Source organism: Xenopus tropicalis, chromosome 2 (assembly GCF_000004195.4).
Source record: "Xenopus tropicalis strain Nigerian chromosome 2, UCB_Xtro_10.0, whole genome shotgun sequence".
Lineage (NCBI taxonomy): Eukaryota > Metazoa > Chordata > Amphibia > Anura > Pipidae > Xenopus > Xenopus tropicalis.
This window is the reverse complement of record NC_030678.2, coordinates 148,932,242-148,994,515: the sequence shown is the minus strand read 5'-3', so window position 1 is coordinate 148,994,515 and position 62,274 is coordinate 148,932,242. Positions and strand designations below refer to the sequence as shown.

At 41.2% G+C, this 62,274-nt stretch overlaps 1 protein-coding gene across 3 annotated transcripts; it reads left to right on the top strand.

Moving 5' to 3' along the window:
- Positions 1–25,449: 25,449 nt before the first annotated feature.
- lima1 (LIM domain and actin binding 1) lies at positions 25,450–61,366 on the top strand. Of its 3 annotated transcripts, NM_001078877.1 has the most exon segments (11): positions 25,493–25,646; positions 33,766–33,890; positions 38,168–38,213; positions 47,330–47,725; positions 51,540–51,633; positions 53,531–53,670; positions 55,377–55,460; positions 55,612–55,666; positions 56,156–56,256; positions 58,416–58,549; positions 59,058–61,366. In NM_001078877.1, coding segments are annotated over 10 exon segments (2,148 nt in total). In that variant the 5' UTR covers positions 25,493–25,646; positions 33,766–33,774; the 3' UTR covers positions 60,040–61,366.
- Positions 61,367–62,274: the final 908 nt, after the last annotated feature.

Genomic DNA, 62,274 nt, shown 5'->3' with positions numbered 1-62,274 from the left:
TGCTGCTTCTAGCGAGGGCAGAAAGGGGATTTGTTCCACTTACTTGCCCCAGCTTGCATGTGTGATAATACTATACAGAAAGTACTTGTGCTCATATTCTGTTATGTCTAGTGTCAATGCACTTATTGCACTGATTACTGGTACTGAGGCAACTCTGCAGAAGTATCAGCTAAGCTCATGTCATTAAAGTGATACTGACGTGAAAAAAACTACTCTTCAAAATATTAATGTACATTAAAAGGTCCCTATAGGTCATGTTGATTGTTTTTTGCTGATAGGGCTGCTTTTGTAAGTACTGTAGTTGTTACTTGAAGTTCCTAAACCTGACTTTTTTGCTAATCTGTTTTGCTTAACCTTCAAAGCCCTCCATTCCTCTGCTCCTCACTACATCTCTTCACTTGTGTCTCCGTACGTTCCTGGCCGACTCCTTCGTTCCTCGCAGAGCAATCGTTTGTTTGCACCCCCCACTAATACTGCTGTTTCCCACCTTAAACCTTTCTGCCTTGCTGCCCCTTACATTTGGAATGCCCTCCCTGATTTCCTCCGGAGAGAATCCTCCCTCAGTCTTTTTAAAACCAAACTTAAAGACTACCTTTTGGAGCACTCACCCAGCACCTGACCTGGGAATAGCACTTATATTGTAGTGTCACCCACTGTGACCTACAGCACTTATATTTGCCTATTTGTATCTGTTACCCTTCCATATAGACTGTAAGCTCTACGGGGCAGGGACCTCCATCCTCTTGTGTCTTTGACACTTATCTTATTGCAACTGTATCTTGTATTTATTTGTGTTTATTTTAATACATTGTATTTATCTATTATTATCTTACTATGCCCTGTTTGTATTAGGGCTCTGACTCGCGAGGCTTTTTCGGCAATTTGCGCGAAATCGCGCCGCCGCGTGTGCCATCCCACGGCAGGTGAAGGCAACTCGGGGAGATTAGTCGCCCGTGAACAGGGAGTTTTGTCGTGGGCGACTAATCTCCCCGTGTGCCAGAGCCCTTAATGTATTCTACTGTACAGCGCTGCGTACATAAGTAGCGCTTTATAAATAAAGATATACATATACATACATTATGATTATGATGTTGGTCTGCCATTTATTGAGCAGAGAAGAGTCATCTGATATGTCTTTGGTCTTTCTGTAAGCAGCTTAAAGGACAAGGAAAGGCAAAGTCACTTGGGGGTGCTAAAATGTTAGGCACCCCCAAGTGACTTTAATCGCTTACCTTGTAGCCCCGGGCTGGTGCCCCTGTTAGGAGAAAACAGCACCAGCCCAGGGTAGCTGTAGCGAGCGCTTCCTCCTTCCTGCTTCATTTTCTAAGGACTAAAGGACAGGCGCATGCGCAGTAGAGTGAAAAGCCGACTTCTCGGTCGGCTTTCTCACTCTACTGCGCATGCGCGCATATCCGAACCAGGAAGAAGGAAGCGCATCGCTGCTACCCCGGCTGGTGCTGTTCTCTCCGTACAGGGGCACCAGCCCGGGGTAAAAGGTAGGTGATTAAAGTCACTTGGGGGTGCCTAACATTTTGGCACCTCCAAGTGACTTTGCCTTTCCTTCTCCTTTAAAGCCGAGCATACATGCACCGATATTATCGTAGGAAACCTTGCAGCAGAAGATTGCAGATATCAGTCGACTCGTCGATCGGCCAGGTTAAAAGATATTGATGGCGCCCGAATGATGGCCCGAACAAAATCTATGTTCAGTGGATGGTGAATGATCTTTTGTGCGACCAATGGTCGCATGAAAGATCAGAATTGCTACGTGTATGTCCACCTTAAGACAATTTAATTGTGAATGTGAGACACAGATCTTCTTTTGTCTTTGATTGGCAGGGGTTGGGCTACACCCCTGCATTTGGTTTAACACTTCTAAAAACTGTTGTACAGGTAAGGACTGAAACCAAAACAGGCCCTGAAATTTCTAGTACACAGTGGCCCAAACACCCCCCCACCAGCCTAATAAATAGTGTTTGACTGTGGCATTTTCCAGAATCCACAGATTGCCAGTCCGAGCCTGTCTAGGTACATGAAGGGTTACAGCAATCCCCTGATGAGTATCTTGCAGACCTGGATTGTAGCCCCTTTTATTTGTGCGAAAGTCCTGTGTGCGTCTGCAGAATACTCGTTGGGTTATGGCGACATTCCAGAGCTTCATGACATTTATCTTATGCTCTTCTTATGCCTATACTGTAATAAAGCTGAAATAGAATGATTGTCCGGCAAGAGCATTGATGGAATGAAGCAAACATACATTGCAGATCCATGAGTCAGAAGCCCCAGGTGGCTACACAAAGGCCTTTAGAGCTGTTCATTTCTGCCTGCCCCAGCAACAGCACCCAAGGGTGCTCAAGTGCACTCTTCATAACTGCAGTTCCCTTCCGGTTGGAATTGTTTAGTGGCTCTAAAATTGGAAAATAATGTCACCGGTTAAGAAACATGATCAGAGCTAGACGAAAGCCTTCACCACGAAAGGCCTTTGTTGCCTCGCTACAAATCCGGGCCTGTGTGCAGGGCTATCTTGTAGGATCGGGCAGAAAGGACATTTGCCCCTAGAATGAGACTGGCCCCTGATAGGGTTGCCCATTTTCAGGCAGAAAAATACTGGTCTTACTATATTTCTCTCATCTTTTCCTATTAATAAGATCAGGCATCATTTTTACTGGCCAGGCTAAAATAATAGCCAGGTGGCAAATCTAGCTTCTGCAGGGAAAAAGCTAAACATAAAAAATCCTATTATGTAATATTTGTTGTTCTCTATAAACATCAGCCAAAGGCTGCATGGGGAATGATAGGAGTAATAGTTAAATAGCAGCAGGAAGGCTTCAGGATGTATATAATGTTTCCCACTCAGATGGGGTTCCCAGCCTTTCTGCATTATTAGGGGCCCTTCTTCTCTAACTACATTCAAGCAGGTGAGAAAGATGTAAATGGTTACCTTACGGGCCGAGCCACGGGGAGATAGTCGCACCAAAACAAATCTCCGTTGTTGTGTCCGACTTTTCTCCCCGCAATGCCATCCCACCGGCTAAGATGTAAATTGCTGGTGGGATGGCATACGTGGTGCCGCGATTTGCCGAAGTCAACAAAGTTTTCTCTCAAGCCGACTTCGGCAAATCCCGGCGCGGCTAATCTCCCCGGGTCTCACGGTCCTAATACAGGGTTCTTAACCTGTGTCACAGAACTACAATTCCCAGAAACCTCTCATAAACCTATATGGGGTTATGTAACAACTAAGTTTGCCCAGGTGCAGTAACCAATAGCAACCATTCAGCAGGTCAACTTGTAACCTGTTTAAAAGATAACATTTTATTGGTTGCTGTGGGTTACTGTTCCTGGGCAAACCTTTTATTTCATTTTGGGTTTAGACTCTTAAAGTGGCCATTCACACACTAATATCATACAATATTGTACGATATTCATTGCGTGTGTGGCGGGAGACGAGGCAACAAATATCGGCAAAGACCTTGGTCGTCTCAGCAATCGGATGGGACAGAAATTTTTGATCAGGTACCTTTGAAAGTGATAAATCCCAACTATTTGATGTTTCACTAAAATACTTGTGCAATATATACAGTTTTTAAATTTCCCACTTTTTCTGGACAAACCCCAGTCTTCCTGTATCTATTATGTTCCCTATTAATATCATTGGCATCAAGCATCACCTTTAGATTCCAGCCTTGCTCTCAGGTAGCACTGGGAACGGATATTTATAGCTGGCATCCTTCTGTATCAGACAGACATCAGTTAGCACTCTTGCTGCATGGCGAAACAAACGAATACCCACCGCATCCAAGCTAAAATGTCAGTGGGCATGTATCCTGAGAGTGAGCTTTGCTACCACCTAGTGGGGAAATTGGAATATATATATATGTATATATATGGATATGATGGCAACTTTGAAATAAAGATCGAATTTTTTAAGCTAAAGACCCTGGAGTGCGCTCATTAGCAGTTAAGTATATTTGATATTTCCCAAGCGGCACCCGGGCACTATTCTACAGTAATCGTGAGTGCGGATCGCTTTTCTGAATATATGTATATATATATATACGAACTATAAGAAAATGGCATTCGTAAATAAAAAGGGCTTACCAATTTACATCATTTGAACCAGTTTGAGTTAATACTATTTATCTCTTAAGGGACGTGGCAGACGGGGAGATTAGTCGCGGTTTCCTCTCAAGGCAACTTCCGCGATTTCGGGATTTTGTATGCCATCCCACCAGCGATTTACATTCTCACCGGTGAGATGGCATTTTGGGGAAATTTGTCGCGGGCGACTAAACTGCCTGAGGTGTGCAAATAGTAGCATAAAAGATACACAAATATAGCACTTGTTTTTGAGCTGGTGTGCCTTTAAAAAATTTCACAAATAGTCTTTGTGCTTCAAACATGGTTTTCTTGTTGCCCTTCACTGGTAAAAGTTGTGTGTTTGCTTCAGGAATTCTAATATAATTTATAAAAATACACTGCTGTGTAGCCATGGGGTTGCTATTCAAATTGAAAGACTTGCAAGTCTTTTTCGGCGATTTTGGGAAATCGCGCCGCCGCGTGTGCCATCCCGCTGGCGACTTACATGTTCGCCGGTGGGATGGCGGGTCATGGCAACTCGGGGAGATTAGTCGCCCGTGACAAGGGAGATTTGTCGCGGGCGACTAATCTCCCCGTGTGCCAGAGCCCTTACTGCTGCACTGCAAGTTGGAGTGATATCACCCCTCTCCCTTTCCCCTGCCAGCAGTAGATCAATAGAACAATGGGAAAGTATCAAGATAGCAGCTACCTGACACCTGTATTGCTAACAGTGGTAGATATGAGAATACCCAAATTTATATATAAAAGACAAAGGTAACCCCTTAATTAAGAACCACTATTTACTAATATCCACTGTTATCACTCAAATATCATTTTAATCAGGAGTTCCTTGATCAGTCTGGAAAAGTGACTAGTGCTCCTTATGCAAATCTTGTGCAAAATCTCGCTCAAGAAACTGCAGTGCTATATTATAAATAATATCAATGAATGTTTGCAACCCAACTATATACCTTGATTGAAAAGTGCAAATGCTATGTATCCAATCAGGTGCTATATTGATTTCAAATTATCAATCAGTTCATTATAAAGTGACTCAGGCACAATGCACTGAGATGGCACCTACACACCAATATTACAGCTAAAAAAATACATTTGTTGGTTCAAGAATAACATTTTAAATGGTAGATTGAATTATTTGCTATGTAAACAGTGGAATTTAGAAATAAAAAGTACACCATAAAAATCATAACAGAATCCCTTTAAGGGTGAAGACACATGGAACTACTTGCTGTGGCTACAAAAAAAAGCATTGTCTGTAGCTGTGACAAGTAGCTGCTACTAGTAGTTCCATGTGTCTTTAAACTAGAGAGCTGGTTGAACCTCTTTATTCCATGTAATTGTCATATGGTGTTGGATTTACCAAAAAAATCTAGGTATGGCATCTGTTATCTGGAAACCCATTATCCAGAGAGTTCAGAATTACAGGAAGGCCATTCATTTTTCTCTGTTATAATAAAACAGTACCTTGTACTCAATTCAATTTAAGAAGTAATGAATCCTTATTGGAGGCAAACATTGGGTTTATTTAATGTTTAAATGATTTGTTTGTATGGAGAGCAAACTTACAGAAAGATCTCTTATCCAGAAAACACCAGGTCCTGAGCATTCTGTTCCTATTTGTTATATCACCGAGACAAAAGAAAGGGCATACAAGTTAAAGAGAAATCTTTGAGAAGTTTATTATAGAAAAATAATGGGTTGAAGCTAAATTCAGCTTTGTTAACTTGTAATAAAAACAGAAATTTTAGCACTGAGGCAATGCCATTTCGCACTATGCACATATAAGCACACATTTCACTTCCACCAGACATGGACATTTAGTCCATCGATCCTATGTGTTGCAAGCCACTTATTTATTATTAATACAAATAGAAAGTGATGAGGTTTAATTGTGGGGGCTTTGAATTAAATAAAATACCCCATGTGCTCAGTGTGACAAATACCCACTGTGAAAAAAGCTCACACTGAGTCAAAGTAAGATTCAAGTTGGAAACTTAGATATATAGAAAGATAATAGTGCTTTACATTGGTTGCTCCTTGAATCTACTGTGTCGTAGTTGTTAAGTTGAGCAGCTGTAATATCATTGTCATTTACCCACTGTTATCGCCCACCCATAGGTGGGGGATATTGGGAGAAGATCCGCTCGCTTGGCGACGTCGCCAAGCGAGGTTATGGTGTATGGGCACCTTTACCTCTGGGAAGATGATGGGTGTATAAAGAAAAAGCAACATTAAAGTGGACCTGTCACCCAGACATAAAAAGCTGTATAATAAAGGCCCTTTTCAAATTAAACATGTAACCTAAAGTCATTTTTTTATTGACACATCTATACCCATTATAAAAGCATTTAAAAGTCCCATCTGTCAATCATATATTGCCTGACCCGCCTCTATGCCTTAGGCAAAGAGGGTGGGGCAGACAGTTACTTTCACTTTCAATTCAGAACTTCCTAGATGTCACTCCTCACATTCCCCCTCCCTTCTTACCATGTCATTTTGTAACCAGTGCATGGATATGGGTAACAGGCTCCCCCATTCTGGCACAGAAACAAGATTTTAGCAGGAGGCACAGCTTGCCTTAAAGGAACAGTAACACCAAAAAATGAAAGAGCTTTAAAGTAATAAAAATATAATGCACTGTTGCCCTGCACTGGTAAAACTGGTGTGTTTGCTACAGTAAAGGTGGCCCATACATGAGGCGATTTCCCTCGTTGTGTGATGAACGATTATATCGACAAACGATCATATGGCGATCGAGTTCCCATACGATATGCCATCCACGGGCATCCACGGGCAACGATAATTCGGGAAAGATTTCGTCGCATCATTATAGTAAAATACATACGATCGTACATCTACGTACGATCGAATGTCGTTGACTTCCGCTGCTGGCAATCGTGACATGCGCAGAGAACAATCGTTGAAAGACAAATGTCTGACACTCACACCAACTGGCAGATTTTATCGTTAAACGACCAAAATTTTTAAACCTGGCCGATCGATTTTGGGGACGATAATGTCGGCTCGTTTAGTGGGCCGACGATCGTTCGTACACCACCAACTATACGATAACTTAACGATAGCATCGGATCGTTCGGGAATCGGTCGTTTGTAAGTAAAAAATCGGTCCATGTATGGCCACCTTAACACTACTATAATTTATATAATAAGCTGCTGTGTAGCCATGGGGGCAGCCATTCAAGCTGGAAAAAAAGGAGAAAAGGCACAGGTTACATAGCAGATAACAGATAAGTTCTGTAGAATACAATAGTGTTTTATCTGTTATCTGCTATGTGCCTGTGCCTTTTCTCCTTTGAATGGCTGCCCCCATGGCTACACAGCAGCTTATTTATATAAATTATAGTAGACTTTCTGAAGTAAACACACAACTTTTACCAGTGCAGGGCAGCAGCACATTATATTTTAGTTACTTTTATACACTTTCATTTTTTGGTGTTACTGGTCCTTTAATAACAGTGTCCACAAAATGGAGCCTGCCTGTTTTCTGCAATGGTAAATGCCAGTGCTGAAGGAAATAAGTTTCAAAAAATGTATATAGTGTAATTGAAGTTTATTTTGCTTGACAAACACAATAGAAAACAATCTGAAATTATTTCTTAGGCTGACAGGTCCGCTTTAAGAACTCAGCTACTTACCCTATATTATGTTTCCGGAACTGGAGCAGTTGGCGCAGCAATATAACCATAGATATACAGTGCAAGGTCACATCTTATCACAAAGTGCAAAGTCTCTGCACTTTCTTGTAATCTGGTTGATAGACCTACACACCATACTACTGGCAACTGTCCATCTATATGTATATTCATACACAGTTAATTGTGTCTAAACACCTTTACTCAATGCCACTAGAACCAACAGTCCTCAGACAATTGCTAAATATTTATGTAAATATGACATGTGACACGTAAATATGAAGAGTCTGGAAAACCTGCTAGGAGGAAACTTGTTCTAGCTCTAGTTTGGTAGGTAAATACATATACAGTGATCACAGACCAGGAATGTCTAGGAGCAAGAGATTCATAAACCAAGCAGTACCATTGCCCAGGAGTGTAACGAGATTATATGTCCAGAAGTATCCAGACATCTAGCAGTCCAGCTTTTCCCAGTTTTTATTAAGTTCGATCTCCCTTTAATAACTAATGTTATTCCATCCATTCCTGCAAGAATTTTAAATGTTGACATACCTCCCAACATTTGAGAAATGCAAAGAGGGACAAAAACAAAAAAAAATTTCTACCTCACCCGTGTTTTGTTACCACGCTCCCCTAAATACCACTCCCATTTAACAAAATTTGACAGGTTATGAAGGTGAAATTGTCCTTTAAGCTGCAAGTCTCAGTTCCTCCAAGAGACCTGTTTATCTTATTAGTTACAATTGTATCTAAGTGCAGGTGTTGAGTATTCTGGGCTCTCTGCTGAACGCCTATTTTTTTTTGGTGATCAGTGTAGGAGATCAAAGGGAAATGAAGGACATTTCAATAAGAATCCGGGACTGACAGTTGGGAGGTATGTTTATTTTATTATGCATTAGCAGCTTAGCATTGGGTGGAGTAATGAGAAACCTTGTGCACACAGGAAGGGGAAGTGAGGGAAAGGAGCAGAGTGTGTGGGGAGAACAGCCAGCAAAACAGCTAAGCACTACACTGCAGTTTCACATCTTTGTGTGGATTCTTCAAGTTCTGCTTCCCTCCTGCACAGGGTCATCACAATATCCATCTCTATTTTGCTAGGGAGGCTGTCCATAGGCAATGGAACATAGTTGTTGCAGTTTGCTTTAATTCAGCCCTGAGATCATTACTGAGGGTGGGCAAGGATGTTGGGGGTCAGGCCAAACTAGCTTGCACTTGGCTTTCAATGGTAGTAGTTCTGAAATCCACATAAACCAGACTAGTCTGTTAAAGGTCCAGATATAAAGCACCAATTATCACTTCAGAGAACCAGTTTCCACCTCTCCAGATTCCTATGACACCAGGCCTGGACTGGCAATCTCTAGGTTCTGACAAATGCCAGAGGGGCTGCTGTAATATACTGTTAGTCACTATTTATTGGGCTGGTGAGGGCTGTTTGGGCCTTAGTGTAAATGAAATGCCAGGGCCTATTTTGAATGCCAGTTCAGTCTTGAATGGCACCCTCCCTGCCAATGCATGGCATTGCTCATGGTGATGTTAGGACTGTGTGCAGCTGCTGACCCATTAAAATTCCCATGCTCCAGTTGGTTAGTGGTACTGAAATTAATTCCAGAGACAGTTGTGAAATGAGTGTTCCAAGGAAATGAGATATTTAGATGTATTTGGCAATAGTGTCCTAATTATAGTGTATAAGGAAGCAAACATTTTGACTGCAGTCACTATTAAACAGATTTAGAATATGTTTAGGAAAGATATCTTATTCACAAATCTCAGTAAGATTTAAAAAAAGTAAATGTGTAATACTTGTTATATGCGATGCTCACAACACATTATCTAATAGTGAGCTCTATACTCCCCTTGTGGGGAAAACGTGAGACAAAATTATCCAAGGTGCTGCCGGGCTTATGTTATATATCGGGATAATTTTAGGCCCTGAGGAGTTCTCTTTTTACCTCTAGAAATATACAAGTAGGGAACTATCCTATAACAGCAGCCATTGGAGGCTAAAAATACTTCCCAGGTGGTCTTTTAAAAGGCTGAAAACATTATTGGAGGCTGTGCAAAGGAAACATGAGAGAATCAGAGATGTGGTTCCATGTGTACTCACATGATGTAATAATCCTCTAGGGAATGTGTGTGAGCTGCCTTTTAGCCCTCTGTCTATGGGGCACAATGCTTCCCTTACAACTCCATCTGAAAGACCCCAGCTCTATAAGGAAATAAACTCTATAATAGAGCAGGAGTGCACAGCATATCATTCTTTTAGTCCCAAGAGCATTTATGTATATAACCAGCACTACATACCAGACAGAACCAAGTTTAATAAAATGTAATTATATACTGTATATTGGAAAATAATTTATTTCCTTCATAAACTCTAAAGAGGGACTAATGATGCCCATATTACAATGATTAATTTATTACTAGCAGGGAAGTGATGGCAACACAACTCATCAGAGCAAGCATGGCGGTTAACACTGATGTTCTGTCAGTTACATGTATTGGGAGATAAATAAACCTACCTATGCAGAAGCACCTAGATCACATTTTATATGGGCTATTTACGAATTTATCAAGGTTCCCTTATGTCTGCTTCTGGATTACTGGTGGGAAAAAAAACTCAGTTTCTGCAGGCGCCCCAATGCTGCATGTCTATATCTAGCAACATATTTTTTAGGAACTTGGGTTCTGCCCAGACTTCTAATGGTTACACAGGTTCCCATGCAGAGTTCTAGTCAATCCCATTGTCACAATCTGAAGTAAAGGTCCCCATAAGATCCGCTCGTTTGGCGATGTCGCCAAGTGAGCGGATCTTCTCCCAATATCCCCCACCTATGGGTGGGCAATATCAGGAGAATTCAATCATTTGGCCCTGGGGCCAAACGATTGAATTATAACGGCGGGTATAGGAAAAGTCGGTCCTATCCGACTAGATTTTCTAACCTGTTCGATCGAGATCTGGCCGATTTCAGGCCAGATATCGCTCGGGCAGGCCTGTTGGGAGTGCCCATACACGGGCTGATTAACTGCCGAATCGGTCCAAAGGACCGATATTGGCAGCTACTATCGGCCCGTGTATGGGGACCTTAAAGGACCTTAAACCTGAAAGGTTAATATACATTAAAAGAACAAACCGGATTCCAAAAAAGTTGGGACACTAAACAAATTGTGAATAAAAACTGAACGCAATGATGTGGAGGTGCCAACTTCTAATATTTTATTCAGAATGGAACATAAATCACGGAACAAAAGTTTAAACTGAGAAAATGTACCATTTTAAGGGAAAAATATGTTGATTCAGAATTTCATGGTGTCAACAAATCCCCAAAAAGTTGGGACAAGTAGCAATAAGAGGCTGGAAAAAGTAAATTTGAGCATAACGAAGAGCTGGAAGACCAAATAACACTAATTAGGTCAATTGGCAACATGATTGGGTATAAAAAGAGCTTCTCAGAGTGGCAGTGACTCTCAGAAGCCAAGATGGGTAGAGGATCACCAATTCCCACAATGTTGCGCAGAAAGATAGCGGAGCAATATCAGAAAGGTGTTACCCAGCGAAAAATTGCAAAGATTTTGCATCTATCATCATCAACTGTGCATAACATCATCCGAAGATTCAGAGAATCTGGAACAATCTCTGTGCATAAGGGTCAAGGCCGTAAAACGGAAATCACAGAATGGGCTCAGGAATACTTCCAGAAACCATTGTCAGTGAACACAATTCAACTGTGCCATCCGCCGTTGCCAGCTGAAACTCTACAGTGCAAAGAAGAAGCCATTTCTAAGCAAGATCCACAAGCTCAGGTGTTTTCACTGGGCCAGGACAAGGACAACCCAAGTTGTTATCAACGCTCAGTTCAGAAGCCAGCATCTCTGATGGTATGGGGTTGCATGAGTGCGTGTGGCATGGGCAGCTTGCATGTCTGGAAAGGCAGCACCAATGCAGAAAAATATATTCAGGTTCTAGAACAACATATGCTCCCATCCAGACATCATCTCTTTCAGGGAAGACCCTGCATTTTTCAACAAGATAATGCCAGACCACATTCTGCATCAATCACAACATCATGGCTGCGTAGGAGAAGGATCCGGGTACTGAAATGGCCAGTCTGCAGTCCAGATCTTTCACCTATAGAGAACATTTGGCGCATCATAAAGAGGAAGGTGCGACAAAGAAGGCCCAAGACGATTGAACAGTTAGAGGCCTGTATTTGACAAGAATGGGAGAGCATTCCTATTCCTAAACTTGAGAAACTGGTCTCCTCGGTCCCCAGACGTCTGTTGAGTGTTGTAAGAAGAAGGGGAGATGCCACACAGTGGTGAAAATGGCCTTGTCCCAACTTTTTGGGGATTTGTTGACACCATGTAATTCTGAATCAACATATTTTTCCCTTAAAATGGTACATTTTCTCAGTTTAAACTTTTGTTCCATGATTTATGTTCTATTCTGAATAAAATATTAGAAGTTGGCACCTCCACATCATTGCGTTCAGTTTTTATTCACAATTTGTTTAGTGTCCCAACTTTTTTGGAATCCGGGTTGTAAGTCTACAGGCATTCTTTTTAAGTACTTACTGCATATCTAAATTCCCAGATCCCTGCTTGCTTCTCTGAGATATGGTGCTGGCAGCCAGGGGGGAGGGAATGAAACAGATGTGCAGTATGAAGCAGGGAGGGAAAGGAAGGGAGAATACCTTTTTAGAGATGGCTGCCTGTTCTAGAAAATGTGAAGTAAGTGTGACTGAGTAAATATTTGATTAGGTGAGCCAAAAGTGTGGTGTTTTTACTAAACAATAGGAGGACTATTGGGCAGTATGCTTTTTAAATTTTGACTTGCATTCTCCTTTAAGGGCTCTGGCACACGGGGGAGATTAGTCGCCCGCGATTAACTCCCTGTTCGCGGGCGACTAATCTCCCCGAGTTGCCTACCCCTGCCATCCCACCGGCGAACATGTAAGTCGCCGGCGGGATGGCAGACGCGGCTGCGCGATTTCCGGAAATTGCCCCGCCGCGTCTGCCATCCCGCCGGCAACTTACATGTTCGCCGGTGGGATGGCAGGGGTAGGCAACTCGGGGAGATTAGTCGCCCGCGAACAGGGAGTTAATCGCGGGCGACTAATCTCCCCCGTGTGCCAGAGCCCTAAGGCATTTCCTTAAAGACACTTGAAGACACACAGGGCAGCAGCTACTTGTCACGGCTACTAAATGCCAGAAAAAACCCTGCCATAGACAATACTGAGAATTGCTTCTGCTAAAACATACAGAGACAATTCAGTAAATGATCAGCATTGTGTATTTTTATAGCTATGACAAGTAGCTGCTACTGGTAGCTCCCTTAGTTCCCTCACCCTTAGACCATACATGGGCCGATTGTAGCTGCCGATATCGGTCCCTTAGACAGATTCAGCAGCTTATCGGCCTGTGTGGGGGCACAAACGACAGGCAGGTTAAAAAATTTAGTCGGATTGGAGACTACATCGGCTCGTTGATGCGGTCCCCGAACTGACTGCGCCTATTACCGGCGTTCTAATTCGATCGTTTGGCCCCAGGGCCAAATGACCAAATTAGCCTAAATTCACCCAATATCGCCCACCCCTAGGTGGGGATATCGGGAGAAGATCCAAGTTCGCCAAGCGAGCAGATCTTAACGTGTATGGCCACCTTTACTATGCAGTAGAAGCAGCACCTCCTTATACTACAGGCATTGGCAGTTTCTCCTGCAGATCTACACTTAAATCCCTTGTCATTGGATGTACCCATGGTGCAAGCTGCTACACATTATTTCTTTATTTTTTGGCGTTGTGAATTTCCATTCGCCAACTAAGCTGATGGTGGAAACCAGACAGTTAAATTGCAGCATGTTACATGGTAAGCTTGTCCCTGTCCTGCCAGATGCTGCTATTGATTCTGATATAAAGGGGACGTAATGCTTGCAGAGGAGGCCTTTTATTACTGGGTGCTATTTTCTGCTTTAAGAATAATATCAGCAGACCCGGACTGGCAATCTAAGGATCTGGTAAATGCCAGAGGGGCTGCTGTAAGATGCCATAGACAGTCACTATTTAGTGGGCTTGTGGGGGGCTGTTTGGGTCTCTGTGTATGCCAGAGCCTATTTAAAATTTTAGTCCAGATGTGAATGTTAGAGCTGGTTCTGAAAAGTGCTGATGACTCATGTTATACACTGATTTGTTATGCGTATATTTAAGCACGTCTGAGTCTGCTCATTTACGCAGGTATGCATATATCAAACACAGTGGCAGAACCAGAATGTAAACGGGTTATTTAGATTTTAAAAGTAAAATCTCAGCATGGCAAATACAAAATATTGCCTTATTATTTCCTAAATGTAAATATACAGTTTATAATTATGCTTGATGTTCTATTTCTTGTAACTGCTTGCACTGAATAAGCTTTTTGCTAGTAAGTGGCATTCATAGATAGCACTTGTGTCAGAGCTGCTAATGGTGAATGCAATGCCAGAAACCAACCAAAAAAGTCTCACTCTGCACAATGTAGGTTATAGCATCATGTTTTATTGTCTCCCTAATGTAAATATTAAAGAGCAAGGAAAGGCTACAGTAGCCCTTAATATAGTGTATAGCTCCCTTGCCCAATGCAAATCGCCAAATTTATTTTTTAAATAATGATTACAGCTCACAAAAATTGTTTTTTAAGTTTGCAGCATGTCATGGCCGCTATCTTGGATTCTCCCGCTTGCACAACGCCCCCCCCCCCCCGTGGCGATTGAACACCACCACCGCCACCCGCTCGCACCCCCCCCCGGTGGATCACCCCCCTCGCAACACCCCCTACCGGCACGCTCCCCGCTTGCTCTGCTCTCTGTGCCTGCTCTGTGTGTCACATGATGGTCCAGGGGAGGGGAGTGCGCCGGCTTCTCGCACTAAAACTATGCAATGCGCTTGCGCCACCTACAGAATCCTGGTCACATAGTCAATGCAGGAGCAATGCATTATGGGAATCCTCTTTATCCAGCTCGGCATTTTTTATTCCTGTTTGGCTTCTGATCATCTGAACAGGTGAAATATGGGGAGACTTAAGGGCACTATTGAGACAACTGAAGGTATGCCTGCAGCTTGAGATTAACTCTTTATTAGCCTTTCCTTCTCCTTTAAGGCAAAACAAATACAGACCATCACTTTGCTGTTCCCTTTCAATTTGATAGCGCTGATTGAATACTGTAATAAAATCCTTAAACTTCCTCTTAATAGTAAACTCTGTATTTACGAGGTGTGTGAGTATGTACTGTATGTGCATTTGGATACCAGAGGTCAGAGTTGGTATTTGTAAGAAACTTCCCAGTATGTTTCCTCATCGAATAGTTTGATGTAGAGATTCCATCCCCATATTGCTGTTCCACGTACTGTATATACATGTTTGTTTTTTTTTATATATTCTCTTTTTTGTTTTCAAGATAAATGGGGAATAAACAATTGTGAGAATATTTAAGTACATACATGTTGAAAATACGAGAGTAGACAATAAGTTATTTCTACAACCTTAAGTTAAATGTATATAATCTAGCTTCTGAATAAAACTTTTTCAATTAGTACCTATGTCAACGGGGCTGAATGGGTTAATTTTTTTTATAAATGTGTTCCATGGATCCCAGAGTCTTCTATATGCTGTGCTGTTGTTTTGGGTCAAAAATGTGATTTCCTCTAGTTTTCTGATTTCTTCTACCAAATATATCCATTCTAAAAATGTTGGAGGGTCTTTTGCTTTCCAGTGTCTTGGGATTAAGGTGCTAGCTGTGTTCAATAAATGTATGGTAAGAGTGTCTGTTATTATAAAGTTTTTGTTGGGGATAAGATTTAGCAGTATGGTTGGTGTTTCATTTTCCTTGATTGGTATCTTTGTTATAGTGGTTATGGTATCTAAAATTTAGGGCCGTATATACATGTTTTAATAGTTTCACCAGTCCCAGCTGCTTGGATCTCATCATTCATTAATCAGCTAAAGGCTTAATCTTTTCATTTTCTTATAGCAATGGCATTAACGTTATTGTCCCAATTGGATGCCCCCCATTTTTACCATAACTCTTTAATTCTGGCTCTTATTAGTGGCCAAATAGGCCCTAGCATTTTAATTCACAAAGTTCTAAGCAGCCCCCACCAGCCTTATAAATAGTGACTGTCTGTAGCATCTTTACAGAAGCCCCTCTGGCATTTGCCAGAATCTACAGATTTCTATTACAGGCCTGCTAATGATCAGGGCCCTCTTAACTTTTGATCAGTGGAAACTTGTCAGTGTGGGCCCTCCTGCAAGAGAGCCCCATGTAATGTGTGCTTTACCTGGAGAAGTCTTGGGCTAGTTTTTACATAGTGTTACACATACAAATAGTTGAATTCAGACTTGTGTACTCAAGGGATTTGCCTAATCAGAAGGTACATTACCTGATGGATGGAAGTCTATTCATTTCTAGCTGCTAGCTTACATGGATCACTTAACTAATATATATATACCTGTATATATCTTTAGATGTCACCACCATATCTAATAAAGGCTTAGGCAGAAATAACCAGTAGTAACTGAAAGTCACTGCAAACTTCAAGCAGGGCCACTGTAAACTTGACAAAGGCCCCCCAACCAAGTTTCATCCCACCATGTGCAACTTTCCCATACCATTTATATACTGCCTGCCCCATCTCTATGCTTCAGGAATAGAGACAGGGCAGGCAGTTGCTTTCACTTTCTATTCAGTACTTTCTAGATGTCACTCTCCTCTCACACATTCCCCCTCCCTCCTTATGGTCTATAGTTGTGTAGCCTGTGCATGGTCATCAAGTCCCCCATTCTGGTGCACAAACAAGATTTTGGGATGAAACAATGCTTTCCTTAACAGTGCCCACAAAATGGCCCCTGCATTCTAGCTGTGATTGTAATTTCCAAGACTGAAGGAAACAAGAGTTTTTTTGTTTATATATTATAATTAAAGTTTATTTTGCCCGACTAGAAAAAAAATTGGAATTAATTAGTAGGGTGTCAGGTCCCCTTTAAAGGAAAACTAAAGCCCAACTTCAGAAATAGGGCAGACATGTTGTACATTATGTTTTGGGCTTCTGTACCAGCCCAAGGCACCCCCAGCCCTTTATCAAGGAAGATCTGTGCCCCCAAAAATGCCCCCCAGTAGCTCCCCATTTTCTGATTCCCTGCACATGTTCTGTGCTGGTGTCTCTTACCTGAGCTTATGGATCGATGCACAATATACTGTATATACAGAATTTAAATGTCACAATGTAAGACTAATTAGTAGTTAATAGAGATAATTACTACATGACAACTCTGAAACCAGTGCAATTAGCATCAGAATTGAATAATCAGTCCTGTAGCATCAGCTTATATTACTGCCCAGCTTCATTTTCTGCTTGTTGTTTATGACTTCTATGCCTTGCTTAGTGTTGTGTAGAGTGTCGCATCACTTCAAGCAAAGTCCAAGATGGAAAGCTCCTGTGACAAGTTTGAAGGCCTGGATCTTCCCAAACTGGAATATATATACAGTATCAGTAGTTTTTCAAAAATGGACAACACACATTGTTAAAGTGCAAAAAATATATATTAGTAATTGGGTGGTAAATTCACCAGTTGCAATAAACTCTAGTTTGGGGCACACATTGTCTGAGTATGATTTTCAAACTGGATTTTTTTTTTTTTTTTTTCTTTCATACAAAGGGTTTTTTTGTACCCAAATGCTTTTTAAATTAATTGTCAGTGTTTATTCTGTACTGCTTTATGCCCAGAGCTATCCACTGTTGGACTTCAATTACAGGAATTCATTCTCCGCTATCCCTGACATGCTTCTTGCTGTGCAATAAGATCACATAGGGGCTGGGGAGGCATGGGTGCATGTTAGACCTTTTCTACAGGTTGCCAGGCAACATAGCAGATGTCAGTTTAAAAAGAAATGTTAGAAAGTAGAACAAATAAAAAACCCCAACACCCCAGCCTTGGAAAATATGCACATTTTACAGTATATTATATAAGAGGCAAAGTTTCCTTTGCAATTCTGTTATTTTCTGACAAGAACAATGGGATTTAAAACCCTAATAAAAGTGAACAAAAGGGGACATTCCATTGTCAGTGACCTAGTAAAGAACACAGGCGATGTGTCTGCTGCTGGCAACGTGAGACGAGGGAGGTCACTACAGGCATAGTGTACAAGTACAGTGAAAGAAGTACTAGCAGATGGGAGACTTGAATTTCTTGTTACATACACGGAAGGGTCATACTACCTGACCAGCAATATATCTGGGGGATGGTAAATAGTTGGCCCTGCAAAAGGAGACATATTCCCCCTATGGGGGATGGATATTTATATATTATGATAATCTCTAGCACTCGTGAACCCAAATTCAGCTTCCCTTCTGTGGTATTTCATCAGTGGAGCCCAGCAGTGGAAGATCTTTGATTTTTGATTTTGATCTTTCTTTTTTAAGGAAAATGCAGAATATTTGGACTATAAAACACATACATTTATTAAAAACATTCTCTGGAAGGGTAATGCCTTCTTCTTTAAGGAACAAAGGAACCCCCTACAATCTGACTTTGGCTCTCTCATAAAGAGCTGCCAACCCCCCCTATTTTTTTGGGAGTTACCCAATTTTGCCTTCACTCTCCTGGTCTCCCGTCACCCAGTAGTATTCTCATGATTTTTTGGCTATCCCGTGAAGTTTGCGGCAAATTTTGTGCGCACATGCACAGTAAGCAATCAGTGGCGGCTTTCATTTGCACATACGCAAGTAGCAATTTTTCAGCTTCACCTGGGAATTTGCACATCCACGTGATATCACTTCCAGAAGTGAGCATATATGCATGACATCACTTCCGGGTACCAAGAAAAATTTTTGTCAAGTGTTACAGATCCCCCTGCCCATGCATTTTTGTGTCAGTTCGGAAGCAACAAGATGCTACTCCAGAATGGACTGCACTGGGTGTTATGCTTCATGTTGGGGGTACAGAGGAAGTCTAATGCACATAGGGGTATATTTATTAACACTGGATACAAACATCACCAGTGATGTTGCTTATAGCAACCAATCAGCAATTAGATTTGAATGGTTACCTAATTTAGAAAACAAAAGATCTAACTGGTTGCTGTGGGCAACATCACAGGTAATGTTCATCTCCAACATTAATAAATAAACCGCTTAGATTAGAATACCTTTCCCTAAGGGCAGTGGCAACGGGGAGATAAGTCACCCCGATAAATCTTCACTACCATGGGCAACTAATTTCCCCGATATGCCATCCCACCAGCAAGAATGTAAATCGTCAGTGGGATGGCATACACATTGCTCTGGTCACCCAAAGTTGCCTCTCAACGAAACTCCTGGCGACTTCGGGAAATCATAGCAACGCGTATGCCATCCCACCGGTGACTAATCTCCCCGTGTACCACTGCCCTAAGGGTAAAGAAACATGGAACTACTTAGTGGCAGCTACTTGTCATGGCTACTAAACGCCAAAAAATACCCTGCCATAGATAATACTGAGAATTGCCTCTGCTAAAACACACGTAGAGACAGTTATCAGTAAATGATCAGCATTGTCTATCTTAGTAGCCACGACAAGTAGCTACTACTAGTAGCTCAGTGTGTCTTCATCCTTAGGGCTCTGGTACACAGGGAGATTAGTCGCCCGTGACAAATCTTCCTTGTTGCGGGCGACTAATCTCCCCGATATGACATCCCACCGGCGAATGTAAATCGCCGGTGGGATGGCATACGCCGCGGCGCGATCGCTGAAGTTGCCTCGAAGTTGCTTTGCAAATCGTGCCGCCGCGTATGCCAGCCATCCCACCGGCGATTTACATTTTCGGGGAGATTTGTCGCTGGCGACTAATCTCCCCATGTGCCAGAGCCCTTAGGGCAATGGCGTCAAGCGAGTGGATCTTCTCTAGATATCCCCCACCTACAGGTGGGCAATATCGGGCGAATCCAGGCTAATTCGGTCATTTGTCCCTGGGGCCAAACGATCGGATTAAAACGACGGTAACAGGCGCAGTTGGTTCGGGGACTGCATCAACGAGCCAATGCGGTCCCCGATCCGACTAAATTTTTTAACCTGCCCAATCGATATCTGCCTGAATTGATCAGGCAGGTTCAAAAATTTAGTCGGATCGGGGACCGCATTGGCTCATTGATGCAGTCCCCGAACAGACTGCACCTATTACCGTCGTTCTAATCCGATCGTTTTGGCAGGCCCGTCATTACTGCCTCTACATGGCCCAATTAGCTGCCGAATTGATCTAAGGGACCGATATCGGCAGCTAGAATTGGCTCATGTATGGCCACCTTTAGGCTTTTGGCACAGGTGGCTATTTCTTTGCCTGAATATAAATCCAGGTAAAGAAACAGCCAGTCAGATCAAATCCTATTTGTCCTTTATCTGTGTTGAAAGGCACTGCATTGGCCTGTGTGCAGACATGGATTCCAGTGCAAAAATGCATACTCTTGCCTTTTTGTGCTGAAATCCAGTGGTCTGCACACAGGCTGATGCAGTAACTGTCATCACTGATAAAAGGATGGGACTGGGGAGAATATACCAAGCCAGTCAGTGAATTCAAGCAAACATTGGGGCAAAGTACTTTTTTATGGAGCACTATAAATAGACCTTAATATAACAATTACAGATATATCTGTCCTTTTATCCACCCTTATGCAGTTAAAATGTTATTGTAGCATACTTTATCCTTTATAACCAGGCTCAACTTTAGTCCACACCCTGCCCCATTTTAGCGGTTAGTATCTGTTATACAAGGGAAATTCCAATGGAAGAACGAAAGAAAAAAATTACCTTTTAAATGATTGTATACAGCCAGGCCCAGACTGCCAATCTATGGATTCTGGCAAATGCCAGTGGGGCTGCTGTAAAATGCCATAGACAGTCACTATTTAATGAGCTTGTGGGGGACTGTTTAGGCTTCTGTTTATGCCAGAGCCTATTTTAAATTTTAGTCCAGACCTGAATATTAGAGCTGGTTTTGAAAAGAAAGTGCTGATGTATTTGAAATGCAAGGATCTATTTTAAATCTCAGCCCAGACCTGTATACAGCAGTAGTTCCCAAAATGTAAGGCAGCAGCTGGGAGTGCCCAACCTAATGGCTAGTTTGGATGTAATATAGGGAGAATACAGATCTGTTTTCCTAGATACTGTAGGCTAGCTATGGGTTAATTTGTGGTGAACTCTTATTGGTCATCCAAGATATTCTAGGAGCTGTTCAATGTTCAATGATCAATGTTTTATGCAACTTATTTCACACTTCTCTATAATAAAACCGCACCTTGTTCCTGGTGGCATGATTCCATATGGCAAAACAATCCTATACAGTTTATTTCATGTTTGAATGATTTTTAGCAGGTATATTGATCCAAATTATGAAAAGATTTCTTATGTGCAAAACCCCAGGTCCCAATATTCTGGATAATAAACCCAATACCTATAGTACAGGTATGGGACCTTTTATCCAGAATGCTCGGGACCTGGGGTTTTGCAGATAAGGGATCTTTCCCTAATTTGGATCTCCATAACTTAAGTCTGATAAAAATAATTTAAATATTGAATAAAACCAATAGGATTGTTTTGCCTCCAATAAGGATTAATTATATGTTAGTTGGGATCAAGTAGAAAGTACTGTTTTATTATTACAGAGAAAAGGGAAATCATTTGTAAAAATTAGAATTATTTGCTTATAATGGAGTCTATGGGAGATGGCCTTTCTGTAATTCGGGACTTTCTGGATAATGGGTTTCCGGATACCTGTACTTAATAGGGATGCACTGAATCCATTTTTTTGGATTTGGCCGAACCCCCAAATCCTTTGTAAAGGATTTGGCCAAATACCGAACCGAATCCAAATCCTAATTAGCATATGCTAATTAGGTTACAGAAGGGTTAAATCTTAATTAGCATATGCTAATTAGGGTACAGAAGGGTTACATTTTTGGATTCATTTCAGCCAGGATCATGGATTCAGCCGAATCCCTAATCGAATCCTGAATTTGGTACTTAATGATTGACTGTACAAAACTCCACACTATCTTACATAGGAACTCTCCAATTCCTGCATTGTAATCAAATAGTTTGTCCTGCATTAGTAAATAATTCATCTGTTTTCATAGCAGTTACCACAGTACATACTCCCACAATCAGGTTAACATTTAACAATGAAAAAGCATTGCCTCCTGCCTGTATGTATAAATGCAAATATACCAAGAAGATATTTGGGGCACACACCCATAACTTAATATGAAATGCACAAATATACATGGAAATACAATAGGATTTTGTTGTCTAAAATGACTAGAAGGGATTAAGAGTTTAATATCATGCAAAGATAGAATAAAAGGATTAAAAGAGTTAAAAAGGTTATCACTAACAATGGTACACAGTATGAATTGTGTGCAAACCAGCATAACTGGCACCCATAGACTCTATCTTCCCTTGACCAGAGAGACGTATTAGCATTCCGCACTGCTTTACCTTTTTTTTTTTTTTTTAACTATATGCTTTGTAGACGTGCAGTCTGCCCAAGTAATGCCCCACAAATGCCAATACATACTATGGGGCCCATTCATTAAACCACGATTTTTTTTTTCAGAAAAATTTGTATTTTTTCTAGTTTTTAGAACTTTTCGTATTGACCACAATAATATTGTTAATTTAGTACGACTTTTTTGTGGTTTTCATTAAATTCCACAGAAAAGTTGTATTTTTTCGCAAAGACTACAACCATTTTGGAATTCATTCAAGCTTTGGTATCGTGACTTTCTTTTGGCCAGGTTGGAGCTGTAGAGTGCTATTGGAAGGCTTCCAAAATAATGCATTGATCATTCGGATATGAAAATCTTGTGACTTATGGATCGCAACCACAATATTTTCGTACGACCAAGAAAAGAATTTTCACACAATTTTTGCAATCAGAAATTATTGTGGTTGCTCCAAATTTTTTACGATCATGGTTTCATGAATGGGCCCCTTTGACTTGTGCTTGAGCACACATTCACTCTCAGTCCTCTTCTTCTGCCCCACTCCATGATTTTACAGATGTTTGCATTATAAATATCAGTTCCTCAGGAGTGCTGGTGTATATATTATATACCTAAAGACAAGTGCAAGGAGTGGTGAAAGCCTGGCACCTTTTTGTCCCAATGGCTCTCTGCTTGATGGGGCCTTGCTAGCCTAATGCAGTGCTTCCAAAGGATATTAAAGGGGTATGAAGGCCTTACAATGGAGATAAAAACATTTACAATAATGTCAGATAATGTCAATAATGTCTAAGATTTAATAAGGCTTAAATAAGGAAGAAAAGCACAAAGCCCTGAAGTTGTTATTTCTGTGCAGGGCATTTTATTATTTTTACCTGGGCGATTCTGCCCTTTGCACCACAAGCATGGTATGTAACACTTTGTTGTGTATTGTACTCTAGCAATAACAGAGAACAAATGTCATAGCACAAGCTTTTAATGGTTGTAATTCCTGCCAATCTTGCACCTGGTCTAAAATGCAAGGCCAGATAGGGTTGCCACATGTCTGGGAAAAAAACTGGCCTTTCTATATTATTTTTTCTCCTTTTAAATACATTAGCATAAAACATCATTTTTACTGGCCAGACCAGTAAAATGCTGGCCAAGTGACAACCTTAAGTGCTCTGGCACACGGGCGAACACGGGGCGAACATGTAAGTCGCCGGCGGGACGGCAGACGCGGCGGCGCAATTCCGCGCAAATCGCCGAAAAAGACTCGCGAGTCTTTTTCGGCGATTTCAGGAAATCGCCCCGCCGCGTCTGCCATCCCGCCGGTGACTTACATGTTCGCCGGTGGGATGGCAGGGGTAGGCAACTCGGGGAGATTAGTCGCCCGCGAACAGGGAGTTTTATCGCGGGCGACTAATCTCCCCCGTGTGCCAGAGCCCTAAAGCCCATGGCCACCACAGTTGGAACTCAGTACTTCTTTGTCTGATCCCCACTCATAGGCCATTGACCATATCAGAAGTCAAAGTGATTGAATTGTATAAGTAGTTTAGCCTTTCTGTGGTTCAGCCTGGCTGCCTACTTCAATGCAATGCACTACTGCATTATGTATTAGGTGAGTCCCAATATAGCTTTTGTTTATACCACACGCACATTAAGGACCAGTATCACTTATTGTTTTTCTTACTGGTCTATGCAAACATTCTTTTGTTTGAATTCTGCTTTCCCTGTCTGAAAACCAAATGAAGATGCAGAGTGTGAAAGATAAGAACCAAGGCAGACAAAGCATGACCCCTTTACGCTTGGTGATGTCTCACTGGGTGCTTCAGATATATGCAAGCTGCTGGGCCATGCTAATTGCTGATCAATAGGAGTTGGCAAATGTAGCTACCACCCTAAATCCTCATGGTGAATGGCATTTCCCCAAGAAACAGGGGTAAAACTATAAAAAAAAAAAGCAGTGTCTTGGAGGCAGTGCCGAAACTGAGGGGGGCCAGAGCAACAGGGGGTTCCAGATTGCAGGGTCTGCTGTATTGCAATCCCTCCTCCCTTGCTCTTCTCCTGTCTTTTTTTTTTAAAATAGCGACATGACGTGATACAGCTTTGGAGGTGCAGCGTGAGCAGCCGGGAGGGGGGGGTAGGGGAGGAGGGACTTTCCCCCTTTGAATATTTATTTTGCAGGGGGGCCCGGCAAGCTTTGGTTGCATAAAACCAGATGTGCTTCCTTTAGACAAGTTCTAGTATACAGTACTAGTACATAGCCAATGCCCTTATTTGGCACCCCTGGAACTTTTGTATGATTGTGTTGCTCCCCAACTTTTTTTTATAAAAAAGGTGGGGTTGGGCATCCCTGCACTAGAAACCACTTCCTCTATGGCAATAATTCCCAACCAGTGGCTAGGGGGAAACATGTTGCCCGCCAACCCCTTTGATGTTGCTCCCAATGGCCTCAAAGCAGGCCGTTATTTAATTTATTAATTTTCTTTAATTTAAATTACTGATTTGGAGGCAAGTTTTTGGGGCATACAGACCATGTGTACTGCTTAACAGGCCCTTCTGTAGGCTGCCAGTCTACATGGGGCTACCAAATAACCACAGCCCCTATTAGGCACTCCCTAGGAACTTTTTTCATGCTTCTGTTGCTCCCCTCCTTTTTATTTAAAGGGTTGTTCACCTTTAAATTAACTGTTAATATGACAGACATTCATATTCTGAAACAATATGAACCTTTATCTTCTATTTCTTTTGGTTTTTTGGTTATTTCACTTTTTCTTCAGCAGCTCTCCAGTTTGTTTATTTAGCAGCTATCTGGTTGCTAGGGACTTGTTTACCTTAGAAACCAGGCTGCAGTTAGAATTTAAATGGGTTTTTGTGTCAGTAACTCCCATTTCAAAGCTGGTAAGATGTCCAAGACAAATATTTCAAAAACTGTTAAAAATAAATAATGAAGGCTAATTGCAAAGTTGCCAATAAAATGACAGTCTATAACAAACTAAAAGTTAATTCATAGGTCAAGCACCCCTTAAAATGTGGCTCATGGGTAGAAAAAGGTTGGGGAGCTCTGCTCTATAGGAATTCCCTCTCTGGGGAGTTATCTATTAGGTCAGCGCCGATAACTTATGGCACAGAGAGCAAAGATCATGTGCAAGGGCGCATATTCACCTCTAGGCGGCACTGTAAACACTATAGATTTAACTGGCGTTCCTAAGGCACGCCTTGCTGACGTCACCCAGTGGGCGGAGAGTGCAGGTGGAGTGCCGTAGGGCGGTAGCAGGTGAGCAGGTTCCAGAGTCGGAGAGTGTTGGACCGAGAACTGGGCAGCGGTACGCCATACAGGTAGAAAAGTCGCATCGTTAAAGAAGTTTGTCGGCATCTGCAGTGAAGTATCTGAGCCGGAGCAGTAGAGCTGGTGAGTCGGTGCAGGTGGTAGCAGGTGTCAGATGTTTCGCAGGGGATGCCGGGAAGCGGGGATACGCGTTAAACATTGATGTAGGAAGACGAATGCCAATACTGACACTCCCGGGGACTTGTGTATAGTCAGGGTCTGCTGAGTCCGAGCTGCGAGCTCTGCCTGATGGGAGTTGTAGTCCCGCAGTATAAGGCGCCCCGGGGCTGCCCAGCTAGTTTCATTATAGATAACTCGTCCCTATCCTCTCTGTCTCAGGGCGGTATGAGGCCCAAGCTGTGTGTGGGGAGCTGGAGGGTTACTAAGGGGTTAACTGACTGGATTTGCTTTTAGTTGCCTTGGGAGCTGCCGGGGATGCGGTATCCAGCGCATTCATATTTAATAAGCTCATTGAATAGTTGATAAGTACTGAAGTTACACGTGAGGCCCATTAGTTCAGCTGCGTGTGGTACAGCCCTGGCTCCTGCTACTGGTGCTCCCTGGCCCCCCAGCCCCATAGCGCCCTGCTGGCCCCCCAGCCCCATAGCGCCCTGCTGGCCCCCCAGCCCCGTAGCGCCCCGCTGGCCCCCCAGCCCCGTAGCGCCCCGCTGGCCCCCCAGCCCCATAGCGCCCTGCTGGCCCCCCAGCCCCGCTAGCGCCCTGCTGGCCCCCCAGCCCCCGTAGCGCCCCGCTGGCCCCCAGCCCCATAGCGCCCCCCGGCCCCATAGCACCCCCAGCCCGGTAGCGCTCTGCTGGCCCCGCTGGCCCCCCAGCCCGTAGAGCCCCGCTGGCCCCCTAGCCCCATAGCGCCCCCCCGGCCCCATAGCACCCTGCTGGCCCCCCAGCCCCGTAGCGCCCTGCTGGCCCCCCAGCCCCGTAGCGCCCTGCTGGCCCCCCAGCCCCATAGCGCCCCCCAGCCCCGTAGCGCCCCATTTACCCCTCTACCCTAGCATTTTAGCCCTCTCCTGACCTATCTCTGTGTGCCAGTCTCTTACTCTTTTACTCCTAATCCCATGTTCCATTTTGCCCCTTTCCCCATATGCCAGCTCCTGCCCATTTTCCTCTTTTCCCTGGACTTTCCACCTTGGCTGAATTCTGCTTATTTTAACTCTCTGCCTGTCTGCTAATATACATGTATGTATCAAGCATTGACCAGCGCTACAGTGTAGAAAAGAAAACCATTCTTCATTCAAATATCTTGATGCTGTTCCAATTCCAATGTTTTCAGTTTTTTACATGGTGTTTGTAAATGCATTTCATGTACTTTGTCAACAACTGACTGGCAACCAGACATGAAATACTTACATATATATATATATTAAACATAACTGCCTGTATGCGCAATATCCTACAGCGGGGGAAGTTTCTCATTCTGGCAGTGATATAAGTGCATCCAGCCTGACACTGCTTAGGAACTGCACCCTTTCTGCATTAACCCCGAGGCATCTACCTCTCAAACCTATCCCTATTTATGACTCAGGGGTACCTGTAATTACACAAACAGATAGGTAAAAAGGTTGTAGATCATTTTCCCTTATTTGAACTCTAACAACTTTGCACAAATTTGTTTTAATTATTTTTTCAAGTTTTATTTATACATAAGAGTAGACATTGTTATAATGCAAAGAGCACATCCCTTGCATTTACTTCCTATGGTATCTGTAGGAGGGGTTGTCAGGTTCTCACGCATGTTCTACTGGCATTTTTAAAATATTACTGTGATTGCCTCATAGGTTTTCTTTCAGGATGCAGTTTAGAATTAATTTACTGTTTGCTTTTTTTTTTGTGTGTGTTTTTTGGTAGTTTTGAGCAACTTATTTTCTCTTTAACCTGTTTGTGTCAGAAACACCCATAATCCAAGCAGATTGAGTCTTTATTATTTATTTTATTTTCTATTACTTATCTTCCAGTCAGACCCCTGGTCTTCCATTCTTTTATTCAGTCTGCTGGTTGCTAGTGTAAATGGGATCTTAGCAGGCAGGTATATTTGTCAAATTGAATTTTCAAACCTGTCTGATCTCACAAATGACCAATATCCACAGCTCAACCTCTGCATCTGTTTTTGAAGTGTTCCTATACAAGAATCCTTTAACAACCTAAGAATGGCTTAGAAATTAAAATGCTTAGGAAAAGACTGACAGCATTTTTATAAGTGTATATTAAATATACAGTTTTTTTGGGTATGCATAGGCCCTAACAGGATTGGTAGACAAGGTGACCATAGCAGCTGTAAAGTTACTTCACACAAATCTGGTATGTGCTCAGACGATATTGGAATTCAAGCCAACCATTAGGTTATGCAAAGCATGAAATAAAGTTAAGCATTAATGAAATGGTAGCCTCACGCCAAGAATGCAAGAGAATGGTGAGTTAGATGGGTCAGAGTTCCTAGTCAGATGCTTCTGGGATACATTCCTCAGAGGGAGGGAGAGGGGCTGTGCATGCAAATTTGCCCTGTTTGCTAGGATATAGCACCGGACTGGGTGGGGGCTTAAACTATTTCCTTAATAGCAGTATGATGCAAAATATCCTTTAGCTTTTACTAGTTTTGGGCTTGAACACTTGAGTTTTATTCACTGCCTATTCTCAGAGGGTCTTTTGGCGGCTCCCTCTCTGCCCAGGCAGTTTTGAGTTTCACTTGAATTTTTATTGGTTGAAAGACAGGCACCTGGTGGAGAAGATTACAAGCTTCACTAGCTTTCTCTGCAAACCGTTACTCTTTATTGCTCTTTCTTGCCAATATGCATGTCATTTAATGTCTGTTATAGTGATAAAGTAAAAGGAGGGTGAGGGCAGTATAAGTGCCTTATGCTGTTCAGTATTATTACTTTGGCATTCTATCTGAAAGACATTCTACCATTAGTAACAAAATAGTATTATAGTACTTTTAAGTAGCGCCTGAGTGTTGCTGAACTGCCCTGTTTTGTGGCCATTTGTAAGAGCAGTATGTTGTATTCTTAATTCCACATGGAGGAGAGATTTTCAAGACTTCTGCATAGGGTGGTCTTCTCCCTCGAGTGCTGTGCTGGGCTCTGTAGGGAATAGGAGTAGAGCTGTACTGCCAGTGTAATGTTTCTGTGAGGTTCTGTGTTCTTGTTGTAAAACTATTGGAGGCATGATGCCAGCAGCCTGTATAAGCTGTTAACAGCACTGTTCTGGGCTTTGGTACTGTTGTTCTGTCTCTCCAAGGCATTGCTCTAGCAGTTGGAGTCAGGGAGCACACTATGTAGCTTAGGAAATTAACCCATGCCGCAATCTAAAAGTGGCCATACGTGTTCAGATTTTAGTTGTTGTACGACGAATGTTCAGATATCGATCATACGTGCAACAATGCAACAATCTAAAATTAACATTCAGATTTAAATTGTAGTTGAAAAATTACAAATGGGACAATGTTCTGCCTGTTAGTTGACAGACAATAATTGAATGAAAGTTATGTCTTGGTAATAGTAGTGAAGGATGGAAAGTTTCTTCCCAGGAATGACGTTCTTGCTTAAACGTACAGTATGTGTTTATACAAACGATTGATTGATCTGGGAGGCAGCTTGGGGAACCAACATTTTATGTACAATGAACAATGTATTTCCATTTTAACTGTTACATTGGATAATTAATTTACACTCTACTAAAGGGTCACTGGGAGCCAGTTTGGGTCCTGAATAAAAGTTTAAGAATTCAAGGTTTAAAATAGAATACATGGAATTGTAAAACATGTAAATTTACTTTTGGTGAAAAGAATTGATGTCTGCGACTAAAGAGATTATAACCCAATAGTAAACCTAAGAGATGTGATGAGAAAGCTAGATTATGTGACTCCTCGGCTGTTTAAACCTGCAAGCTGAGCCTGGAATATCTACATTGCATTCTCCCCCCAAAAAAGTCCTTTATGTTTCATTCCTACAGAATAACACCGTGCTGTAAATAACTTATTCTAAGGGATGGCCAAATTCTGCCCCCTCTCAGAACAGGATGAGCAAATCAGCCTATAGGTAGGAAATGACTAGATGAGTGTGGCAGGTATCTTATCTGCATTTAGCTAACAGAGTTTCCTTCTGGGATTAGTAGGCTAAAACAAGTGTACTTAGCCTTTAATGTGCTGGGCAAACAATCGTTTCTACCCTTAGGTTAGTGTTTCAGGAAATGTTGAAGGTTTATACAAATACTGTCAGCTATAGGTTTTTAGCAGATTGTATATTCTAAAATCAAATGGCTTGTCATTGCCATATATTATAACGCCGATGGGCTTATGGCTGCTCTCCTGATATTGTTAAACAATAATTACTGGGCAACTATAGTAGCAATTAAATAAGCAATAGAATTTACAGAATCAGTGGAAGAAAAAAAGATTCCTATTCTTATCTGCCTGTACAGTCAGGGACCTGCGATCTGGTGGCAGCATTCTGACCCCTAATCAAACTCTCTATTTATCATTCAGTTTTCTATTTAAACCATGTCCTGGTTGCTAGGGTAAGTGGTACCCTAAGGCTAATGCCCTACGGATAGAATCTCCGGTGAAAAGGCATATGTGTCACTTCTTTTTCTGAAGTCGCACAAAGTTGCCTGCAGGAGGAAGCTTTGCATGACTTTGGAGAAACAAAGCAATGCGTGTGCCTTTCCGCTGGTGATTCATTTTGTTGCTGGTGGAAAAGCATTTCAGGGAGATTAGTTGTCGGTAGCAGATATTTATCGCAGGTGACTAATCTGTCCTAATAGTTGACTAACCCTTTACATTCTACACTGGAGAGCTGCAGAACTAAATATTCATTCAGAAACCTAAAAGAATAAAGGTATTCTTTTTTTAATAACTAAGAATACAAAATATAGATATAAACCGCATACTGTTTTAGATATAGGGTGTCTACATTATACAGGTATGGGACCTGTTATCCAGAATGCTCAGGGCCTTGGGTTTTCCAGATAAAGGGGCCTTTCTGTAATTTGGATCTCCATACCTTAATTATACTTAAAAATCATTTAAATATTAATTAAGCCCAATGCGATTGCTTTGCCTCAAATAAGGATTCATTATATCCCAGCTGGGATTGAGTGCAATGTACTGTTTTATTACAGAGAAAAAGGTCATGTTTAAATCATGTTTAAAAGTTAGACTCCATTTTAATCAAATAAGTCTATGGGAAGATGGTCTTCCCCTAATTTGGTACTTTCTGAATAACAGGTTTCTGGATAATGGGCCCCGTACCTGTACCAAATATTACCCCTTTAATAAATTCATTAGGCATAGGGCGAAGTACCTGCGCCAGATGGAGAAGAGTACAGCAAGGTATTACTAAACTTTTATTTTCCTTTATTTCTGAAAAAAATATGTAATTGCGATGGCACAGCAAATCAAAGGTTAGGCTGAATGAGCTTTATTCATAGCATTCCAGTTTGGCTGAGCTACATTTCAAACCGGGCACTATCCGCAGGAAGTTTATATGAATAATAATGCATTTGCATTGGTAACGTTGGGTGTCTTAAATATTGACCAAGAATATGTATGGTAGAACTGCCACAAAGTACATCACGTTTTTTTGCTTCTGTCTGCAAATACAAAGTTCCTTGAAAGCCAAAGGTTACAAAAGGAAGCAAACAAGCAAAGGAAAGAAGGTGTGCGAGAGGCTAGACACCTGTCCTTGTCTGGCAGTACAGAAATAATAGTGAGCTCCTCCTCACCTGCTGCACACACAACACAGCGGCTCCATTGTCTCTTTTTGGTAACCAGCATAGAGCAAGTTTGGGGTGCACAAATGATTGGAGATGCTAAATGGAATCTTTTAATTGGTTCAATTGTTAAAAAAAACAATATCAATACCAAGCAATATCATTATTCTGACTGGAGTTCAGTACTGGCTGCAAAAGTGCACAGAAGTCCAAGGCCAAAGATTCAGGCCAAGGCAAACACATACATATTGATGTGTCTGCAGGTAAAGCAAATAATGGTGAACAAGGTAATCGGGTAAAATCTGTTGATTTATAGTTCTAAGCTAAACGGGGAACCTGTAGCTACAGCAAAAAAAGGGAAAGTTGTTCTCGCCACTAAATTTTAGACCATTAGGTGGGGGTACAATGATATATTGTAATATACTTCAAGCTGTCCAACTACGTGAAAGTCATCCCCAGTCTGGTCAGTCCTTACTTTTATCTGATTCATTAAGAATTCTGCTTCAATACACATTCAATTATAAACCGTAGTTACGCCATATTTGGTCCTTGCAAGGAAAATAAGGAGGTGTCCCTTATGCTGGGGGCTTATCTGTGCACTGGTAATCTAATTATCTACCTTGCAAGGATCAAAATTTTGCAGATCATGTGAGATCTGGGAGGTTTCTAGAATATTCATTGAAGAAAAGCTGCAACCATTGAGATTGCTTTTCCAGTCAGTGTAGCCCCTCTTGCATTTATTCTATCCTTAATTTTTAGTGAGTAGGGAATTTTCAGGGTCCTGTCACATGGGGCATTTTGCCCGCTGCAGCAGTAGACCAGTGACACCTGTACCAACTCTCATTTCTTCTTACCAGTTAAACCCCGTATGCCAAGGGCCGAAGTTCTACACAAGGACAACCTAGCAATACAACAATAAACCACAATATCATTCCTTCCCACCAAGTGACCCGGGGCATAACACACTCCCAAACATCTGCTCTTGCTTGTGGTTAGGATAAGTACAGTAGAAAAGTGTCCATAAAAGGAGGCCAGATCCCAGTGAAATACCAGAGGAGTCAGTCTGACCTGTACTTGCTGTATATCCTCTCCGCACCTGTGAGCATAAATGAAGGCCGCTTGTATGAGTGATTCAGCAGACTGGCTCAACCAGATGCAGGGAGCAACCACAAAAAGTTGTTCTTTTATTGGAGCTAGTCTCCATTTATGGCTCTCAGTAATGTACATGCAAAGGCTTTGATGTATGGCAGTGCTTGCAGGCAAACCCATGCCTGCTTATTGTGTGTTTCTGTTTACTCTGGCATCTGTCTGGTGCCTACACCAACTAGGGATTTTATCATGTTTAATTGGGCATACTATGCTGTGGGTGGCCATAATTTTTTGTCTTTCAGTCTCTGCTTAATATACAGGGTGGTGGAAATAGAGATTATCCATGCAGTTTAAACACGTAAAGAAATAACAGGTCTATAAAACTGTAGACTCACCTTGGTTGCTAACAGCAGATTGGCTATTAGAAAGTAAACACTAAGTACAGCACTTCTGTGCAAACACCCACGCTAATGCTTAGGGCAGGGCTTGCCATGAGGGGCCACTCCATAGGGTACCTGGCAATTGCGCATAACTTGGATGAACTACATAACAAACATTACTAAGTTGTAGCAGCCAAAAAAATGCGTTCTTGTTTCTCCATTCCGCTGGGTTAACTCTTTAAAAAGTATTTTTTTCCTGTTATCTCTTTGTTCTACATGATTGATTGATCACTGGTACATGACAGCAGCCAAAAAAGTTTACTGCTACAAAATTTCTGCGTGCCAGTACCTAGAAGAACTTGGTCTATTGCAATCCTTTCCTTTCTTGCTGTCTATCCCTAATATGCTGTGGAGTGTTCTGCACTATTCAGACTTAGGCAGAATTTATTTTAGCTAGATGTTAGAAATACAGGTTAATTTAAAGGGAATTATTCCCTTATTGCCCTGACACAAGAGAAAGGTAAGGTGGAACACCCGGGTGGCTTGTGGCACAAATCTTCACTGCCTTAGTGATGCTGTTGCATCAGGCAGGTAGGGCCTGCAAAATTTCTGTGTTTTACACGTGTTAGTTATTTCAACATGGGTCTGCATTGAATTCTTATAATAGTTATACTCTGTGACTGGTTGACTTATGGAACAATGTGCACAAAGCCTAAGACACATGCATATGTTGTATTTATAGTTAAACTTGCACAGACCGTAGTTGTTCTTTGATACAAAGATATAAATATATATATATATATGTGCAATGCGTGTTGTAAGTCAGGTCCTTCTTATTTGTTCTGTATTGAAAACATTGGGCCAGCCTTTCCCAGGAAAACTTTCTGTGGTTCACATAGGTATTTGTGAGGAAGTCTGTCATGCATCAGATTTAGTAAAGGTTCTGTTGTGCCAAGAAAACTAAATTATTCCTAAGAGTGATTATTCATAACTTATTCATAATTTTTTGCCAGGTTTTAAAGATGGATGCATCTCCCTTTAGAAGGGGTCAGTGGGCCTCCCAGTCTGTCAGAGTCACTGCAAGGGAACTGTCCCTTGTGAAACCAAAGAATGCAGCCATTATGGAGATTTTTTCCAAGTAAGTAACGTGACCAATTTGCATTTTATTATTGCCATTAAAACTGCTTTATAAACTGACACTTTTGAAACTTTTTTTACTGCCTGGTGATTTGCACAATTTGTTTACGCTACCTGCTAGTAGATTTTTTTTTGAAAATCTTTTGTGCACCTTCTCTTTAGGTGTATTTCCTGGGGAAAACCATGACTGCCCCTAAGAGTAAAATGACCCCAGAAATAAAATATATTTTTGGGATGTAAGCATTCTGACACATTCAGAATGTCCTTCTGCCTCAGCCTAACAAACTGCAAAACTTAAAGGGGTGGTTCACATTTAAGATGACTTTTAGTATGTTATAGAATATGCAACTCGGCTTTATTTTTTATAGTTTTTTAATTATTTGCCTTTTTTTGTCTACATCTTTCCAGCTTTCACATGGGGGTCATTGACCCCGCTAGCCAAAAATGAATACAATGGTTAAGACAATTTCCAAATTCCAGGTGTGTTTTGAACACCTTCATGCTCTATATGCATAGGATTACCAAAGTGTGTGATCTGTAGATACCCCAAGAAAAATAAATTAAGGCTTTAATAGCTAATACTTAGGGGCTATGACACATAAAATGCAGGCTCCTAAAAGTGAGTTTATCCCCAACAAAAACGTTTTGTTTTTTTTGGTTTGTTTGTTTTTTAACTGTACACATTCCTGAAGGATTCAGAATGAGTAAATGTTTTTTGCTCAAAGCTTTTCTAGCAGTTTTATGAAATATATTTCTAAATATTTATTGCTCACAGCTTTCCCTATACATTATGTATCTCCTACATGTCTAGAAGTAAGAGAGAGAATGGAGAGCAAAAGCCCAGCTTTAAAAGCCAACCCTGTGGCTCCCCATCCCTAAACTGCTGCAAACGATTACACGTATGATCTGTGGCAGTGTGTGCTTTTACTATAGCCTTTATGTGGATTACCATTGGTAAAACATTCCTGTCGTGTAGTCATGCAAGAATTCAAGAATTAGCATTTTCAGCATTAACGCACATAGGATGCAAAACAAAGATACTTTTGTGCATTTTATCACCTGCGGTGAGTGTGATTACTCAGAGGCGATAAAACACCCCATCTGCCATTCATGCCCTAATGGTTTTAATAATGCTTGTCGAAGTTCTCGTGTTAGCAAGCTGCGTGAACATTGTGGAATTTGTAAATTTAAAAAAATATTTTGTTTACTTTTTACTCTGTGAAATATTCTGATGGCATTGTCTTTTCTCCCCTTCACCTCCTATGTATTCTTAAAATGACTGTGGTGTGACAGTATTGAAACTAGAATGCTCTGCCTATATGAACACAGCAGAGTGTGCGCAGGAAGATTCCTTTAGTGATAAGGAAGACTGGTCTCTGTGTACACACAGGCGTGCTGCATCCTGCATTACCACTCCCAGGAAAGTTAGCCAGCTCCTACTATGCAAACACCTCAACCCTCACCTGCTGTAATGAAACAGCAGAGCTGTCAAAGGCACTGTACCCCCGTGTTCAGCATGAGTGCAAGGAATTGGGCTTATGCTCATCATACTTTTTGCCTATAATAAAAAACAAAAACAAATTTCCCTATCTAAGCAGGAAATTTAAAGCTGCTTCATGTTTGGCACTTTTAAGGTAAATAATTAGATTCCAGTGCACAAATAAAGCACCTGCATAATGAATTATAATGGATTTCTGATTATAAAGCTGGCCATACATGTACAGGTATCCAGAAAGTTCTGAATTACGGAAAGGCCGTCTCCCATAGACTCCATTATAAACAAATTACTCTAATTTTTTAAAAAAAAAAATTCTCTGTTATAATAAAATGGTACCATGTACTTGATCCCAACTAAGATATAATTAATCCTTATTGGATGGAAAACAATCATATTGGATTTTTAATGTTTAAATGCTTTTTAGCAGACTTTTGTGCTTCTGTACCAGCCCAAGGCACCCACAGCCCTTTAGCAGGGAAGATCTGTGCCCCCAAAGATGCCCCAGTAGCTCCCCATCATTTTCTGCTGATTCACTGCCCATGCTCTGTGCTGCTGTCAACCTACCTGAGCTTAGGGACGAACTCACAATATACTGTGTATATATAGAATATAAATGTAACAGTATAAGGCTGATTAGTAATTCATTCAGATTCAGACGTGTAGCATCAGTTTTTATGACAGGCCGGCCTAATTTTTTGCTCAATAATTTGTACCATTAAGCTCAGCTTCCCAACAGCTGCCCAGAGCACACTGAGCATGTGCACTGTCCCGTACAGTTGTATCAGGTTCCAAGATGGGGAGCTCCTGTGACAACCGTAAAGACCTATATCATTACAACTATACAGATGCTGAAACTTTTGACTAGTGCAGTCAGTTTAGTATATAAATTTGGCGTTTTTAGCCATATTCATTTTTAGGGTTTAGTTCTGTTAAAAGGACCAAACATGTAGCCTGAATTTCCCTGTTTAGCTAAAAAAATAACAATATTTTTTCATAGTTAATGCTTAAGTCACACAGGTTGATTCTCAGCCTGCAGATAAGACAGCAATTTCTCATACAGTATGTTAGACAAATTACTTTAAATTAATCACATACAGTGAAGTCTATAGAGCCTTTGAGCGGACTGGGGGCCATAAAAGTCCTTTGGGGGGCCACATCTAGCCCATGGGCTGGCCCTCTGTTAAATGACCCCCTTGGGAAATGTGTGCTATCCTTAAGTAAAAATCTCCTGAAAATACATAAGCACTGGTGTAGGCAGTAAAACTTGTAAATCATGTAACTGTCTGAAAATGCAAGAGAAGGCAATTTCTGGTGGTTATGCAACTCAAATGTATGTATGTATGTTGACACCAATTCTGGTGTATTCTTTAGTAGACTTGTTGCCCAAGGCTAGCACAGATTTCTTGTGGGTGATGAATCTCCTTGTGTGCTATTGACTCATGACTTAACTACTTACCTTTCATTTGTATTGTTTTCCATTCTTCTCTGCCATCACTACTTCTTCCTCGTTGATCATCTCTTTACCCTCTCTTCCACTTCTATTTTTCAGAACCCTTATGGTTCCTAAGCAACTTTCTGTTTTAATCCCTTTCCAGTTTTACCTTTTTTTTCTTTTAAACTCCCCATGTCTCCCTTTACTCTTCCTTTACTTTTCTTTTACACCATTCATATCCACTGCTCCTGCATCTGTTTCCCCCTTCTCTGTTTTTTTTCTTCTTCTCTGTTACCCCCCCACACCACCACATTTTCTTGTCTGTCTTTTTTCCTATTTGTTTCACCCTCTCCTGCGTGTGTGTGTGTGTTTTTTTGAGAGCCAGTGGAGAAGATTCCATGTTGCATGTCTAGTAATACCCTTATTCATTTATTTTGGCTGCCAGATAGCAAATATTTAATGGTATTGCCTAATCTAGTATAATATGGCTGCCCCCAAGCTATTTCCCCAGGCCCATGTTGCCATCAAGGATTACCCTTCAAAACATCTAGTTCAGCTCTTTTGAGCAGTAGCCTTTTAAGTCTCAAGTGTTGTAAAATGTCATGAAAACAAAATTATACTAAATGTGCCAGGATTTTGCAGTGTTTCTAGATTATATTCAGAGTGCATTCTATTTTGGTTGTTACTATTGTTTCTTGAATGTTTTATGAAATCGTTCTGTTATTAATTTGACACACTGTACTATAACCAAAAATAGGACATGTGGGTTAAGCATGACTGCTACAGAATCAAGCAGTGTACTTGCTCTTTCTAATGCCTTATGTTAAAGGGGAAGTAAAGGCTTCAAACACAGTTTACTGTTTCATTACAATACCTTAAAACATATTAATTTTTAAAATTACACCCATAATTTTTCTTCACCTCTGTCGGCAAGATAGGATATAGTCCAGTTTCTCTCAGCTGCATCAGACCACCTGCTTTGCAATCAGGTTCAGCTTGTGTTTTATTTTCTCCTAGTATCTTACAAATTTACTGAAATTGACTGAATTTCTATCACTGCAAAGCTGTAATATATATACTCACATGGCTGAGTGCTGCATATAGTTGTATTGGATATCTCTCACTGAAATTACTGCGCACTCCATTAATGTCCACTTCAATTTATTGCATTATAAAAATACATCACATCGACATTTCGGGCCTGGTCTGGGACCTTAACCAAGATGTTACACACAAACAAATATATATATATATATAATTTGTTTGTGTGTAACATCTTGATTATATTGTCCTCTACCACTCCCAAACATTATGCCTTTTTTTTAACTGATGGATTTATCTCCCCAAGGTATCAGAAAGCTGCTGAAGAGTCGAGCTTTGAAAAGAAAAGATCTGTGAGTACTTGTTGAGTAAAAGTATTTGGTTCATTGCAAAATTCACTGCTTAGAATAATCTGCTTCTTAAAGGGGTACTGTCGTCACAAATGTGCCCCATTGTATTATAATTGCAGTTAATGTATTACATAAGCTTTACTAGTGTTATTATTTTCTGTTGATATTATTATTAAGATTGCATGTATTTGTTGTGAGAAGGTGTTTTGGCACAAAGGCAAGGGATAGGTGCATGTGTAGTGGTGCAGAGCATGTGGGCACCAGAGGAGCAGTTACCATGAATGCAGTAGTATAAATTTTAGGACTGTTCCTCTGCTACCTACCCCTAGTAATGGCCCTGCAAAGCCCCCTTATGTTTTTCTGTCTTACTGTATGCACCCCATAAGCATTAAAACCAGCACTGTGGCAACTATTAATGAGCCATTCAGAAATGAATTAGTCACAATCATCCCTTTTAAATTAAATATCCCTTTAAATTCTTATTTACTGGATGTGCGTAGATATATAGCTTTACATTTCCTGTTTAATAAAGGGGGTAGAGACTTTAAAAACCTGCATTACATGCCCTAAAATTCCTAGTCATTCTCTTAAGTTCTAACCAGGATTGACATTTGACAGAGATCTCAACTAGCTCCATGTCATTATGGTGATAATGGTCAACAACCTAATTCCTCTTCACGCCAAGTGAGTAACATGAAACAAAGTCTTGAAAATACCAGGAGTGGGTCATGATCACCCTAATGACATGACTTGTAGTTGTTGTGGCACTGGCTGGACTGGCCTGTCTTATGCTATTGCCAAAAGGCATTTATTGAAGCTTTCAATATGTATGGAGCAATGTAATAAATCACAGCACATCCAAACTATCCACAGCAGATGTTTGCCGCTGACTGCTAAATGTTAGCTGATAACTAGTTGCTAGTAATAATGGACAAGGTTTCCTCGTGTTTGCAGACTTGTAGTAACCAAAGATCAGAATTTACTGGTCTGCTGTGGTTTAAATGATAAAAGTAAAACATCGACTGCTGTTGGTTTCTACACCTGGGCAAAGGTTGCACCTATTAATATACAGTTCCCTAATGCTATGAAACTTTCCCTAGCTGTGGTAAAAGGGTGATCGGCGATAAAGAATTAAAATGTACCCTCCTACTTCACATCAGTCAAATATTCAAAAAGTTATTAAACCATGGAAAACACTGAATGACTTACTAGGCACATTTCTATGTAGATATTAAAGGAGAAGGAAAGTAAGTCACTTGGGGGTGCCAAAATGTTAGGCACCCCCAAGTGACTTCAATAGCCTACCTTTTACCCCAGGCTGGTGCCCCTGTTGGGAGAGAACAGCACCAGCCCGGGGTAGCTGTAGCGCTTCCTACTTCCTGGTTCGCTGCATGCGCAGTAGAGTGAAAAGCAGAACTTTAAGGGTTACTCCTGCTTTTAACTACCATTGCTTCTCTGGCTTGCTTATTAGCCACAAGTTTCGTTGCGCCATCCATTAGGCCTCCTAGTGCGTTACCACCTGCTAGCAGGAATCTAGAATGGGCCATGGCTCAAGCTAAACAAAGCTGTCGATAGCTGAGACAGTCTTCTGGCTTATAGCCTTTACAGAGAAAGATGATCATTTTATGCCAGTATATGTATTCCTTTGTAGTAAGCACAATTCTATAGGAAAATCTGAGTGTATAGTATAAAATATTGACCCCAAATTATCAGTCTTGTCAACTTCATTCATTGAATGAAAGTGCCCTATTTTACTCTTACAAAGTTACTTCATTGCATTTTCACACCCAATCACCGTGATACCATATTTTGGGAGGTTCTTAGGAAAATTCATGAAGTTCATTGTTGATCCCCACAGTTGAGGGAGGTAGGGTGCTCACTGCGCTGATCATCGCTGGTAAGCAACCCGTGCTTATGTCCAGCCTGCTAATTGCTGCTACGTTGTAGATGCATTCAGTGATTCATGTAATGGCCCAAAATCTGCCGCATTTGTTGAGGTGTGAGGCAGCCTCTGTTCTGTATATTTGCACAGAAATCCATCCATCCTTTCCCATGTATTTTTGCTTCTAAACACTGCATAGCTTACCAAATTTTTTGGTCTTGAATAACCATGTTTGTGTAATGCCCACCATATCCTGCTGTTTCTCTGTTTCAACTTTTAGCTAATGTTATATAAAGCTTTTTCTCAGCCCTTGGAAAAACACAGGCAGAAATCCAGACAGTGCCCCCCCCCCCCCTGTGTAGTAAGAAGCAGGCATAGGATCTGCTTGTTACTGTTATCACGGGGTGGATTTTTTAACAACGAGGTGCACACACTAGCTATTGTCTGGCCAGGATCCTACCCCATGTACATAGTGACGGATGAATCCCATTCATACATGACTTTTTACTACACACACAGGGTAACGCTTGAGTTTTTTGCACCGGCAGAGAGAAAGCATTGAATAACATTATGCTTAAGCCCCAATGGGCTGATTTTCGGCCTGTGGATAAAAGAGGGCTCAGAATTAGCCCCTGCTCTCCAATCAACTTTTGCATGTGCTTGCATCTGCAGCCACTGTGTTGGTCCGGCAAAATGAGTCGATGTGGCCTTAGTCTTAGCCACAGGCACACCCGGCTGATTCTTGGCCTGTGTTTATCCACAGGCTGAGGATCTGTCCCTATGCCCTGATTAGCCTGATTAACCACTGTGCCTGCACCCAGAGCCACTGTTTTGGCCATAGTCTTAGCTTTAGGCCACAGCCACACCACTCTGATCAGCCTACCACACTCTGATCAGCCTACCACTGTACCTGCACCTGGAGCCACTGCATGGGCCTAGGTACAGGCACACTACAGATTTTGGCTCCAAAGTACACAAATATGCATGTCGGCGCCAAAATGCACGGGGGCATGCTGATCGTGACAGTAGGGGCTGATTCTTGGCCTGTGTTTATCCACTGCCAAGAATCCACCTGGTGTTCCTGTGGGCTTAGGGCAAGGCACACTTGGCAGATTGTCAGCCTGTGGATAAACTCAGGCTTGCAATCCTCCCCTACGCCACCAGGCGCTATTCTCGCGTTTGTTGGCGCATATCGGCTGCATGGCCTACAGATTCAATGCTTCCGGGAGCAGGCTCATCTAGAAGTATTTTTAAGCGTGGGGGCTGATTGCCAGTCTGTGCTTATCGGCAAGCTGACAATCTGCTTCATGTGACCTTGCCCTTAGTGTTCTTTTAGCAGAGATCTGTTTCCTTCTAAACAACTGACCAAGTAGTAAACTCCCGTGCCTGTTCTTCAGATGTCAAATCCTTTCTCCTCTAATCTTCAAATTAAATGAACCAGGTAATTTTAAATTTAATTATACCTATAAACCGCTTCTGCTACCGTAATACTTTGGGCAGGGCCTTCCTTTATGTGACATTGTAATTGACTTTATTACTATAGAAATAACCTGGAGGAGCGCATAAATCCACCCATGCTGTGTAAGGAAATAACTGGATGAATAAAGTACACGTTGGCCATTGTCACCGGTCATGTGCATGTACTAGTATGGGACCTGTTATCTAGAATACTTTCAGATAAGGGATCTTTCTGTAATTTGGATCACAATACTTTAAATCTATTAAAAAATAATTTAAATACTAAATAAACCCAGTAGGATTTTTTGCACCCAATAATAATTAATTATATTGTAGTTGGCATCAAGCACAAGGTACTGTTTTATTATTACGGTGACAAAGGAAATCAAGTCTGTGGGAGATAGCCTTTGTGTAATTCTGAGCTTTCTGGATAACTGGTCCCCCTACCTGTAATGTATGTTTAAGGGACCACCACTTCTTCAGTTAGCCAGAAATGGAGTAAATAAATGCCCAAATGACTGGTCCATAAAGGAATTGGTAGGCCTGCACATAATTCAGCACTTGTAAGGCTGTTTGTAGTGGAAGAAAACTGCAAGGGGACATAGAGGAATGGAGGACAACATTGCAGATTTATAAATCTAATTTTGTTTAATATTTTACACACACGAGTAAGAATTCTAAGATGAAGTTATCTCTGGCTGAGATATGCCTTTTTTATCATGTTGCTTGAGCTTATCTGCACTGCAGAGCACACTCCTATTTATATAGCTCTGCAGAGGAAAGCCAAAGGTCAGCAACATCAGCCATTGCCAGATTTCTCCAAATCTGTTCCACTAACAAAGTTAGGGATGGGTTAAAGGGGCCACAAAGTGAATATATCTTTAAGAAATCATTACGTTTTTAGTATAGTCACAACACTGTCAGTCACATGTGACCCTGGGATATGGCCACAAGGGGATACTTAGTCACCTTACATGTAGGTTAGACTGACAAGCTAGGGGTAGCTTTTACTTATTCAACAAGTACTCTAGCAGCCAAAGGGTTAAATTATGGTCAAACAGTCTCTCCCACTAGCAGTTGACTAGTTCATTATCTTATAAACAAAAAACATTCCCTTTCCACACATTAATTTTACAAAAAGTAAATGGTGCATATATAAAAAAAAAAAGATATTACAAACACGAGACATATATTTACAAACAGTAAAATAAATGTTACCAAGTAATTCCTTTGTGTCCTGAGGATAATGTGTCTTACAAAACCCTGACTTATGTCTGTCATGGAGTCATTGCACAAAGGGCTGTGGCATGAAGTGGCACAGTGAATATTCTGTGGTCCCTTCACTTATTTTTTTTTGTGCTGTAAAAAATGTTTCTTTTACTGCTCAAAAACATGACAATTGGCATTTTCAAGCAGTAATCACCTGGTCAGCAATAGCACCAAAAGGGACTGGCAAGTTGCAGTTTCTCTATAAAAGAGCACTTGTGAGTGTTTTGCCATCTGCTGAGATCGAAGTCACACTGGTGGGAGAAAAAAATCAAATGGCAGCTCCCACCATTGTATATAAATGCATGTATACCTGCTGTTAATGATAATTATTTGCTTGTGCTTTACTTTACAACAAAGCTTTGGGACTGTACAGAGATGCTCTTTACCAGTGCTAAGCTCATGGGCCGCTACTTGATTGGATCGTACAAGAATAAGCCCATCTGTAGCAAGCAATAGTCATGTGATGAATCATCTATGCAAATCAGTACTACAATTACTCACCCACTTGATTTGGTGCCATACGTCATCCCTCTTTTTATGAGGATTTTCATTGTCCTCTCTGGTATATGATAATGTGAGTGTTTAAACCAATAAAAGGAAGGTCCCTTAGCAAACCTGATTTATTTGTGGTATTGTGCCCAAGGTACTGAAACTACCCACTTTGTGTCTGTCCTTTGTCTTTGTACAAGCAGTACGGTTAATCTCTCAACAGAGATTACAATCAGATCGTAGGAATTTGCAGGCAGCAATCTGGGGCACTTCCCGCTGAAGCTTCAAGCAAAGGGCAGAGGATTTATAGTTCATCAGCCTTTAAGCATCCTCAAGTGCTAAAGCAGGATAATTAAAGGAACAGTAACATGAAAAAAATGAAAGTAATTAAAATATAATGAACTGCTGCCCTGCCCTTGTAACTAGTGTGTGTTTGCTTTAGAAATGCTACTATAGTTCATATAAATACACTGCTGTGTAGCCATGGGGGCAGCCATTCAAGCTGGAAAAGGAGACATTAGCCTTACACTTTCCAAATGCCCCTGGTGTGTATTGTATGCATATTAGATCTTCTTTATGCAGCTGCCATTTCATGTTCTGTGTGATCCAGCTCTCTCCTTCCTCAACCAGTGGCTCAGGGAGTAACATGTTGCTCACCAACCCCTTGGCCGTTGCTACTGGTGCCCCCAATCCAGGTGTTTATTTTTAATTTCTGACTATGATGTACTAAAATCTTCCTGTAAAATGAGATTTTTGATTGTGGCTCACAAGTAAGAAAGCTTGGAGATCCCTAATATAACTGATGGTTTTAAGTTTCCCTTTTAGCTACTTACCGAGGACTACACCTAGCAGCTTGTGGGCTCATTTACTAAATGTATCATATTGAGTGTCATAATACAGAGCGGTCAGAGCTGGTAACATGTTTATTTGTGGAACCTTTTAGTTGGATGTTCTGCCTGTTGCAGCCAACATGAGCATGGTGCACACACTGATTTCACTGTGAACTTTCCATTGCAGTTGGTGTAGTGATATGTGGCAAGGATAGCAAATTTTGTCCAGTTTTGGAGGTTTTGGGGATTTTTGTTTTAGGGCAAATTCAGCAAAATAGCAAACTGAAAAAGAATGTCTTGTAATACTTTCCAGGAAATACCTCAGGGTGGTGCTATAGAGCCTCAAATTGAAGCTAAGCAGCAGCAAATTTTGGAAGTCTGTGAGAATCTTCTGCTTTCTTTTGGTTATTATCTAAATTATGAGGGGATATTTATCAGAGTGAAGCTAGAGCTCACCAGTCCATTAGAGTGAAACTTCACCCCTTAATGTCCATTTCAGTGGGATTTTTCAAAGCATATTTCTCAATGTTTAAACTCGCCCTTTCACCCATAAATGAATATACCCTTGATATATCACACAGAAATGAATAGAGAGCAGCATAATTTCAGGCTGTGGCAAGCTCTACTTTCACTTCTTAATAAATATGTCCCATGATGTCAAACTGCTGAGAGGTTTGCCTGTTTCTCAACCTGCTTTTAGACAACCTATAGCAATGTGGGGGCACTGGGTTTCACCTACCAAATGTCGTCTAAATTTGTAACTAAAAAACATTGTTTTTATAAATGTCTGCACTTGTACATAATGGTTTATTAGTAAAACAGGGGTCCAGGAATGTGCAGAAATCAATCCCCTTTTCATTTTATCACCTTGCCAGCGCCACCATGTAACAGTGTTACTGTGTATTTGTATATATAGAAGTCCAAATGCATGTCTGCTTTCTACTAACTTCAAAAATGTCAAATATTTTAAAAAGTGTGTGTACTTAGCCCAGTGATGAGTGCATATCATTTTGAAATACATGAAATTTCTGCTTTTCAAACTTTATTACCCGCATGGGTATTTACCTGGTGCTGTTATGTTTCATTCCCATTCCTCTCCTCCTCCCCCTTACTGAAATTCCTTGTCATACCAAACATTCTTCTGCTGATTTGAATCTGGGGTACCTTTATGGGATTAGAGGGTCTGTTTGGATGTTACTTGAGCCCTGGAAGGAGTGCCTGATATATATACACACACATCCTGCCTATAAATGTTGTTATCCCTGGCCCTATTACTGGGATGGAAACCTTGTGAATAACGGTTCGTCATTTTGGTATAAGAAAGCTAGCAGGGTACTGGGTGCTGGGTCTTTGCCATATAATAAGGTGAGCGACTTATATCCTTATTTAGCTTTAATACCTTCTAATACCATAAAACCTTAGAGGTTTCCAACCGCGGAGCTGGATTTCCCAGCCTGAGAAGCAGCAGCAGCAGCAATGCAGTATAAAGAGGTCCAGCATAATTCTACCCAATAAAAGTTCCCTGGTAAGCAACTGAAATGCCACTTACATCCTACCTTTGCTGATGAACTGACCTGTTTGCTAGTTGTGTGTGTGTGTGTGTGTGTGTGTGTGTGTGTATATAATATCTAGGCCTGGGATATTGTAGATGGGGACTGCATGGGAAACTTCAGATGCATTTTAATGGGTTTTTGCTTGTATGGTTTGTTTTTGGGGTTTTTTTACACTGGTATATTAAATATATGTTACCCAGTTTGCCTTATAAACAGGGCTACTTGTTCAGAGTTACCTAAACAAACTCACACCCCTCCCTAAATCAGGGGTTTCTCTGTGGACTGACTGGCCATTGGATTTGTAAGCTTTTCTAATGTTCTGTGGGTCATAAAGTGGCAGGAAGTAAAACTGGCGTTGCATTCTTCAGTGCCTGAAATAACAGAAACCACTGATATGTCTTAATTGAATAATAGGCAAAGAATATGTTCAGCACAAGCCCTATTCATTGAGTTTGTGTTGAAAAGGGGTGTATACTGTCCCTTCAAGTATTGTTCTTTCTGTTAAGGACCCAGAGAGCAATAAAGTGTATTATACATTACTTTACAGTGTACATAATTATGTGTGTGGATTGTCATTGTGTGCAAGGTAGAGCATTAGAGCAGCACTGGTATGCTAGGATTGATTCCAGCCATGGTACTGTGTGCAAAGGGATTTCAGGTTCTCATTGTGGCTTCCCCCACACTCCAAACCAAACAGGCAGGTTAATTGGCTAGAATTGACCATAGTGTGAATGATAAGGGCAGAGCCATATTTATATATAGATACCCAAGGGTCTGTGCCTAGGGGGCAGCCTTCAGGTGCCTATATAATTGATTTTAAAAAAAAATCGCCTTCCCAGCCACCACCAGACGATACCTGGCAAATGTTGTGGTGGAGCTTGGGGTGGGGTGAGGGTGCAGAGCGGCATTGTGGGTAGAAGAGAGGCCACCTCTGGTGGAAGTCACATCAAGCACAGCCGTGTACATGACATGACCTTATATTGTGTGCTCCATTTGGTCTGTATAATCTCTGTAAAGCAATGTGAAATAAAATAGCGGTTTACGAGCCGGGGGTGCAGCCATTCAGTTCCACTAGTCTTGCTACATGTTAGTGCTGGAAGTAGATGGGGATTACCAATGAAAGTTCTTTAATATTGCATCTAGGAATAAGGGATAGATCTTCCCTGATTATGTCCTTTCTATCCTTCCTTAGTGCTCAGGGTGATAGTGTGCTTTTATGGGAAAGTACCAGAAAGTTACCATAAAGTCTTGTTCCATGTGGCAGCACAGAGGGAATCCGAACAGGGAAAAGGAGAAATTTCTTTGTCAGATCATGTCTTTTTCTTTCTTCACTGCCTAAAAAATTCTTTCATTCTTAATCATGCTGCTTTTTTTTTTCTCCTTTTTATCATTGTGTTTTGACCTTATATGGATATCCTCCCTCCCCCCCTTAAAAACTTCCTTTCTTTTCTCCACCCTCTAATTCCCTTCTGAGTTGGATACTTTTTTTTTTTTTTTTACATGTGGCACAGATCAAATTAGTTTGAGAGCTTTCCGTGGCCCTCCCTTTCCTAAGACATTTCCCCCCTGTTCTGCAGGAAGGCAAGGGAGTATTCCATTCCTTAGGCTATAACTAGCATTGCCTTTCTGTTCCTTTAGAACGCAGAGAATCTGCCCCCCAGTTTTAATCGGGGCTCTCTCAGTGTATTAAGGAAGAGGTGGGAGATTCCCGGTCAAGCAGCTCGGACTGAAACTATCCATAACAGCGGCTCCCAGCTGAGGCAGAAGGTCAGCAGCCCTAGGGGTGAGAGTACTTCCCCAGAACGGTCTGAAGTGGTCAGCACCAAGGCTCGCTCCCCTGCGCTGCACAGCAATCGCTTCCGCTATCCCAGTGCCACCGAGCACAGCTCCAACCACAACGTGGGGGAAAACATGGACCAAGACTTAGAGGTTGCAAAGCAGGACACCCCTGAGCCTTCTCCCAAGGTTGAAAAGTTTAATGTGCCATTGAACAACTTGAAGATGATGTTTGAAAAAGGTGAAGTTGCCAACAAGGTAAGAAATTGTGGATCGAGTCATCTTTACAGAGCAAAGTAACTTACTTATAAAGCTGAGCGTCTGCTGTGTATTATGAGAAACTGGCATGGTGCTGCCAAATAAACTGCTTTGGGTGAAACGTTTGCTGCCCTTTCATTCTGCTTTATTTCTCTGTTGGCAAATACATTGTCTGTACATTGCAGTTTGTATTCATAGCTTTGCAATTTGTTCTTAATAGAGAACTGGTCCTGCTACCAGAATTGTCTTGACGGGGCAGCATGTGGGAGGGAGCACATCTTTACTGTGCAGGCAGTATAGCTGCTCCTATAACAGTCTCTGGGAAGGGACTGTGGGATAGCAGGTATAGTAGGGAGAGAAGGTGCCTATAGTAGCAGTGGGGGGATAATAGCCTCTGGGAAGGGACTGTGGCTGTGGGATAGCAGGTATAGTAGGGAGAGAAGGTGCCTATAGTAGCAGTGGGATAATAGCCTCTGGGAAGGGACTGTGGCTATGGGATAGCAGGTATAGTAGGGAGAGATGGTACCTATAGTAGCAGTGGGGGGATAATAGCCTCTGGGAAGGGACTGTGGCTGTGGGATAGCAGGTATAGTAGGGAGAGATGGTGCCTATAGTAGCAGTGGGGGGATAATAGCCTCTGGGAAGGGACTGTGGCTGTGGGATAGCAGGTATAGTAGGGAGAGATGGTGCCTATAGTAGCAGTGGGGGGATAATAGCTTCTGGGAAGGGACAGTGGCTGTGGGATAGTAGGTATAGTAGGGGGAGATGGTGCCTATAGTAGCAGTGGGGGGATAATAGCCTCTGGGAAGTGACTGTGGCTGTGGGATAGCAGGTATAGTAGGGGGAGATGGTGCATATAGTAGCAGTGGGATAATAGCCTCTAGGAACGGCCTGGGGCTGGGGTTTAACGGGATATTATGATAAGAAAGAAATGTATAATGTTACACAGCAGTTGTTGAAGAACATAAAAAAAGCAATCACTCTGTAACAGCTGTAGGTTGGGGGTAGGGAAGAATATTTTTTTTTGCCAACGTTAGACTGTAGAACAATTATGCTTAGTTGCTCTTTGGGAAGAGGAACCAATTAGGTACTATTAAGTACAATTTGTGTAAATATGTTAAACAGCATTCTGCATCATACAGCTTGACTATAAATGCACAAGTAAATGGGCATTTAATCTTCCAGACATCACATTCCATGTCATAGTTGGTTAAGATCTGGAAGCTCGTGTGCCCATAAGGCTTGCTCATACTGTATATATTTCTTTGTTGTGGGAAGCCAGCTCATAGCAGAAACCGAGCAGTCAGCATTCTGAGCAGGAATCAGTGTGCATCTAAGTCTGTTCTTGCCAGGAAACAGCTGCAAGTTCCCGCACACTCCTTTCCTGTCCCACTGTTTGCATCAGTTGGGGGGGGGGGGTAGTGCTTTCACGTCATCGTCTTTTAATTGGTACTGTTTGCATACAGCTAGCTGCTTACTTTATAAGTACTTTTCTTTCTTTATGTGTGTGTTAGTAAGCGCCAACTGTATGAAGCACTGTATGAATGCACACCGTTTGCTGCAGTGCAGTTAGAATAAACCTTTGCCAGATCTGCTTTCCCTGGCTGCTTGCAGTAGGGCAGCTTTGCTGTTTGTTGTGCTTGATTAAAAATGCTTTCAAATGTTCACTCAACCTTATCATACAAATGGCAAATCCAAATGGTAGCCCTGGTTGTGTTACATGGTCACAATCCTCTCCACTCAGGCTTGTTGGCTTCCTAATTATGTGAATTAAAGGGCATGGGGCTCAAACCCTTAAATCCTCAACGCATTCTTTAGCTAGAGCTAATTCAGCTGGGAATAGCATGGCACAGTTTTCTGCTCCCAACACCGAACTTGAGTCTGAGAAGCCCCTGTAGTTTGGACATGTCAGACCCTATATCTTTAGCTGGAATTCCATGCTCTAGTTTGGCACTTTGGGGGTTGCGCCTAGTTTCCCCCCTGATCTTTAGCAACAAACTAAATGAGCAGCTGTGAAGAGGTCAGAGGCTAAAGTGGCATGAAGCCTTCTCAGCATGGCCACCTTATGATAAGCCATTTAGCACAGCCTGTTTCTCCATAGATAAAGTCATAGGGTGTGTCCTTGCTTTCCGCCCGACAGGAAATCTAATACACTGACTTTTTGTGTTCTTGGCCCTTTGTCCAGCCTTGCAATGAAGCCTCATATACTGTTCCTTTCCCAAGCTCTGGTTACAGTCTTCTGTGCCTGGGGCAGACCATGTGAGGTCATTGACTGTAAATCTCCCTCCCCCTTTTTCTTAAGCAGCAGCTAAAAATCATTAACTATTTCTAACCTGGATAGTAGAAAATAGCATCCCTCTCCCACCCTCAAGCTTAGAAGCCCCTAGTATCCTGTGTTCCACCAGTGTTAGTTAAGTACTGAAGCTGGAATGTGCACTAAAGTGAAAACTCTTTGTACAATGAATTATGCAATCAACTTCGTAGTATACACCTATTTCCAACATAGTCACTGTTTCGAAATGGAAGTGCAGTTGAAAGCATGGTTTGTTTACCCTTTGTTTCTGGAGTCTTGAAACAATTAAACTCTTCCAGGTCTGTTTATCAGCTGTTACATTGTTTCAGGAGTCGGAGACGAGATTAAAAGCTGCTGTTTTGAATAGCAATTACCTTTACAAATAAATTTGAACCTATACATTTTTGTGTTTTGGAAAGTTGCTTAGAATTCAGTTTCTTTTATTATGTTAAAAAAAAAGTTTTTGGTGGGGGTATGTAATATTTTCTTTTATCATTTAGTTTGTGTAGCTTTTACATCCCACAGGTAAGCAGCTTAACAGATATTCATATTTTAAAGTGTTTGTCACCCCAACCAAGACAGCATTTGGCTGCTGTGGGATATTTGGCATTGTAGCTCAGCAAAAGGCAAGCAGATAAATTGTGTAAAATAATTTTCTGCCCAGAAAGGCTGCTGACTGTACCTATTGATAATCCTGTCTCTTCAGCACCCAATATCTCTCTGTTGTTGGTGTGTGGGTGCACTGAAGGGAGTGATTATCCCAGGATGCACGGGAGTGGCTTGGCTAACAAGGCCTTAGGACGTCACTACTGATGCCTGTTAGAAACATTCCAGAATTGGAATCATGACTGCAAGGCATGTGACTTGCTTTATCTAGGCATATGGCTTCAATGTGGCCAGAATCCCTCTGTACGTATTTGCATTTAAATGCCAGGTTTTCATAATGGGAGGTTTTACTAAAGAGACTGACATACAGATTAGGATATGTGTTAGAAAGTGCTTTATTTATGCAGCTGGCGCACATCACCACACTATTTTGCCCACTAAATTAGTTTGCCATACTTCCCCAAATTTGTTAATTGTATCAATGAGTTTAGTACTGAAACATATTCACTTACGGATAAGGTTGAAGAACCAGGGAGGTTAGGTGGAAAAGGACCAAAAGGAACCACATTTTTCCACTGTGCAAAAAAAAAAAATGCAGTGAGAGCCTTTTTATAATAGAAGAACTTAACATGTCTAATGATACACACAGCATTCCCATCAAACCCAAAACAAAAGGCTCACTCAATGAATAATAAGAGGAGACATATCCTTTTGGGATCCTTTTAGCCTTCCTCATTCTAGCCTCTTTAGCCATTCCTACCCCTCCGAAACCATGGTCCAATCTCTTGCACTGATGAGACCTAACGATACAACAGACTGTCTGCAAGTTGCATTTATGGCTATGAATCTTGCTCGGCTGCAATATGTGTTGCCAATATATAATGACATTTGTCTGACTTTTTTTTTCCATAACAGCCCCAACAAGAACCTGGGAAAATCCATGTCGGAAGAATTATTTCAGACAAGTATGTCTCCTCTGAAGACTCGGATAGCTGCTTCACTGAGAAGAGTGAGTGTTAATATACTATGGGGGCTGGGTCACTGCTTTGGTCAGTATGGTGTTTAACAGATAATGATCCTATTAGATGAAGAACAGATAAAGTATGTGTTGCTGGCAGGCAGAGAAAATGTCTGTGGAGACCTTGGAGAGGCTAGGGGCAATTCTCATTAAAGGACTGCATCAGGCTGACTTAAGTCTGTTGTATTCAGTGGGAATCAGAAATTCTAACTTGTTTTGGAAACCAAACATGAGCCTGGTTGCTAGCAATGGGGGTTTAGGCATCTTTAAAGTTCATGAGCCTCTACTTATGTTATTTATTCATTGAAACACGGATCATGTGCCAAGCGCTGGAATATTTTAGACATGTAGTAACAAATCAGCTCAACAAATCAAGCTTTTTGTTCATTTCCTGATCAGGCTGTAATATTGTGCATGCAGTGATTAATAGGGAAATAAAAACAGGATGTTCCAGCTTTTCCAAGAACCGGGGTTTAAATCACAACTGAAATCCCGGTATCAACTAAATCTCTAACCGTAAATATAAAAATTACTGAAATGTTAAATGACAGTTTAATTTAGGTTGAAAAAAGCTTTTAGAGTGAAAACACATGGAGCTACTAAGTAGCAACTACTTGTTAGAGCTACTAAACGCCAGAAAATACCCTGCTATAAATTATATCGAGAATTCCCTCTGCTAAATCACACGTAGAGACAGTTATCGGTAAATGATCAGTTTTGTCTACTTTTGTAGCCATGACAAGTAGCTGCTACTAGTAGCTCTGTGTCTTCACCCTTAGTTTCCCTTCTACTGAGAATTCAGCTTATTTTTCAAGAATGTGGTCAGGTATTTGCTTCTTCCTCCACCCATCCCAAATCACTACATTTTCAGCATTTGTTGCTGCGTGTATGAACAACATGGGAACATTTTTGCAGCCAAGGAAAAGCTACTTTTTTTTTTTTTTTATTATTATTATATATAGTGAGTGTACAAGAATTCTATTTAATAAGTTAAGCCCCTTCTCCTTTTTCTTCAGGCTAATTGCGCACATTAAACATGGGCCGGGAATCCGCACCCTTACACTTGGATCAGCACTCTTCTGTGTCTGTACCTGGAGGTGATATGTTGGCCCATGTGCAGACACACAGTGGGTTTCTGGGTGAAATGCACTCACGTGTTTCTCTTACAAAATTCATTCCGTGTGCCTGCTCCTGGCCTCATGCAGTGCTTTGTGTGCAGAAACACGCTGATACAAGTGCGGCGGCAGATTCTTGGCATGCATTTATCCGCAGGCTGAGAATCTGCCACATCTGGCGTAAGCCTAAGTTACAATTTTACCAGCAATCACTTGACTTGACAGTTACCAAATGTCCATAACATCCTAGATTTTGGCACTGGTTTGCTGAAGGGGGGAATGGCAATCCAAAGTTATTATTTTTTGTGACTTGAAATGTTTGTTCATGTATGTTTGCATGTATTTGGTCATACACAAAACCTGTGTGAGATAGAGAAAAGCATTCTGCTGCTCTGTGTATAGCGTTTGGATTTATTTTGTAAGTCCTTTGAGTGCTTTACATTTGCCTTTTTATGTTCCCAGTGGAATAATTGCACAGCAAAACTCACATCTGTTCAAGTGTGGAATGAGTACACTCTGTTTCATGCAGCCCTTTCATATATTTATTATTCTTACCGGCCATTTCCAGCTACAAGCGCAGCTCCATCTGCGTCTCAGCTTGAACATTATGCGTGATGTGCTACATATTGGGGGGAAAAAAGGTATTAAATATTCAGACTTCCTCATGCTGGGACAATTTGGCACTCCAAGAAATTGTAAAAATAGGAGGAAAGAAGGGATGGGATAGTAAAGGTATACACCTAATGCACAACTTGACATGTGTTTTCTTGTAGCTCCTTCTTTATCTTCCGGCTCTCCTGATGGCTCTCCAAGCAAACTTTCCTCTACTAGAAGCCTGGAAGACTCTCCTATTCTGCAGGCCACTCCACTGAAAGACAGGATGGCCAAGTATCAGGCAGCTCTTTCCAAACAGGCAAGTCAAATTTTTTTAAGTCTGCATTTCTTTCTGCTATAGAAAAGTAGTAGTAGAGTACTCCTTAGTTTCTCTCTTCACATATTTCAAGTGGCTTGTTAATTTGCCCCGTAGGGCGAGGTATATTTGATGGTTGCACATAGATAATGATACATTCCATGCAGTCCTTCCATGTTCATTGCTTTCTATGGTAGCTTATTCATATGTATGATCTCTTGAAAATTCCTGGATAAAATTATTTTTTGTCCCTAAATCATTATAAGCCCCACTGATATTATGGTGAGTAGCCTTAAGGTCCCCATACACAGGTCAATTCTAGTTGCCGATATTGGTCCCTTAGACCGATTCGGCAGCTAATCGGCCCGTGTATGGGCACTACCGACCAATATCTTGCCTGAAATCGGCCAGATATCGATCGGGCAGGATAAAAAATCTAGTCTGATCGGGGACCGCATCGGCTCGTTGATGCAGTCCCTGGACCAGCTTTGCCTATACCCGTTGTTATAATTCGAACGTTTGGCCCCAGGGCCAAATGATCGAATTAGCCTGGATTCTTCCGATATCGCACACCCGTAGGTGGCGACATCGCCAAGCGAGCGGATCTGAAGGTGTATGGGCACCTTTAGGAGGATCCCTTGGCGTATCTGTATATATTCAACTAATGGACCCCTGTCATTTTTGCTTTTTCTTACTGGAAAAACTAGTATGTCCAGTTCTAGGAGCTGATGTAAACCTGATAATGTTATCAGTTGCCTCATCTGCTTTTTACCTCATCTGAGTTTTTTTTTTTTTTTTTTTTCAGTTTTCTAACATTTAGGGTTCTAAAATGGATTATTTTTTTATATGACCACTAACCTATGTTGATATATTTGGAAGCATCAGAGGAAGGCCAGCAAGTAATGTTTCTGTTGCTTTAGGGCCTGGAGCTGAGCAATGTATGAAATCATGGATCAAACTGTTTATAAAGTCAGTGTACTGGCATTCTGAGCTGCTACTAGAATGAAGACAAAAACAAAAATGTAAAATATAGAAAATGGCAAGCAATGGAAAGTGAATGATTCCTTTAGTTTAGCACATAATGCCATCAGAGCACGCTCCATGCTACGCCACATTGCCTTGTCAGTGTTTAGGATTATCACATAAGGATTAAGCAGACAACTGGGCTTTAGATGGTGAGCAGAATTTTCACTGGAAAATAACATGCTTTTATTTGCAATCTGTTAGCGAACATCTCTAAAGAACTAAAACCCAGCCTCAAGAACGGAATTCAAACTTTCCATGTAATATTTCCATTAGATACAAAGAGAATCTGGGGTTATTGTTCCAGTTACCTGCTATCTTATAGCTCTACTGCCTGCAACAGACTGCTGTCACATGTATGAAATTTAAAGGGGATGTAAAGTCATTTTTTAAAAAAAAAATGCATATATAGGTTCTTGGCACTAAACTATTGCTATCAAGGGAGAGAAAGGAAAGTTGCAGAAATGATCACTTCTATCTTGGAACAGGTACAAAATTTTTAACAGGCATATATTACAAAGCTGTATAATTTAGTGCTAAGAACCTATATATTCATTTACATCCCCTTTAAAGGACCAAAAAGGACTGACCAATATTATATTTTTGTACTGTTTTTACACCAAATAATTTAAATTAGTGAAGCAGCATGCCTCATTAAGATTTATATCTGCCTTTTGTTTTGATAGAATGAGGTGAAAAATCATTCTGACCATAAAGAAAATGTCCCCCCAAGCCAACTGAACAATGCCTCGTCTCCTGACCATGAAAAGGTAAAGCACCTTTTCTCAAAGAGAAGTTGCCTTGGTTTGATCTGCACAGATCATCAGAGAATGATTGATTGAAGAAATGGTATCTGTGTAACTGTATGATGGGTTTGTATAGCAGGGCTCATGACACAGCTTTTTGTTATCTCTTCTCCAGATACTTGTGAATGAGAACAGCCCCGTCATTTCCAGGAACACCTCGGATAACTATGGTAACACCAACCTCCCTTTTTTTTTTCTTTCTACATTCCATTCTTTTGTTTTTCTTGTTTCTGTCCTTGGTCACGCTTATAGAGTAAGGGTGTATAAATACCATTTACATACAAAAGAAGCACTTTCTGAAAGTATCTGCCTTGCAGTATATTTAGAGAAAAGGCAAATATTGCAACAACTCAATTAAGACAGGAGAGACAAGTTTAGAGGCTGTTATTAAGAGCATTTTTGTGAATTCCATTTACAAGCTAGTTTTAAGTTTTAGATGTTTTACGCCATATAGCCTTTCAGACTTCAGCTATGCCTTCTTTCTCTCTGTACTGAGTGTTAGTGTAAGATTATTTGTAAGATCAGTGATGCTTAAAATAGAGTTTGCTGAGCTGCACTAATCATGAGCTGATTGTATTAGTAAATCACATTCATTCAATCACTCAGTTAGTTTCAGTATTCAGTATTTATTAATTTTGTTTTGTTTGTCAATCTAACAGAAAAATATGAAGAGATTCAGAGGTCCAGCAGCTCTCCTGACTACAGTCCCCAATCAAGAGTGCTAAATACAATGGAGCCTTCACCTCCCAAATCTGTAAAGGTTGGTGTGATAGCTTAGACTAAGTGGCTTGTCAAATCTGTAATGTGGTAAAATAGATGCATTGGAGAGAACAGGCTAAAAGCAAGGGCACACCGTGTAATTGAGAACCACACTGCATTGGGTACTTGCAGGGGTTTTTCCATTCAAACAAGTTGAGTGGGCGATTTGGGAATTTTGTATACCTCCCCACAGCTCTGCAATAACATTTGGGCAATAAAACATTGCAACTCAACATTCAAACTTGCCCAGTGTGCCATTCTCCTCATTGAACAATCTTGCCGAGTCACTGTATTTGCATGGGTGAATGAGTTGCACTTGCTGGGGTATATAGCAGATTTGGCACAAAACATCCCAGTGTTTAGCGGATCATCCGAAGGCTAATGTCACATGAGGGGCAGTCTCTGCTTTTTTCTGCCTGTGGTTTTTCTGCAGATGGAGAGAAGCTTATGCGCTGGCCTACGCTGATGTGCACAAACAAGTGGATTTTGGCATGAAAATGTGAAACAATGCATTTTCCCATTTATATCTGCTCCACGTATCTGCACATAAGCCAACATTATGCCTGTCAGTGCAAAGACACAACCAGAGCATATTGGCTTCTTATTGCCTGTGTTTTCTCATTGCCTCGTGCAACAGCCTTATGATTACTAGGATGGGCAACAAGTAAGGTACCTGGGTGAATCCATATATATGCAGAGCAGTAATATTCTGCACATCTTGCCACTACACAAAGGTACGCAATGGTAACACTCTGGCTTCTATTTTGCTGTTTCAAAAATTACATTTCTTTTCATGTTTTCTTATCTATAAATGGCAGTCTCTGTAAAAGAGAGAACGTATTTGTGTGTATTGAAAACAACACAATGCTGTCAGTGGCATTCAGCTGAACAGTAAGGGTGATCCAACTGTTTTGCTTTGTGTTTCAGTCTATGGTCAAATGAGATGGTTTTTCAGCCTGCAGATAAACACAGGTGAAGAAACAGCCTGACTGCTCACCTTTTGCTCCATGATGTCTCAGTATCTGCTGTCACAACGTCAGCCTGGGTACAGACACAGTAAATTCTAGCACAGAAATGCTAGAGAATGCATTCTCTCTTTGAAATAAGCCCTGTGTGTCGGCACGCTGGGCCTGCAGGTGCAGACACATGATGGAGACACTTGAAAGGTCAGGCTGTTTCCTGGTCTGTGTTTATGCTAAGGCTAATAATCAGCTTCATCTGACTTGGTACTAGATTAAAACAGTTCTTGGCGAAAAAGGTTAATTTGCTACCTTGGTGTGCATTTGGTATACTAAACAAGTGCTTCGCTTTTATACTCTTGTTGCATTTATTGTGTGTCTAGTAAACAATCCCATAGTGCTTAGTCCTTTTATCTCTTTTTTCCAGCTTCTGTTTCCTGGTACCTTCTTTCTGTTCCTGCCTTCCTCTCCCCTTCTAGTATGACTTCTGTGGCCTCCTCTCTTCTCCGCTTCCTGCAAGCTGAATTACAGGGACTCTATAGCCTATCTATATTGCGTTCCTGGCCTGAAACTGACAAGCCTTGCACATCAGTAGTAATCATTAAGGTTTGGAACTGCTCTCCAGACAGTTAATCTTCCCCCTGCATCATCTTCTTTTTAAGCCATTACTTCACTTTGGGACCTGTGATCTAAGGTTTGCATTGCTACAGAAACTTTGCTTCCTGCGCTCTTCTTGGAGAACCTCACTGTAATTATTCTTGGCATGCTACTACCCTAACCATTTCCAGCAATAAAAGGAAATTTAGGAGACCATGTTTTTGGAACAAAATACACTTGTCTGGTTATCTTGGCATGGTTTCTGCTGCTCTTTCTCATAGCTCTGTTTGGCTGAAGCCATTTTGTAGTTTAAAGAGACTCTCAACCATCTAAAACTGTTTAACTGCACCCCCTATTTATCTAAAGAAGGTAGCCAAAAACTTAATTACAAATGCTAGAGTTTCCTGGTCACCTGCACTGTATTGGTAATCTCTACGTGAAAGATAACAGATAATTATAAAGTTTTGATTTCATTATATCACACAGTAACCAAACCTGGGTAAGGGGATATAAATGTCTGGTGCTTAAAAAAAAAAAAAAAAAAAAAAACTGGGGCACATTTAGTATTCAGTATTCAAAGATAGTTGGTTGTTTCTTTCCCTAGAAGTTCCAGTTGCCGGCCAGAGAGGTCTGCTTTAGCTGTCAGAAAACGGTCTACCCGATGGAACGACTCTTTGCCAATAATCAAGTGTACCACAACGGCTGCTTTCGTTGCTCTCATTGTTCGACCAAGCTCAGGTATGGATCATTCTCAGCAACAATACCCGGTGCAATAATAGTTACCATACTGTCAAACTCTTTAACGCATAAGCCTAGATGTAGCACCATTTTTAGGGCTGCAGAGTTTCCTGGGAGTCTTGCCATTTTATTTACACATTTAGTGCTAATTTTTATTCCCTTGATTTTGTAGCTGTACGTGTACTGAATCCTCCACAAAATATTTGGTTGAATTAGAACTCAAATTTGCATGTTAACATTTAAATAGAATTCCATACTTTGTATATTTTATTAAAAGGTCAAGCAGAATTTATTCTAAGCTCTACTCATTTTACTTATATTGATAAAGGGTGTAAAGTTTTTCTCATGTTCTGGATGTGGTACATCTTTAATTAGCCCATTTAACTGCTACAAATGTTACATTTCATTGCTGATGATATCAATTCTGCCATAATGCACCAGATTTATTTTTTTTTTATTATTATTATAACCGTAGTATACTAATGTTTTTCTTTTTGTTCTTATGCAGTCTTGGAACTTTTGCATCACTCCATGGTACTGTTTACTGCAAACCCCACTTTAACCAGCTGTTCAAATCCAAAGGGAATTATGATGAAGGTTTTGGGCACAAACCACACAAAGAACTTTGGGTGAACAAAACAGAGACCAGTGAAACGGAAGAGAGCCCAGAGCAGACGACTGCTCATATTTCTAAGGATCCCAGCAGCCCAGTTGTGGAAGAAGCTCCCATAGCAAAGGTGGGAGTCCTAGCTGCATCCATGGAAGCTAAAAATAGTAGCGCACAAGATAAGGAGAAGCAAGTGGAGACTAAAAGGCTGAAGATTGCCTGGCCTCCCCCAGCTGAATCCAGTGGTGCTGGTGGTTCTGGGGAAGAGAATATCAAAGTGCTTAGGCCAAAGTGGCCACCAGTTGAAGAAATTCAAAAAGTAGAAACAGAAGAGGACTTAGACCTGAAAAAGCTCAGGAGAAGTGGATCACTTAGAGAGCGCAGCCGAGCTTATATATTATCTGTGGCTAAGCCTGTGGATAGTGACAAAGCCCTGGATAACTTGCCTGCATCACCCCCAAAGTTGAAAAAGTCAAATTCCTTTAAACTACGGGATACCTGGATAAAGAAGCCAGAAGAAAGACAGTCAGTGGAAGAAGAGAACAAGCCCTCTCAAGATATTAAAGATGTTTCTGTAGTGGCTGAGGACAAAGAGGCGAATCCTGCTGACCTGGCTGATAAAGTCTTAGAGAGTGAGGATGTTTCTAAAATTGAGGTTGCCGAACAGCAACACTCCCCCGAAGAGTCCACTGAAACGAGCCACTCAAGCCTGGAAGATCCAGTAAGCCCTAAGAATACCTCCCCTGAGGAGAACCGTAGGTCCCAAGATGTTGGCTACTGGGAGGGAGAAGAATTTGAAGAGCTTTCAGTGGAAGATCAGATCAAAAGGAATCGGTACTATGATGAGGATGATGAAGATGTAGATGGAGAGGAGAATGACTAATGTGGCTTGTCCAGTGTGTTTGTACAGGGCTCTGCCTTAATTTTATCATTTAGGCTACCACACAACTTGTGGCCCTTGTTGTCTTTCCTGTAACACTTACTCCCTTATAAAGAACTGGTTGAGGTTGAAAATATGAAATGTTGCTGATACCAAAACAGTGGGTGAGGAATGGAATGGAAACTAGTAAATACTACCTGTCTTACCGTTCAACTAGCAAGGGCCGCATTAATTTATATGTATTTTCCTTAAAGGTGCAAGTGGCTAATGTGGCCTAGCAGCGCCACACGTGGCTATTTGCTTCCTGCTTCTTGGTGGTAAATACCAGTTTCCTACCAAATCTGCAGGTTCCTTCCATGGAGTGGTAATTCTGTCTGCCACCTCACATGTGCCCTTATTTCCAGGTAAGAAGATTCACTTGCCTGAATGCTGCCTGATCTGTTTTTCATATTGTAGAACCTTTATGCATCAGATGTGTAGATTCTAAACCAATATATGCAATTTTGTAAATGTCAAGGGGGTTGTGAATGTAACTGGCACTACAATTGACTTGCCTCAAATCTGTAATCACTTGGTTTTGAGAATCTGTATTTGCTGGTAGCATGTTCTCTTAGTACTGTAATTATTCTGATAAGAATGCACTTTTCATCCCTTGGAAGGGCATTTGTTGTGTATAAGAATAATATGCAAACTGGAAAAAAATCTCTTATCTGGTACAATAATAAGAGCCTTCAGCTGTGGTTGAGTGACCCAGACACCAACCCCAAACGGGTCTTAATGTGCAATGAGCTGTTTTGTAATAGATGTTGTGAACTGGAATGCTATTGGTCAAGCTGTTATTTAATATGCAATACATTGTTTTGCACTGGAGGAAATCGTTAGCAAAAGGAGCTGATTACTTCTTATACATTCCAAGTTTGCTGCTTGAATATCTCTCTCATACCATCTCATTCTGAATATTAGACATTCCTAAACATTTATGCTGAACAGTTAGTGAGCGCTAGGAGCCAGTCTCAGTGATTTATGTTGAATGACAACAAGCTGCATTGTGTACTCTTTGTTTCACTTATACTTTTCCAGTCCACTTGCGGATATTTAATGAACAGGATTTCAACAGGTGCAACACTAATTTTAGAGGGTCGTTTTTTTAATTGTTTCTGACCTTTTACCCAATTTGATTCTTTATATTGATGGATGACAGGACTGTTTTTATGTTTGATGCAGCAATTTGAAATGCTGTATGCATGATATAAAGAGTGTTTTTTTTATATAAAGGTGTAATATATTTTGCTTTACAACCAATCTGACAATAAAGAATTTTATTCGCTGATATTTTCCTCATGTTTTTTTTTTTGTGTCTTGTCTCAACCCACTTTTTTAGATGAGGTAGTTGCACAGAGCATAGAGTACACACAGAGCAACGCAGAGCACAGATTACACAGAGCGGTGCAGGGCACACACAGAGCAACGCAGAGAGCTTTCATACATAATTGGCCCTTGGCAGTTACTCTGAAGCCAAAGCCGCAGACTTGTAACTCACTTATTGTAGAATTGTGATGCCATATTACTAAATGGCAAAAGAAAGTCATGTTTGGCATTTCTGAGCAGAGTGATATTTCCAGAGGTTTAAGGAACAGTATATTCCCTTCTCAACATGAAAACATTCTTTCTTGTAAATCAAAACTGTCACAGCAAAGGGGTGATGGAAAGAGATGTTTATACTGAGCTCATTATCTCTAGTAAAAAAAAAAAGGCTAATTAATAATAAGATGCAAGTAAGTGTGAAAGCAAAATAATATAATTTAAGAAATATGCAGTTTAAATAAAAAAAAGGCAAAATGGGGCTCATTTATCAATACTAGGCAAATTTGCTCATGGGCAGTAACCCATAGCAACCAATTAGTGATTGACTCCCCCCCCCCCCCCTCAAGCCAGCTGCAGGTAGAACAATGAATTAAACAATTTGATTGGTTGCCATGGGTTACTGCCCACAGGCAATTTTGCCCAGGATTGATAAATGATCGCCAATGTTTTTTAGGCAAAAATTCTATTTTCCTAATGTAAAAAAAGTATATATATTTAGGGGTGTACTGCTCCTTTAAATTTTAGGGATGCACTGAATACATGGCCGGACACCAAACTGAATGTGAATCCTAATTTGCATATGGAAAATAGTCTACAGAAGGGTTAAATAAGGCTTTGCGCGCTCTTAAAATTCTGTTTTACTTCCGTGTTCAA

What these genes read in the sequence shown, in the direction of transcription:
- lima1 (XM_012957259.3), top strand. Translation starts at nt 33,775, where the DNA reads ATGGATGCATCTCCCTTTAGAAGGGGTCAGTGGGCCTCCCAGTCTGTC. An exon ending in CACCTCCCAAATCTGTAAAG is followed by an intron (nt 56,257 to 58,415) that starts GTTGGTGTGATA and finishes TTCTTTCCCTAG; the next exon opens with AAGTTCCAGTTGCCGGCCAG. An exon ending in CATTGTTCGACCAAGCTCAG is followed by an intron (nt 58,550 to 59,057) that starts GTATGGATCATT and finishes GTTCTTATGCAG; the next exon opens with TCTTGGAACTTTTGCATCAC.